The sequence below is a fragment of the Muntiacus reevesi genome, chromosome 20, assembly GCF_963930625.1.
Source record: "Muntiacus reevesi chromosome 20, mMunRee1.1, whole genome shotgun sequence".
NCBI lineage: Eukaryota > Metazoa > Chordata > Mammalia > Artiodactyla > Cervidae > Muntiacus > Muntiacus reevesi.
The window spans coordinates 12,877,251-12,948,119 of NC_089268.1; the positions used below are offsets into that span (position 1 = coordinate 12,877,251).

Genomic DNA, 70,869 nt, shown 5'->3' on the forward strand with positions numbered 1-70,869 from the left:
CGCCAGGCTCCTTCATCCATGGGATTCTCCAGGCAAGAACACTGGAGAGGGTTACCATTTCCCTCTCCAGGGATATGTGTGCATAACATGCATAAAATATATGTAAGTGCGTGTGCATGTATAGTGTAATATTCCCAGTGTATATATTGTGTATGAGTATATATATTTCCTTACTTTTTATCATAGAAGCACACCAAAATATTTGTGGGTGAAATCACCTGATTGACTTCAACCTGGTCTGGAAAGGGACAGGGTGAATGTGGCTGTAGATGGAATAAGGCTGACCATGAGTTGACGGTTGCTAGGTCCAAGTTATGAGTTCATGGGGGTGTGTTATATTATTCTGTCTCCTTTTGCATATGTTCCAAATTCTCCATAACAGAAAGTGAGGAGAGTTAGTGAGGTTTAGGCATGAGAGGAGAAGGCATCTGCTAGAAGAAATTGCTCAGGCAAAACTCTGAGGGAGGGAAGCTGTTGGGCATGGGGGGCCCCAGTGTTTCACAGGCGCTGGAGCATGAAACTGCCAGGCGCTTCGGGTACCAGAATGACTGAGGCTCAGTCCCCACCCTCCAGGACAAAAAACAGTCTCAGTGGAGGGCCCTGGCTCAGGGCAAGTGAGACCAGAACCCAGTGGGAGAGCCCTGAAGGGCCTGTGAGACTTGAATAAGGGGAAGAGAAGCAGAGATCATTGTTCTGGAAGGGCTGGGAGACCAAGTCATAAAGGAGGGAGGCAGAGACAACCCAGTGAGTTGGGAGCAGGGAAGCCCGAGGATGGAGCAGCAAAAATTGGTCATCCAGGCTCCCAACCGAATCTGCTGAAATTGTAGGACACTGACCTCTGCTTTAGAAATCTGACTTCTTTTTTTGTGTGTTTCTTACTGGGTGACTTTGGGCAAGTTACTTAACCTCTCTGAGCCTCAGTTTTTTCTTCTGTAAAATGGAGGTCATAATAGGGCCCACCTCATAAGATTGTTGTGGTGTTAAATGAGAAAATACTTGTATGGCACTAAGAAAGAATGTGTGTTCGTTATTATTAACATCAGAGTTTCAGGGAGGAAGTTGCCTTCCCCTGGGGCAAGAAAGTGGAGACAGCAGTTATTAAAATGAGAGAAGCCCAGGGAGGCAGGGGGAAGGAACAGCACATTACTTCTCTCTGCCAGCCCCTAATAGGCTTGTGATTTGTTTTTACTTAAAGAAGCTGTTTTCTTACAGCAGTAAACAAGGTCAGACGCAGGGAAGTTGTGGAGAAAGGACCAAATAAAACCCCCCGGGAACCTTGTGAGAGGCAAAGTGTGGCTGGCCAGAGTGGTGAGCGTCTCAGGCCAGGAGCCCTGTTCCGGAAGCCACCTCTAGCCCCTCGTTGCCCCCTTGGAGTGGCTTCTGGAACCAGGGGTCTACAGGAGTCAAAGGTCAGCATCCGTGGTGGGAAGGAAGGGGCCCAAGCAGGCTCCTCCCTCTGCGGGAGCCCTGGCCTTTCCCCTTCAGGGCTGTGGCTCTGGGACCACTTCCTCTTTCTTCTCTCTGAAGCAGGGAGCAGGTCTGCTGAGCCCTCGGGAGAGACGGGACTCCAAGGATGCTGGAGCCCCCCTGTGACCCCAGGTGGGGGTGACTGAGTGTGCTGGCTGGCGACCTCCCGCCCTGCTTCAGGGGGAGCTGAGGGCTGCCCTGGAGGTCTGCAGGATGGAGGGGGCGAGTGAGGAAACTCTGGCATCTGTATCCAGTCTGGTGACTGTGTTTGAGAAGAGCAGGTATGGGCTAGTAGAGGTGGGGAGGGTCATCAGGGCTGTCTGGCATCCCTTGGGCCCTGGGGAAACCCAGGTCCTCCCCGTCTCCTGGCTGAGGAGCAGGCTTGGGGCCGCCTTGAACCCTGACAGTGAGCAGTGTCCTTGTCCTGGACCCCACCTCCTGTCTGGACAGTGCCCACATCACAGGCTTCTCAGGGTCTGGAAGAGTGTCTGGGGCACCAGGTCTGGGCAGGGATGAGTGTGTGTGTTGGTGTGTTGGAGAGAGTCCAGATGTGTGTGATTAGATGTGTGAGTGTGGGTGGACCGGATGCCCTGTTTGGGCTGCAGAACTCCACCTATTATCCCTCCAGCAGAAATAGTAGCTAATACTTATCAAGAGCTTACTCCCTATGAGGAGGAGGATAACCATACCATTTGTCATTCAAACCAGGACACAACTGAAACTGAAAGAGGATGCCATTACATCTTTTTGGTAGGAGGGAGGCGACCATAGGAGAGGTTGAGACCATCGCAGGCAAAGCAGATTGTGTGGTCAGCCTATCTATGGCACAGTGTTCTGAGTGTGTTTGCTACTTATTTCATTTAATCATCTATCAGCCTATTGGGGGTAGGTTCCATCTCTGTTCCTTTATTATAGATGAGAAAGGGGAGGCACAGAGAGGTGGGGGGGGGGCGGTTTAAGTGTTTTAAGTTAATGGGCAAGGGGCAAAGCAGGGGTTTCCTTCTGAAAGGAACAGGCTGGAAGTCATTGCGTGTGCCTGATGCTGCTACTGCTAAGTCGCTTCAGTCGTGTCCGACTCTGTGCGACCCCATAGACAGCAGCCCACCAGGCTCCCCCGTCCCTGGGATTCTCCAGGCAAGAACACTGGAGTGGGTTGCCATTTCCTTCTCCAGTGCATAAAAGTGAAAAGTGAAAGTGAAGTCGCTCAATCGTGTCCGACTCTTAGCAACCCCATGGACTGCACCCCACCAGGCTCCTCCGTCCATGGAATTTTCCAGGCAAGAGGACTGGAGTAGGGTGCCACTGCCTTCTCCAGCGTGTGTCTGTGTGTGACATTAATCCACTCTGCAGGCATTTCTTAAGCCCGGGATTGTGTTAGAGGTTGTGACTGTTGTAGGTGGGGTTCTCTGGAAATAGACTCTGGGATAAGAGATTTGCTTCAGGAGGTTTACTGGGGAGGATTTGGGGTCAAGGGAGGCAGCCCTGGGCACAGGTAAAAGTTGAACTGCCATGCACTTGCCCGAGGACGTAGCCTGTTCCAGGGAGTTCTGGAGTTGGAGGCCCCTCTGGCTGTTGCAGTCAAGGCACAGGGCTAGGTCTTTGTACCCCCACATGGACTAGTCATTGGATGTGGACTTGACCTTATATGAGGCCGCTCTCTTGCAGAGAGGGCAGTTCCCAGGGAGGGACCCAGTCAGCAACCTCTCAGCCACCGTGCCCCTAACAGCTAGGGGAAGAGTGCCTCCGTCCTGAGGGGAGTGGGTGGCACAGCAGAGCATCGCACGGGACCTGTAGCAGACGCAGGAGCCTAGAGAATGATCTATCTGTCTTTGGTGCTAAGCTCATGGAATGACCATGATGCCAGGTCATGACCAACAGATATCCTGAGAGGGGCCTAGACACTCTGCCGAGGGCACTCAGAGTAGACAAAGCCTCCTGTGTGGGTTTCGTGGTGGAGGCAGCATCATGCGGACCTAGAATGGCCCTTCAGCTTCCGCAGCAGGTGACCTGACCCCGCCTCTCCCAGAGGCCTCAGCCAGCACGTTCTGCTCAGCACCAAGGACAGCTCTAGGTGCCACCTGCCAGGACCACCATCCCCTGGGGTGTGCAGAGATCGCACCAACCCCACTCACACACTAGGCATGCCCAGTGGAGACCCTCAGCACCTGTGCTCTGCCTCCGAAGCACCCCTTGCAGGAGGAGGCAGCCCTTGACCACAGTGGGATCAGAGGAGGTCTTGTCAGCAGGGTGAGAGTCACCCCTCACTCTCACGAGAGGGGCTGAGGCCAGCTGCCTTGGCCTGGGCTTTCTTGTGAGGTCTTTCAGTGCCCTAACTGATCTGAAACTGAGGGAGTGAAGAGGAAACAGAAAGTGGTCTGGGGCGCTGGGGGAGAAATGCAGAAGCTGAAACCAAACATAGAACAGAAAGCCTGAGATTCAGCTAACTCTTTAAGCTGCAGGCCCAGGGGCTGAGGAACTGGCTGTTGGGGTGCAAGAGCCAGTGAGGAACCCACAGTGACTGGGTCACAATCTTCTCTCTGCCACCAGCCAGTGTGTGATGTGGGGCAAGTCACATGACTCTCTGCACCTATTTCTCCCTGACTCACTTGGGGAAGGGCAGTTTAGGGCTCAGGCTCAGTAGCCAGCCAGCCTGGTCTGAATCCCACCTCTGCCCACTCCTGCTGCAAGATCCTCTCTTTCTCTAGTTGCAGAATGCGGGTAATGAAAAGCTTTGTCGCAGAGCTTGGAAGAGTTTGTACCTGTCTAGTCCTCCGTTTCCCTGTCTGCCTTTCTTATAAGGGTGCCCACCCACCCTGTACTGTCACCACAAGCCATTCCACACCAAAGGGAATGGGGCACAATGTATGTCATTGGATATATCCGTTGCTGCTGGCCTCTGTTATCTGGAGAATTTAACTGGTCTGCAGATCCAATAGGTAGGATCAGAAAGCTACACTATTAAAGCTTGTGCCTGGAGGGAGAAGGAAACTGACCCTTGACTGGCTTTTTATCACCGACTCGATAGACACGAGTTTGAGCAAGCTCTGGGAGTTGGTGATGGACAGGGAGGCCTGGGTGCTATAGTCCATGGGGTCACAAAGAGTCGGACATGACTGAGTGACTGAACTGAACTAAACTGACAGGTGTGGAGGGCATAGTTCCCATTGAAAGATAAGTTCAGTTGCTCAGTCGTGTCCAACTCTTTGCGACCCCATGGACTGCAGCACACCAGGCCTCCCTGTCCATCACCAGCTTCTGGAGTTTACTCAAACTCATGTCCATTAAGTCGGTGATGCCATCCAACCATCTGATCCTCTGTTGCCCCCTTCTCCTCTTGCCTTCAATCTTTCCCAGCATCAGAGTCCTCAGATGAGTCAGTTCTTCACATCAGGTGGTCAAAGTATTGGAGTTTCAGCTTCAACATCAGTCTTTCCAATGAACATTCAGGACTGATTTCCTTTAGGATGGACTGATTGTTGTCCTTGAAGTTCAAGGGACTCACAAGAGTCTTCTCCAACACCACAGTTCAAAAGCATCAATTCTTTGGCGATCAGCTTTCTTTATAGTCCAACTCATATCCCTACATGACTACTGGAAAAACCATAGCCCTGACTAGATGGACCTTTGTTGGCAAACTAATGTCTCTGCTTTTTTTTTTTTATGTCTCTGCTTTTTAATATGCTGTCTAGATTGGTCATAACTTTTCTTCTAAGGAGTAAGCGTATTTTTATTTCATGGCTGCAATCACCATCTGCAGTGATTTTGGAGCCCACAAAAATAAAGTCTGCCATTGTTTCCACTGTTTCTCAATCTATTTTCCGTGAAGTGATGGGACCGGATGCCATGAACTTTGTTTTCTGAATGTTAAGCTTTAAGACAACCTTTTTACTCTCCTCTTTCACTTTCATCAAGAGACTCTTTAGTTCTTCTTCACTTTCTGCTATAAGGATTGTGTCATCTGCATATCTGATGTTATTGATATTTCTCCCAGCAATCTTGATTCCAGTTTGTGCTTCATCCAGGCCAGCTTTTCTCATGATGTACTCTGCACATAAGTTAAATAAGCATGGTGACAATATACGGCCTTGACATAATCTTTTTCCTCTTTGGAAGCAGTCTGTTGTTTCATGTCCAGTTCTAACTGTTGCTTCCTGACCTGCATACAGATTTCTCAAGAGGCAGGTCAGGTGGTCTGGTATTCCCATCTCTTTCACAATTTTCCACAGTTTATTGTGATCCACACAGTCAAAGGCTTTGGCATAGTCAATAAAGCAGAAATAGATGTTTTTCTGGAACTCTCTTGCTTTTTCTATGATCCAGTGGATGTTGGCAATTTGATCTCTGGTTCTTCTGCCTTTTCTAAAACCAGCTTGAACATCTGGAAGTTCATGGTTCACATATTGTTAAAGCCTGACTTGGAGAATTTTGAGCATTACTTTGCTAGCGTGTGAGATGAGTGCAATTGTGCAGTAGTTTGAGCATTCTTTGGCATTGCCTTTCTTAGGGATTGGAATGAAAACTGACCTTTTCCAGTCCTGTGGCCACTGCTGAGTTTTCCAAATTTGCTGGCATATTGAGTGCAGCACCTTCATAGCATCGTCTTTTAGGATCCCACTGAAAAGTCCCAGCTTTATCAGCTCTACCCTCCCTTTAGAGTGTTCCATGGCTCCTACTCTTCCCTCAATAGATCAGTTACTAGGGTTTTAGGGGATTTCCTGCTATAGAGAGACTAAAACCTGGGGTGAGCCTCAGGGTGATCTGGGAGGGTACATAAAATCTTCTATGTGCAACTAAGTGAAGTAAGTCAGACAGAGAAGGAGATATGTTGTATGACACCCCTTATATGCAAAATCTGAAAAGAAATGATACAAATGAACTTATCTACAAAACAGAAACAGATTCACAGAGAATGAATTTATCGTTGCCGGGGGGAAGGGGGGCGGAGAGAGAGTTAGGAAGTTTGGGATGGAAATGTACACACCGCTATATTTAAAATAGATAACCAACAAAGACCTACTGCATAGCACAAGGAACTCTGCTCAATGTTATGTGGCAGCCTGGATGGGAGGGGAGTTTTGCGGTGAATGGATACATGTCTATGTATGGCTGAGTCCCTTTGCTGTCTACCTGAAATTATCACAACATTGTTCATCGGCTATACGCCAATACAAAATAAAAGGTTAAAAAAAATCCTCTATGTGCAGAAAGAAGGGTTCCTCACTGCATTTTAACAGGGAAGTGTGTAGTTCCCCGGAAAACAAGACACAGTCTTCACTGACTCATTTTGAAGACTGGAGTTCCCTCCAAGAAATGTGTTCAGGAGAGAAGTAGACATCTCTGTCAATTCCTTCTGTGTGCCAGACACTCAGAGGCCAGTGAACATCTCTGATTTGCATTGTTGTTTTTCAGCCACTAAGTCATTTCCGACTCTGCGACTCCATAGAGTGCAGCACGACAAGCTTTCCTGTCCTTCACTATCACCCAGAGTTTGGTCCAACTCCTGTCCATTGAGTTGGTGATGATATCCAACCATCTCACCGTCTGTCACCCCTTTCTCCTCCTGCCCTCAATCTTCCCCAGCATCAGGGTCTTTTCCAATGAGTTGGCTCTTCGCATTTGCTTTAATTGCCCCCAAATCCCCACCAGAGAGGTGCAGCTCTTCTCCCTACTCTTGACTGTTCTCTTCTCCTCAGGACGACAGGAGCAGTGCCCAGAGTCCACGGCCTGGAGGCCGGGCAGCAGCAGCCTGCGTGCAGGCCTCCTACACCCACAGGGCCCTGGGAGAGGCCCACCGTGGAGGAGGCCCTGGAGTCCGGGTCCAGGACGGTCAGCAGGAGGTATCTGAGCTCCCTAAAGAACAAGCTGTCCAGTGGGGCCTGGAGGAAGTCTTACCAGCCCGGGACCTGCCCCGGCTCAGGGACACAGGTGCTGGGGGGTTGGGGAAGAAGTGGGGTGCTGGGGGGCCATCCTCTGATCTCCTCCCCACGCATTCTCTCCCAACCGGAGCCAAGTCTTCCCCTGGGTGGGTGGGGTCTTCTGTGTCCAGAGATCAGCTGAAAGCTAGATTCACACCGCACCCCCACCCTTAATGGCCTTTGATTAAGTGCCTACTGGGCAACCTGCTGTTGACATTATTTCTCATACCCCTCACTGAGGGAGTTTTTTTAAATTTTTAATTATTTATATATTTATTTTTATGATGCATTTGTTTACTTTTGGCTGTGCTGGGCTCTTGTTGCCATGCACAGGCTTTCTCTAGTTGTGGAGAAATTAGCACTCTGTTGTGGAGCTCAGGCTCCAGGCACATGGGCTTCAGTAGTTGTGGTGCACAGGCTTAGTTGCTCCAGGCATGTGGAATCTTCCCGGATCAGGGATTGAACCTATGTGCCCTGCATTGGCAGGCGGATTCTTAACCGCCTGGGAAGTCCTGTAGGAGTCTTTAAGGCATGGAGATTGAAATTCAGACAGCTAAAGGAACTTGTCCAAGACCACTCAACTCGGGACCTGGTCCCCTCTCAGGTGTGGCCTCGGGTTACCCACTGAAGGAGGCAACACTGCCAACTAAAAATAGAGGTCAGCACTGATTCCCACCCTGAGGCTGGTTCTGGGTAGCTCACCTCCCTTTTCTGGGCTTCAGTTTTCTTGTCTATGGGGTTGAAGTGTTCAGCTGCAGCACGCTCTGCACCCTGGAGCCAGACCACCAGGGTTCACGTCCCAGCCCTTCGGCTCGCTGTGTGACCTTGGGCAAGTCTCTGCAACCCTGCTATACTTGTTTCCTCATTGAGAAAGTGGAGATGTGATCACAGGGGTACATACTATGTATACTGGTTATAATTTGCTATGTAACAAACTACCCCAAAATGTAGTGGCCAAACAGCTTGCTGTTTCTGACAGTTTTGTGGGTTGATTGGAATGTTACTGGATAGTTCTTCTATTGGTCTCACTTGGGATTGGTTTCACTTAGCTCGGGCTGCCGTAACAAAATAGAACAGCCTAGGTGACTTCAGGGCTTCCCTGGTAGCTCAGTTGGTAAAGAATCCACCTGTAATGCAAGAGACCCTGGTTTGATTCCTGGGTTGAGAAGATCCCCTGAAGAAGGGATAGGCTACCCACTCCAGTATTCTTGGTGGCTGAAACGGTAAAGAATGCACCTGCAATGAGGGAGACCTGGGTTCAATCCCTGGGTTGGGAAGATCCCCAGAGTAGGGCATGGCAACCCACTCTAGTATTCTTGCCTGGAGAATTCCCATGGACAGAGGAGCCTGGCAGGCTATAGTCCATGCGGTCACAGAGTCGTACACGACTTAGCAAGTAAGCATAGCACATAGGTGACTTAAAGAGCTTCCCAGGCGGTGCTGGTGGTAAAGAACCCACCTGCCAATGCAGGAGACGTAAGAGATGTGGGTTCGATCCCTAAGGTCAGGAAGATCCCCTGGAGAAGGAAATGGCAACCCTTCTCCAATATTCTTGCCTGGAGAATCCCATGGACAGAGGAGCCTGGTGGGCTACAGTCCATGGGGTCACAAAGAGTTGGACACGACTGAAGCAACTTAGCATGCACAGGTGACTTAAACAACAGAAATACATTTTCCCACAGCTCTGAAGACTGGACATCCAAGGTCAAGGTGCTGGCAGGGTTGATTTCTGGCAAGGCTCCCTTCCTGGCTTGTAGATGGCCATCTCACTGTGTCCTCACATGACCTTTTCTCCTACACATGCGTTCCTGGTGTCCCTCCCTCTTCTTATAGGGGCACCAGTCCTGATGGGTTAGGGCCCCACCCTCTGCATCAGTTAACTTAATTACTAAATATAGTCACATGGGAGGTTAGGGCTTCAACATATTAACTTGGGGACACAATTTAGTCCATAACAAGGGCTCCCACATGGCTGAAGTCAGATCTTGGCTGAAGCAGGAATGCCCATGATAGTTCATCTCCCAAGCCTAGTGCCTGGGCAGGGACAGCTGGAAAGCTTGCTCATCTGGGATGTTGACATGGCTGGGCCCCTGGCTTCCTGTCCATGAGGTTCCAGGGCCTCTCCTCTCCCTGTGGCCTCTCCCTCAGGGCAGCTAGGCCTCTAGATATGGTAGTTCATGGCTGCCAAGAGAGCACAGGTGGAAGCTTCCAGGCCTCTTAAAGCTTAGGCACAGCCTCACTCTGTCCCATTCTCTCAATCCCAGCACCAACCCAGATGCACCTGCAGCATGGGATGAGTCTTGGGAGCTATGCTCACTGGGGTATCTTTGGATACTGCTCCCATCAGAGGAGATCAAAACTCTCCTTCTCCTTCTCCCCCCAACTTCCCTGCAGGAGCCTGAGGAGAAGAAGATTGTCCGGGAGCTGCTGGAGACTGAGCAGGCCTACGTGGCACGCCTCCACCTGCTGGACCAGGCCAGTGGCCGGGACACCCCCCTCCCACTCCTTGGCACCTGGGTGTCCGCACCCTACCCCTGCTCTCCCTTCTGGCCCACCTCATAAGAGCTGAGAGTTAGGACCTCAGGTCTGATTCTAGGAAGCCTTAGTCCTTTAACTGATGACTGAAGTTTGGGCAGAAACCAGGATACAGCTCATTAGCACTGCTCCTGATTCCACCCTTGGTACCTAGGCTGGTCTCACAGGAGCGGAGATGCCAGCAGGTCCTTCCAGGCCCCACACAGCATCCTCATCTATCACCCCAGCTCCCAGCATCCTCACCATTCTTAGCCCTTCACACTGTCTTCAGGAGCTCTAAGGCAAGAAGGTTAAATCACTGAAGTGGGATCTTGAGCCTGGTGAAGTGCAAGGCCTTGACAGACACAAGATGGGCCCATTCCTGGCATTCATCAGCTACCAGCTTCTGGCCAAGTCATTTGGTTTGCCCATCTGTTAAGTGGCCAGAATAATCCTTGTCTCTCTTCCCAGGGTTTTTTGAGGATGATGGGAGGTTAAGGAGGCGGAAGTGTTCTGAAAGCTGGGTGGGGAGGGACCCCGAAGTCCCCAGGACTATGCTCGTCACCCCCGAGCTGGTGTCAGGGGTGGGGGGCTCCTTTTCTACCACAGGCTCAGTGACCCAGTGGCGGCTACAGGTCTTCTTCCAGGAGTTGCTGAAGGAGGCCCGCGGCAGCAAGGCCTTCCCTGAGGATGTGGTCAGGCTCATCTTCTCCAACATCTCCTCCATCTACCAGTTCCACTCGCAGTTCTTCCTCCCAGAGCTGCAGCGGCGGCTGGATGACTGGTAAGGTCCAGCAGGAGCCCCTGGGGCCCCCTGACTACAGCCCTGGCCAAGTCGGGGTGCAGCTTCCAGGACACTGGGTTTGGCCTGTTAGGTCTCTGCCCTTGCTATGTGGCCATGACTCTGCTCCTCTGGGCTTGCTCTGTCTGCACAGTGAAGGGCTTGAATGAGTCGTGTGCATGTGTGTGTGTGTGTGTGTGTGCGTGTGTGTTCTGGAGAAGGGGATGGATCAGGTCCTCACTAGGCTGAGTGACTTAGGAGGCAGTGGAAGCCACCAGCACTAACTGGAGATTTCCTACTTGCCTTGCATTGGGTTTCACACCTATTAACTTGCTTAGTCTTCACTTTAGCTCACTGTGTGCTAATGGCCTTGTGGTTAGGCATAAAAACCCTCTATGCTTTCAGATATACCCACGAAAGTATTTAGTGGTGAAATTAGTATCTTGCCAAAGAAATGCCATGATGTCTGGCATGTCCTTTAAAATTTCTTGGCAAAAAAGAATCAGTTCAGTTCAGCTCAGTCGTTCAGTCGTTCCAATGCTTTGCGACCCCATGGACTGCAGCACGCCAGGCCTCCCTGTCCATCACCTACTTCTGGAGTTTACTCAAACTCATGTCCATTGCGTCAGTGATGCCATGCAACCATCTCATCCTCTGTCGTCCCCTTCTCCTCCCACCTTCAATCTTTCCCAGCATCAGGGTCTTTTCAAATGAGTCAGTCCTTCGCATCAGGTGGCCAAAGTATTGGAGTTTCAGCTTCAGAATCTTAGTAATTGTTAAATCCTGTGATGTATCTATAGTTAGCATTAGATGCTCAGTCGTGTCTGACTCTTTGCAACCCCATGGACTGTCATCCACCAGACTCTTCTGTCCTTGGACTTCTCCAGGCAAGAATACTGGAGTGGGCAGCCATCCTCTTCTCTAGGGGATCTTCCTGACCCAGGGATCGAACCCAGATCTCTCAAACTGCAGGCAGATTCTTTACCATCTGAGTCACCAGGGAACCTGATGGATCTATAAGGGTTCATTATTATATTCTTTTTACTTTATGATTGATCAAGATTTTTTTCAATAATTTTATCCCAAAAAGATAACCCTGTAAGGTTGCCTACCATCATGCCCAGTTTTTTCAGATGGGAAAGCTGAGGTATAGTTGAGGCTAGGTGATTGGCCCAAGAACATATAGCTAGAGTAAGTGGTGCGGTTGGAAATCAGACTCAGGCAGGCCAGATCCAGATCACTGATGCTCTACTGTAACAATTCCAGGGTTGAATGATCTTTTCTTACCTCTCTTAGCCTGGATTTCCTCCTCTCTAAGATGGGCCACTGACTGTCTGTCCTTCCTGCCCCATGCAGGGTCGTAAGAATTAAATGAGATGAGGCATGCAGCATGTCACGGGCAGTGCTAGGCATGTGGCCCTTGTTATTGTTATGAGAACAAGCATCAGGTGGTTATTGAACACCTGTTGTGGGCCTGAGCCTGTGCTGGGCCTTTAGGGGAATTCCGTCCATAGGAGAGGTCAGCATCTGCCCTCTGGGGGCCCACAGTCTAAGGAAGAGTGAACCACACCTGTGCCCAGGTGTGCCCACCCCACCCATACCTGCGCCCAGGAGTGCCGCAGAAAGGCTGCGTTGCGGGGGGGTTGAAGGGAGCCTCACCTCTCCTGACCCTGTGTGGAGTCAAGAGAAGAGGTCCCCAGGCCAAGGGCAGTACCTGGTGCCCCTCCGGCAGGACCACCACCCCCCGCATCGGTGATGTGATCCAGAAGCTGGCACCCTTCCTGAAGATGTACAGTGAGTATGTCAAGAACTTCGAGCGAGCCATCGAGCTGCTGGCCACCTGGACAGACAAATCCCCAGCCTTCCAGGAGGTTATCACCCGCATCCAGGTGAGGCTGGGGTGGGCGTGGGGCAGAGCCCTGCACGGCCGCTCCCAGCCTGCAGTGGCTCCAGTTCCCCAAGCGATTTGGGGCACTTTGCCAGCTCAGCGGCTTCCACAGCCCTGCCCGCTCCCCTGATCCTCAGGGGCAGCCTGACCCGCCCCTTCCCCCTTTGACATCCCCTCTTCTCCCCCCTTCTCTTCCCAAGAGCAGCGAGGCCTCAGCTAGCCTGACCCTGCAGCACCACATGCTGGAACCTGTGCAGAGAATCCCACGCTACGAGCTGTTGCTCAAGGAGTATGTCCAGAAGCTGCCAGGCCAGGCCCCAGACCTGGCTGATGCCCAGAGTGAGGACACCCCCAGTGAATCGGGGTGGGGGGGGCAGGGGGGCTCTGGGAAGGCTGGAGCCACTCCCCTAATTTATGGAGCACCTGCTAAAGATGGTTTTGATGACTGTCAACCATCAGCGTTGACTGTTGTACTTCATAGACATTGTCTATAGCATTAGTCATTTTTTTTCCTACAGACACTAAGGCTCAGAGAGGTTAAGTGACTTGCTCAAAGTCACACAGCCAAAAAGAAGCAGAGCTAGGATTTGAAACCGTGCCCTCACTCCTGGATACGGCAGGCAGTGAAAATCACAGAGACCAGCCACCTCGGCCCTGCCTTTCAGAGGCCTCTATTCTCTTCATCCTGGGTGGGAATCGGCCCCCATCATCCAGACACTGGATGCGCCAGGCTACAGGGGAAGGGCTGCCCCTGGGGTGCTCAGGGCAGGCTGTGAGGCCACTGAGTTGAGCCTCAGGGGCCTCCTGCCTCAGCCACCAGCCCCATACTTTCAGGGGGTAACTCCAACCCTGCCCCCTTTTCAGAAGCCCTTGACATGATCTTCTCCGCTGCTCAGCACTCCAACACAGCCATCACTGAAATGGTGAGCGCCCCAGTCCTCTGAGAAGGAGCTGTGGGCATCCCCGGGGCCCTATCACCTCCTCCTGCAGCTCTCAGCCCCTGCCAGTCCACCCAGATCTCTGTGTCTGCCTCTCCTCTGACCCTGCCCATGACACCCAGCCCCCTGCCGCCCTCCTCCCCACTGCCCATCTCCGCCCACGCGAGGCCAGCCTTCCAGGAGCAGGCAGGGTCTTGCTTGACCTTGACTGAGGGTGGCCCTCCCGCCCCCAGGAGCGGCTGCAGGAGCTGTGGGAAGTGTACCAGCGCCTGGGCCTGGAGGACGACATAGTCGACCCCTCCAACACCCTGCTCCGTGAGGGCCCCGTCCTCAAGATCTCCTTCCGCCGCAGCGGCCCCATGGAGCGCTACCTTTTCTTGGTAGGGGGATGCTGGGGGGCTGGCTCACTCCACACTGGGGAGGGGCGTCCATAGGCATGGGCCGTCTGCCCCAGGCCCTGCCTGCCTGGCACTTTCCTGGCCAGCACTGCAGGGGAGCAGCGACAAGCCTGCTTCCCTGTCTTTATGGCTTTGGCGCCCTGGTGACTTGGGACAAATCACAGGCTGCCTCCAAGCCTCAGGGATTTCCAGCTGAGGGGGTTCCCAGGCATGTCCTAGGAAGCCACAGAGCCAGAAGCTGAACCCAGTCTGTTTGGCTCCAAAACCTCTGGTATCAACCTGTGCTCTAGAGCGGGCAGGCTGTCGTTGCTGTTGAGTTGTTAAGTCGTGTCCAGCTGTTTCGTGACCTCGTGGACTGTTTACCCACCAGGCTCCTCTGTCCATGGGATCTTCCAGGCAAGAATACTGGAGTGGGTTGCCATGTCCTTCTCCAGGGGATCTTCCTGACCCAGTGATTGAACTCGCGTCTCCTGTGTTGGCAGGCAGATTCTTTACCACTGTGCCACCAGGGAAGCCTGAGAGCGTGCACATCAGGAGGGCATTAGGTTAGCTGCTAGGAAGAACTGCCCCGGTTTGCAGTGAGGAAGCCAAGGGGTCTCCTGGAGATCTGGAAACTGGTCCCACCTGGAAGTTTGGGGGAGGGAGCTACAATCTCTCATAAGCCTCTGCCACCATTGACTCCCGTGAGAAAGGCCCCGTAGGTCTCCAAAGTCCGCCGTGGTCCGCTGAAGTCCACAGGTCGGGCAGCCCCTCGGTGAGCACCCCAGGTGGAGTGGGGCTAGAGCGCCCCTCCTTCATCACACTCGTGTTGTCCTGTGAGCCGGCCCAGCGCATGGCGAGAGGGGAGGGAGGTCCGGGGGCTCAGCCCACGTGCGGCGAAGCCCGCCCGGCTGTCCTTGCCACTGTGCACACACGCCCGCTCGTGTCTCCCGCAGTTCAACAACATGCTGCTGTACTGCGTGCCCAGGGTCATCCAGGTGGGCGCCCACTTCCAGGTCAGGACCCGCATCGATGTGGCCGGCATGAAGGTGAGAGGGCTTCACCCCCAGGGTCGGACCGAGGGTGGGGAGCAGCAGGAGCCGCCGACCGGCGACTCAGTCCAGGAACCCAGGTGCAGCAGGTCTGGGGCAATGTGAAGGCAGAAAAGATGGGGCTTAGATCTTTCCCACCTGGGCTCCCAGCCTTCCTGTCCAGAGTCCTTCCCAGCGCCCAACTTCACTTTGCTTTCCCTACCATCTACACCAGGGCTTTGAAACCTTTATGACTGCGTGAATCCCCTGGGAGTCTTGTTAAAATAATGAGTTCTGATTCAGTAGGTCTGGTGTGGGGTCAGAGATTCTGCATTTCTGAGCAGCTCCTGGCAGATGCCAGTACTGCAGCTTTGAATAGGAAGGGTCTCCACAGCTCAGTGGCCAACTTGGATGTGTCCACATTGAGAGATGTCCACAAATGAGCAGGGATAGCAGCCCGTAATCGTGCCTGCTGACTGAGTGGTCCCCGTGGGTTAGGCCCTGCATCATCCCATTTGACCCTCATAACAGCCCTGGGATGTAGGGGCTGTTATTATCCCCTGCATTTCTTTAGTTTTTAAAAAATCTTAAAAAAATAATTTTATTACCTAAAAAATGTAAATAATACACATTCCAAAATCAAACTATATAAAAAATATATTCAATGTGTATTGCACTCCATCCCCAAGTTCCCTTTCCTGGAGGCAGCCTTTGCTCCTTATGAGGCCTTCCAGAGGTAGTCTATTCATTATGGCATCCTTACTTGTGTTTCACGTAAACAGTGAGACTGTCTTTCACATACACTATTCTGTGCTGGACTTTTTAAACTAGCTACTTATTCTGGAGATGGTTAGAAGTCAGTTCGTTTGGAGCTTCCTCATCCTTTTACATAGACGCATAGTGTCCTAGTGTGTGTGGATGTACCATAATTTGTTCAACCAGTCCACTACTGATGGATGTTTAGATTGTTCTCAGCTGTCAGTGTCTGCGAATGAGACTGCAGTAAATAACTGTGTGCAGTCTGAGGGTATCTGTAGTTAATCCCATTTTCAAAAATAAGGAAAGTGATACATCCAGACAGTGAAATATTATTCAGTGATAAGAAGGAGTGAGCTATAAAGCCATGAAAAGACATGGAGGAAACTTAAATTCATGTTACTAAGTGAAAGAAGCCAATCTAAAAAGGCTACATGTATACATACGGTGTACATCTACTGTATGATTCCAACGGTATGACATCCTGGAAAAGGCATTCTGTCTCTGGGTGGAGACAGTGAGAGGATCAGTGGTTATTAGGGGTTAGGGGAAGGGAGGGATGAACACAGAGGATTTTAAAGGCAGTGAAACTACTTTGTAGGTGCTATAATGGTTGTTGTTGTTTAGTTGCTAAGTCGTGTCCGGCTCTTTGCGACCCCGTGGACTTCTCTGTCTATGTAATTAATGGTAGATATCAGTTATTATACATTTATCCAAACCCACAGAATGCACAACACCAAGAGTGAAGCCTGATATAAACTATGAACCTTGGGTAATAATGATAGGTTCATTGATTCTAACAAATGTGCCATTCTGGTGGGGAAGTGTTATTAATGGAGGAGGTTGTGTGTGTATGGGCACAGGGGGTATATGGGAAATCTCTGTACCTTCCTCTCAGTTTGGCTGTGAACCTAAAAACTTGATTTAAAGAAACAACAACACAAGGCGCAGAAAGGTTAGGGTTTCCCTGATAGCTCAGTTGGTAAACAATCTGCCTGCAATGCAGGAGACCCTGGTTCGATTCCTGGGTCAGGAAGTTCTGCTGGAGAAGGGATAGGCTACCCACTCTAGTATTCTTGGGCTTCTTTGTGGCTCAGCTGGTAAAGAGCTGGCTCAGTGGTAAAGGCTTACCCACTCCAGTATTCTGGCCTGAAGAATCCCATGGACTGTATAGTCCATAGGGTCGCAAGAGTTGGACACGACTGAGCGACTTTCACTTTCAGAAAGGTTAAGTAACTTGTTTGGGGGTCACACAGCAAATCCTCATTTGCATGATCAAGCCTGGGCTTGATATAACAGAGTCCGAACCTCTGTATCTAACCAGCATACTATACTGTCTCCTATTAAGGCTTCAACCCAGAGGGATAAAGCATAGGGTGGAATTGCAGGCATAGTAGAGAAAATGGGAAGAAAACCCTCTAGGCCACCCCTTCTCTGATGCCTCCTAAGTCCCGGTGGCCGGGGCTGGAAGAAACAGAAGTCAGATCTGGCCCATCTCAGTACCTTTCCATCTCCCCTTCCCCCTCCTTACCCCCACACGACATCTCCCAGGATTTTCCCCAGGAGGGAGCTGAAGGCAGGACACTTCTGCCCCTGGAGACCTCCTGAGCTCTGAGAGCCCCTGAAGGAGGGCCTTGCCCCTGCTCCTGACTCGGCTTGCCTGGCATTTGGGGTGGGGTGTAGCCTGAGGGTGATGGCAGGACATGGATAGCTTCTGGGGGTTCCCAGCCCATCCCTCATGCCTCAGCGGACTGAGGTCTTTTGGGAACGCAGCCCCCGACTCTGCCTTATCCAGCTTCTCTTACTGCAGTGGCCAGAATGTCCCAGAGGCCAGAGCGGGCATGAGCTTGAACATCTGGGAGCTGCGGTGGGTGAGCCTGAGAAAGGCAGGTTATGGAGAGTTACAGACAGAGAAATTGGAGACTGGCAGCCCTGTCTTAGGACTGGCAGAGACCCAGGTGTAGAAAAAGAGGCAAAGGTTGACAATAAAGCCAAGAAATACAGAGACCAAAACAGAGTCATAAAGAGGAAATCCATAAATATGTTCCCTGGAGTGTCTGAGCTCAGGATGTGTGCACGGGGTTCCTGGCGTCTGCTAGTCTGGGCGAACACAATCACTGCAGGGCGTGTCTGGGGCTCCGGCGGTCACACAGCGCCCCCTCCTGGGTGGCACGGGGCTGGCGGGTGCAGAGCTATCCACCCAGCCGCGTTTGTACAGGAATCATTTTCTGAGTCTGAGGTTTGGAGGCAGGTCTGGTCTTTGACCACCATGATGGCTGCCACTGGCCCATACCCCCCTGGCCCCCTCCTTCCTGAGTGTCAGGGAGCCCTAGATCTCAGTAGCTGATTCCCACCCCCCAGGGTCTCAGCTCAGTTCAGTTGCTCAGTCGTGTGTCCAACTCTTTGCGACCCCATGGACCCCAGCACACCAGGCCTCCCTGTCCATCACCAACTCCTGGAGTTTACTCAGACTCATGTCCATCGAGTCGGTGATGCCATCCAACCATCTCATCCTCTGTCGTCCCCTTCTCTTTCCAGTCTGCCTGGGTCCTATCTTTGTGCCATTCTGCACAGGGCCAGCCTGGGAAGAAGGAAGGGGTATGGGCCCTTGGGTACTCATAGACCCAAGATAACTGCGTCTCCATGGACAGCTGTGCAGGTTGTGCACTGCACAAGCACCCCCCAGCGGAGGTGAGCACTCTGCGGCCACAGCAGACAGCACAAGTTGTATATGGACGGTTCTCATTGTCCGGCAGATGGCAGTCAAGTCTCTGGTTCAACAAACCAGGCTCTTGACTATTTCACCAGTTTGCCAACAGATGTCAGTAAAGTGTTTTGAGCAAGGGGTGTCTTTTTCTAATTAGCACAAAGGCGCTGCATGGGCTGGCAGGGACCTGACAGCCAAGTCTGGTGGTTGAGCCTGGGCATAGCCCAGCTCAGGGAACTGTCCTCCAGAAACCTGCATCCTACAACCCTGCAGAGGTGGTCCCTCAGGTCAGAGATCTCCCTAGTTCCCCTTTTCTATGAAAAGCATCATGTTCCTTCCTAGCTCTAGCCTCCAAACCTTAGATTTCTCCCTTCTTGTCCCTCTCCCCTCTCTCTCCCCGAGTCAGGCATGGAGTCTTGCCAGATTCATGATATAGACCCTTTGAGCCTCCGCATTGTCAAGGGTATCAAGAGCAGATCACATCCAGCCCCTTTTGAGGGAACGGACCGGTTCTGTGGGCCCAACGAGTAGACCAGGCCTCACGTGAGCAAGTCATGCTCTTGCGGGTGTGGTGGGCCGCCTGAAAGGGTGCCAAGGCTTGCTCACCTCGCGGCGGGGAGCTGGCAGAGGGGCCAAGTGTCAGAGGGGTTCACGCTCCTCCATGCTAGGCCCTTGGGCTCCAGGTCTGCGTCTTCACTTCCTTTCATGACCCCATCTTCACACGGCCTGGGAGACATCTGTGCTTACTGGACTCTGGGGTAGGGTAGAAAGAGACGTGTTTCTACCTTAGCCGTGAGGACCAAACCCCTGAGTTTGAATCTCCAATCTGCTCTTTAGATGCTGTGTGACCTCAAGCGGGTCTCTTGATCTCCCAAATGAGGCTGATAATGTCTGCCTCTCAAGATTGCTGTGAAGATTTTCTTTCACTGTTTATGATGGACACTTTTAAGGGGAGAAAATGGTACCTCCTATACTCATCACCTGATTATGATGATTGTCAACTCAAGACTGGTTTCTTCAGCAACCCCCCTTCTGGTCCTCTTTTCCAATGGATTATTTAAGAGCAAATCTCAGACACATAATCATTTCACCTATAAATACTTCAGTATATCTCTGTAAAAGACAGCAACTCTTTTTTTAAAAAGTTATTTTATTTTATTTTTTGGCCATTCCATGCTGCATGTGGGATATTAGTTCCCCAGCCAAGGATCAAACCCTTGCCCCCTGCAGTGGAAACTCAGACTGTACCACCAGTGAAGGCCCAAGAACTCTTTTCTTTTTTTTTTTGTTTTGCCCTAAAAGATGCCAACAGTACCATGATTCCATCTAACAAATTAATGATACTTATTTAATAACAGTAAGATCCCTTGGTTTTCCTTGGCTCTCTCATAATTGCCTTCTCATAGCTGATCTGTGTGAATCATTTGTGATATGCTTCTTACATGCCCTTTTATCTATCATACTTCCCTCTCCTACTTTTCTCTGATTTACTAATTGGAAATCAGATCGTTTCTCTGGCAGAGTGGCTCTCAGTCTGGATTTTGCTGACTGCACCCCAGTGGTATCGTTCAGTGAGTCCCACAGTCCCCCGTGTTTCCTGGAAACTGGTAGATGACCACGGGTTCGGCTGTGCCCGAGGACTGCGGCCGGTGACAGACAGTGCCCTCAGGGACACGTGGTGGCCGTTAAGTGTTAGAACTGATCAGTGGGTTCAGCGGTTGTGCCCATTAAATGAGAACACATGTGGGTGCTCAGCAAAGTGCTCTGTGACCGCCAGCCTTCACAGTGGCCTCGGAACCTGCGGAGTTCTGGGATGAGCATGGTAGAAGACAGGAGGTGGGGATCTGTCGGATCTGTCGAGCTGGTTGATCAAGTCCTTCGTTCACGATATGGGGCAGAGGGTCTCATCCTAGGCCCTACATCTGCTCTTGGAAAAGCCATGTTCCCAAACCCAGCGTGTGAGCCAGTTTCCATCTTGGTGACCCCTTTGTCGGGAGCTGTCACCCCTGCCTCCCCCGGACAGGCTTATCTGCTGAAGTTCCAGGAGCATCAGGTCCCATCTCCTCTGTAGATCGAGGCCAGCTCCGGGCACCTTTGCTGGGCTGGACGGAATGGGGAGCCACTGAACAAGCTCCCTATCCTTGTCTCTCTGTTGAATTGTCCCTGGGGCGCGATTCTCCTCCCTCCCCACTACAGTGCCTGGGGGCACGGGCGGGAGTCTGAGCCTCTCCCTCGGATTCCGAGCAGGTGCGGGAGCTGACTGACGCAGAGTTCCCCCACTCCTTCCTGGTGTCCGGGAAGCAGCGAACCCTGGAGCTTCGAGCCCGGTAGGCAGGGGGCCCGGGGGCGGGGAGAGACGGGAAACCTGGGAGGGGCCGCTCCCCTCAACACCTGTGTTCTCTTTCTGAGCAGGTCTCAGGAGGAAATGATCTCCTGGTTGCAGGTATCAGAACAAAAGCTCCAGGGCCCCTAGGGTTGTGACTGGGGGGGAGGGAGGGTGCTGAGTGTGTGTGTGTGTGTGTGTGGGCGTGGGAGCACACACGCACCCACCTGCTCTTCCTCAGCTCTGTAGTAGTTGTAGGTGTCAAACAGGTTCAAATCTTGCCGCTGAATGGCCTGGGATAAGTCGTTTATCATCTCTGAGCCTCAGTTTTCACATCTGTTGTATGCTCAGCTGCTCAGTCGTGTCCGACTCTTTGCAACCCCATGGACTGCTGCACACCAGGCCTCCCTGTCCCTCACTATCTCCCGGAGTTTACTCAAACTCATGTCCAATGGGTCAGTGATGCCATCCAACCATCTAATCCTCTATCATCCCCTTCTCCTTCTGTCTTCAATCTTTCCCAGCATCAGAGTCTTTTCCAGAGTTGGCTCTTTGCATCAGGTGACCAAATAGTTTCTCCTCCCTTTAATCAGACACTGTATGCTTGGAATATTGTGCCCAGCACCCAACAGGCTTTTAGCAGTGCTTGTTGAATGTGTGGATGGATTCACTTGAGCAAGGCCCTTCTGCCTCCTCCTCCTTTTGCCCTGCACCCCCCACCCCGGCCCTGCACCAGGCCTGCCAAGCTGCCATTGACCAAATTGAGAAGCGGAATGAAACCTTCAAGGCTGCAGTCCAGAGCCCTGAGGGAGACCCCCAGGAGCAGGAGGTAAATGCAGACTCTGTATTTCTAACCACCCCCACCACCCCACTTGGAGCTGCCAGCCTCACATAGGACTAACTCCCTCTCTTGGCTCTACCTAGGCAGCTTGGAGGGCGGGGACATGTCACCCATCACAAATGATTCGGAGGGATCAGGGGAAGCCCCACACCCCAGCATCGCCCTACTCATAGAAACTCAGTGCCAAAGACTCCCTCATTAGCAAGAAAGTCCTATGGGAGCCTCTTTGTGCAGCTGCTCCCAGGAAGGATTTCAGGTCTATAAGTATAACTCTGGCTGTGGAGGGTGGGGTATGTGTGTGTGTGTGTGTGCGCACGCACGCATGCAGGTTGGGGTTTTGAAAGTGCCTGAAAAACGCTAGACCAAGAGAAAGTGGGAGGCAGGTGGGGTGGCAGTTATGGAGAGTGTCTCTGACTATTTCAGCTCTGAGCTCTGAAAGTGGCCTGATGGGTGTCTTTACTGGGTCCCTTGACCTCTCTGGCCTCAGTTTCCTCACTTGTAACGCAGGACGTGGAGAGACTGATTTCCCCCAAGTGTGGTCTTTATCTGTTTGTTCCCCTTCATGTGGGAGCCGCTGGGAGGCATAGCCTGCAGGCAGACGCTCTGCCGCAAGTCAGTGGGCAGAGGGCCCAGGGCCACGGGGAGTGGGCAGGGGGTCCTGAAGTGCCCACCCTGCTGCCCCACAGCTGCAGTCCGTGGAGCTGGGCCTCCGGGCGCCCCAGTGGGTGCGGGACAAGATGGTGACCATGTGCATGCGCTGCCAGGAGCCCTTTAATGCCCTGACACGCCGCCGCCACCACTGCCGGGCCTGTGGCTACGTGAGTATCCCCCGGGCCCCATCTGCCAGCCCGGGCCCTGCCCTGCCGTCCCTGCCCACTCTGCCCGCTTCAGCCGGTGCAGAAGCGCTGGGCGCTAACCTGGCCAGACGTGTGCATTACCTCGTTCGGACCTCACGGTGTCCATGTGTGAAGCAGGCCTCCTCTGACCCCTAATCCCCTTTCTGCAGTTGCGACCTGAGGCTCAGGCAGGTTAAAGCCACCAATTCAAGACATTCCCCAGAGCCGACCCTATTCATTCACCTGCTTCCTTACCACGGTTTCCCAAGACCCCAGGGCCCAAGACTAGGGAACAGTCTCCAGTGTCAGACTCTTCAGTCCCTTACAGGCCTTGAACCCACCTCCTCATCAGCCCCAGGCCTGTTACACCCCCCCCCCCCCAATCCACTCTTCTTGACCGACCTCAGCTAACTGTCCCCTCCTCTTCTTGGGTGGATCCTCAGCACTCGCTCCAGCACCTACTCATTCTGGAGCTAACTCTGCCTGCCATGTTCAGGCCTCAGTTTCCTCACCTGTAGAATAGGAATCAAGAACACCTGGGCGGTAGTGAGACCTCAGCAAAGGAAGGTTCACCCCTTCCCTCTCCTGGTCCTCCTTCTCTTCCCCTTCCTCAGTCGGGGCAGCACCATTCAGAGGAGCAGCTGCCAGCTGATGGAGGAAGAAACCAGGCCACTCCTCCGTCTTCTCATCAGCTCAGGCCGTTATCAGAGGCAGATCTTGCTTTGCTTTTTAAGCACCTGCTGCACTTGAGCTGTTCTCTGTTGACATTACAACCTTCTCCATTCACTCCGCAAACACGGGGAGCCCTTTAATGACCTTGGGGGGAGGGGGAAACAGGAGGAGAACAGCTGGGCAGGTTAGGGCCAGTCAGGGAGGTGTCCCCAGAATGTGTTAAGCTGCAATGAGGACAAAAGTAAATTTCCAGGACTGGGACACACCTGTGTTCAGATGTGAGTTCCATCCCAGAGCCAAACAGACAGGATCTGGGGGATGAACTTCCCTTCTGGGTGAGTCACATCAGTAAATGAGTCAAGTCCGCTCTCACTTGTAACTTTGTAAGTCGTTTCTTAAAAGCTATTTACAATAGTTAAGAAATACTGAGAGGCCCAAAGAACGACATAGCGACACCCGTGTACCTGCCTTCCGGGTATAAGGAAGAAATAAAGTATTCTGAGAACTGAATGAAATAGATGATCCTTGATCGAATCCTGGATGGGAAAAGACAGAATCCGATACAGGAATCATTGTTGGGGTCATTGAGGGATATTTGCTTATGAAGCACATGTTGTTAATAAGACTGTGTTGATATTAAATTTCCTGAGTATGATCATGATGTTGTGGGTAGGGAGAATGTCCTTGTTCTTAGGAGCTACAAGCTACATATTTAAGAGTGACAAGACACACGATGATTGTAACCTCAATGGTTCAGAAAAAAATATAGAGCAAGGGAGAGAGAGAGAGAGGGAGGGAGGGAGACATCAAACGTGGCATTACATGTTCACAGCCCCTGAATCTGGTGGTGGGGGTATTCGTTGTATTATTCTTTCAACTTGTCTTCAGGTTTGAAATTTTTGAAAATAAAAAGTTGGTAGAGGAGACAGAAGAAAATAAAAAGTTTCTAATAATGTTTTAAAAAATTAAATCTCAATTAAAAAAAAAAATCAAGTTAAATATTCCCAAGGCAGCTGAAGCCCTGTGTGTAGAGCTTTGTGAGACACCCTTGGCCCGGTTCTGGGGTTTCTCGTGCCCGTGCAAACTTTGTACTCTGTGAGTCATCCTTTCGGTGGTTGGGTGCCCAGTTTCTGCCTCCCTGCCTGCCAGACGGGAATCCTGGTGAGGGTGGGGCAAGCCCAGGCCCTCTCCTACGGGTCCCTCCCAGGCCACGTGCAGTGCTGGGCGCCCAGGCGGGCTCCCTGAGGAGTTACCCTTCCTCCTAGGCTCGCTCTCTTGCCCCCATTTCCAGTCCCACTTCCTGGACTCACTGTGACACCCCAGTCTTCCTGGAAGTTGCATCCTGCCATGCCTGTGTTTCTCCCCAGGTTTTCCCATGCCTCTTTCACATGGTCACCCCAGATCTGCTGCGGCCTTCTTGGGGGCGACTCAGTGGTGGGTGGGCTGGGGGACGGGCCCCCCTCCACAGACTTCACATGGCAGGTCTTCCTGGCAAAAACTGCCTGCCCACCATTTTTGTATCAGAACATGCTTGACTCTAAGATTGAGTGGATTGCAAAACCTGGATGACTTAACACTCAACCGTAGGACTGCAAAGGCATGTTCCGCATGAGGAGGGCTGGCTGCTACCCGTGAGCGGTGTGGGCCTGGCCAAGTCACTGCCCCCTCATTGCAAAGTGAGGGTAAAAGTCCCAAGGCTGGTCCCTTGCTGGGGGCACAGGAAGTCAGGTGGGATGGCAGAAGGGAAAGAGAGAGAGTATTCTGAGAAGTGATGAGACGCAAGGGGTGAGTGCTGGTCAAGCCCCCAGGATCAGGAGCTTCCCCCACAAATGGGACCATGCGGAGGGAGACTGAGCTCCTTCAGAGGGGCCCATGTCCCAAGCCCCCCAGCTGGGGGCCCTGGAGCCTGAGCACCACCCCACCTTCCCCCGCCAGGTGGTTGTGAGGACAGGGGAGGCCCCGCTCTGTCTCCATCTTTCTCCTGAAGCCTGTTCTTCCCTGATCCCTGGGGCTCTCACGTCCCCAGCTCCCGAGCCAAGACACAAACCGCGTCTAAGCCCCTCCTGCCTGTCCTCCCCAGGTGGTGTGTGCCAGGTGCTCGGACTACCGGGCGGAGCTCAAGTACGATGCCAACAGGCCCAACCGAGTCTGCTTGGACTGCTACACCTTCCTCACGGGAAACGTGCTCCCTGAGGAAAAGGAGGACAAGAGACGGGGCATCCTGGAGGTGAGGGTTGGCTGCCTCCACTCAGCAAACGTGCAGGGCCTCCCCAGAGCTGGCGCTGCCCTCGGCGCTGAAGAACTAGCCCCCTCCTTCTCTCTGCCCAGGGACACCCCCCGCCCGCTAACATCCCCTACCCCTGCCAAATAAAGCAGAGCCGGGCCTGTCACCAAATGAAAGCAACTTCTGCTCCAGGCTGTCACCCAGGCTCCCTGCCTCCCCATCCAGTGTGCCCACAGCCCCCCTGGAGCACTTCTGTTCTTGTCCCCATGCCCCAGCAGTCCCAGGAGGTGAAGAGAGCTGGTGCCGCTGATCCCATTTTACAGATGGGGAGATTGAGGCTCAGGGTCCCACTGCAGGGAAGAGGCAGACTGGAGACCCCATTCTAGTTGGAAGGGACTTCAGCGACCGGCTGGTTCTACCCCAGGGAGACCCAGGCCCAGAGAAGTGACTCACCCAAGGTCACATGGTGACTTAGGAACCAGGTCTCTGATCTGTGCCACGGGTAGTGTCTGCTGCCTTTGGGGCTCCCCAGGCTGCTCCCACCTCTGGGGCACTAGCTGTATCCAGCTTCATGCTACACATACAGTGGTACCCAGCTCAGCCACTGGTCACCACCACCGCCCTCTGCACCGCCCCACCTCATTAAAGCCAGGTTGACATCCCATTGTCCTTGAGAGGTGGGAGAAGACCCCAGCCTATTCCACCTGAATTCAGCTCCCAGGTTCAAGTGATCCTTTCCACTACATCTGCCTGCTTTCTGACCCTCCCCCATTCTTTTAGGCCCAGACCTTGCCCACACCTTCCCTGACTGCTGGTCCACATAGCTTGCTCCTGGAAAAGAAGAATGCTCTCTGCCCCTTGCCAGGCTCCTGTTCTGCTTCCTGGGGGTGACTTGCAGGGGATACGCCCTCCCAGCCCCTGCCCCAAGCTCAGGCTGGCTGGGGTTTGACTGCAGCTCTGCCACTGGTCAGCCGTGTGACTACAAGTCGCTGATGGGGCCTCTCGGAGCCTCAGGGACAAATAGCATCTCCTTTGGTGGGGTTACCGTTAAGGTTTAGAAGGAGTGCTTTCTGATGGCCGACATCGGGTAGTGGGAGCCGTGCTCCCTGACGGTCCCTCTCTCTGGTTTCAGAAAGGAGCCGTGGCGGGGTCTGAGCAGAGCCTCATATGCAGCTTTCTGCAGCTCCTGGGGGACAAGTGGGGCAAGAGTGGGTCCCGGGGCTGGTGTGCCATCCCCCGGGATGACCCCCTCGTGCTCTACATCTATGCTGCCCCTCAGGTAATGCCACTCCTTGCCCCTCCTCACAGCATGTGTGTCTGTTGGCAGGGGGGTGGGGGTGAGTCCTGCTGGCCCCATAAGTCAGATGAGGAAACTGAGGCTCCGTGAGGCCCTGGTTCCCTCGAAACATAGGGTCAGCAGCTTTCAGAGCTGGGCCCAGACTCCAAACCATGGTGGTTTTGGCTCAGGGGGATGACCAGTCTTCTTTGAGACCCCTCCTGCCAGCCCACCCCACTGCGTGGGTGTTTGAGGGGGCAAGAGGCGGGCGTGTGGCTGGAACCCTCCAAAGAGCTGTCTGAGGCAGCGGCCACAGCTCCCCTTTCTCCCTCGTCTCCACCCCCAGGACATGCGGGCCCACACCTCCATCCCCCTGCTGGGCTACCAGGTGACCGCTGGGCCCCAGGCGGACGCCCGGGTCTTCCAACTGCAGCAGTCAGGCCAACTCTACACCTTCAAAGCCGAAAGCGAGGAGCTGAAGGGCCGCTGGGTGAAGGCTATGGAGCGGGCGGCCAGCGGCTGGAGCCCCGGGGAGTCCGGTGACAAGGACCTGTCTGACTGAGCCACGTGCCAGCCCCTCTCCTCTACAGAGCCCCACTCCTGCCTGCAGGCTGAGGCTGCGGCTGACCCGCCACCCCCAGCTGAGCTTTCAAAGAATCAATCTGCAGTCTTCTGTCTTCAGCCCGTGTGTTCCAATTTGAGATTCCGAAAACATGGGTTCGTTCCTCTGGGGAGGGGGTGAAGAAGCATATCCCAGCTTAACCAGGGCCGAGGGGGTTCCTGGGATGTGGGACTTTCAGTTCTAAAACTAGGAAAGTCCCAGGTAACCCATGACTTGTTGGTCACCAAGGTGATTCTCAGCCCGGGCTACGCATGAACGGACAGAAAAATAAAGATAAAAATAAGTTAAAAATTCAAAAAATACCAGTGCCAGTATCCTTCGCCAAAGATTTCTAACTTGACTGGTCTGGGATGGGGAGGCATGTGGATGTTTTAGGAAGTCCCCCACGAGTCTGATGGATGTACAGCCTGGGGTTACCTGGATAAAGGAGAAAGCTAGCGAACTGCTGAGTGCCAGGCATGAGAGTAATAATGCTGATGAATATCAAACACCTACTGAGGCAGGTACCGTTCTCGTTGCTTTATGTGGATCATCTCACTTTACCCTCAGGACTTATAATCCCCATTTTCCAGATGCATCTTAGAGAAGGTTAGTCATTGCTCAAGGTCCCCCCAGCTGGTGGATGTAGGAGCCAGGTTTTAACACAGTGCACTAAGGTGAAAGCTCCATTCATCAGGTAGCAGAGCAGTTGGCTGAGCAGAGAAGGGGGGAAGAGAGTGAAGAAAATGGGGGGAGACAGTAATAGGAGCTGGAGGGGAAGTCAGGGGAGCATCTCCAGCCCTCTAGAGGGTGGATTAGGCTGCTTTTTCATAAGAGACCACCATGGGGTGGCAGTGACCAGCAGCCCGCATCCAGGGGCCCCAGCCTGGGCCCTGACATGCAAAGCAGACCAGTCATAGACCTTTGCCCAGCAGTTTGCTCCGGCATCCCTCCACATTCTCAGGCCCCTTCCCTTCTGTAGGATATTTTTAACTTTTCTTGGTTGAGTCACATGGCATGTGGGATCTTAGTTCCCCAACCAGGACTCAAACTCACGGCCCCTGTTGTGGAAGCATGGAATCTTAACTCCTGGACTACCAGGGAAGTCTCTTTAGGGTATTTTTTAAAGCCCAAGAAAACCTACTTGGCACCATCTCTCTGGGGACCAGCCTGGCCTGGCTGTAAGTTTATTCCTTCATTCAGCAAGTATTTGTTGAACATCTTTTTGAGCCAAATGCATTCCTATACCAGGGTACAGCAATGAAGGAGACAAAATTTCTGCCTTCATGGAGTTTATGTTCTTATTCAACAAAATAAGTACATATTAATAAAATGTAGAACATATTAGATGTAACAAGTGACAAACCATCCAGACTTGCCTAGTTTTAAAACTGAAAACCTTAAGTCTCAGGAAACCTCTCAGTTCCAGGCAAACCAGGACAGTTAGTCATTCTGGTGAGAGAATAAAAGGAGTGAGAAAAGGAGCAGGGGGGACCGGGATGCGTGTGTGTCCATTTTTAAAGGAAAATCAAGGAAGGCTTCACTGAGAAGTCAGTGTCTGAAAAACACTCAAGGAAAGAAGAAAGGGTGAGCAGCACACAGGTAGCGGGGGGAGAGCATTCCAGGCGGAGGGAACAGCAAGTGCAAAGGTCCTGTGGTGAGCGCCTGCCTGGTGCTTGCAGAGAACAGTGGGGAGGTCAGTGTGGCCGGAGCGGAGTGGGCAGGAAGGCGATCAGAGCAGAAGGCGTCAGATCATCACTAAACTGAGGGTCAGGTCGGGGAGCAGGGCTGAATAAGATGAGGAGTCTTGAGGGGAATCTGATTTGTTTTAACGGACTCTGTCCTGCTGCTCGCTGAAATGGATGAAGGCAGAAGCAGGTGAGAGGCAGTCACAGCTGTATCAGTGAGAGGGGACGTGGCTTATGTTAGGGTTGGAGCAGGAAAAGTGGGGAGAAGGGATCTAATTCTGGGTTCATTTTGAAGGTAGAGTGGAAAGTCCCCAACACAGTGACCATGGTGGGAGAGAGAGGGAGCCAGAGGTGACTCTACGGCCTCTGACCTCAGAACAAGCGGGTGGGGTGGAGTGACCACTAACTGAGATGAGGAGGCCTCGGGAGGGGCAGGTTGGGGCGTGCACAAGTTACCGCTGAGGTGACCGCTCACAGCCTCGGCCAGCAGTCAGGCATCTGAGCCCAGGCACTGGGTCTGAGCTGGGGGTGTAACATGAGAGCGGTCATCCACAGATGGGATTTAAAGTGTGTGTGAAACAGAAGGAAGGGGTCCACAGACTGAGCCCCGGGCACCCCAGATGTTAGCACCCTGACGTCCTGACTGCACACACATTCTAACCCTTTTACCTGCAGTGGCAATTCTGAGAATTTACCCCAAGGAGGCAGATCAGTGCCATAAGACTCAAGCATGTTGTGTATGGTGGTTCCCCAAACTGGAAACTATGTAAATATCCATCCAAAGGAGACTCAGCAAATAAACCTATGCCCATGGAGAGGGGACTTCTGGCAAAGTGCTGTGTCCACACAGTGGAGAACTGTGTGGCTCTTCAGTGAGAAGCTTCCATCTTAACAAGCTCATCTGGAAAGATGCCTGCGAGGTGTTAAGTGGACAATAGTTAGAGAAGGACCTAACATCTTAAAGCACTCACTGTATGTCGGGCACTGAGTTAAGGCCTTGGTGGAGATTATTGTGCTTAATTCTTTATTTAAAAAAATTATTTTTTTTAATCTGGATTTTTTAAAAATAAATTTATTTCTTGGTTTCACTGGGTTTCACTGCACACACTTTCTCTAGTTGCAAAGGGTGGGGTCTACTCTTGAGTTGTGATGTGCAGGCTTCTCGCTGCGGTGGCTTCTCCCGCAGAGCACAGGCTCTAGGTGTGGGCTCAGTACTTGTAGCACACAGGCTTACTTGCTCCACGGCTTACGGGATTTTCCTGGACCAGGGATCAAACCTGTGTCCCCTGCATTGTTAGGCGGATTCCTGTCCATTGTGCCACCAAGAAGTCCTGCAGCTTCTATTGTGAAGGTAGCTTTATGAGTATATAAAAGGCCTTTGAACATATTTGCTGTAAAAATATCAAAGGTAATAGTAGCTCATTAAGTGGAAGGAAAGTGAAAGTGTCCATCGCTCAGTCATGTCTGACTCTGCAACCCCATGGACCGTAGCCCACCAGGCTCCTCTATCCATGGGATTTCCCAGGCAAGAATACTGGAGTGGGTTGCCATTTCCTTCTCCAATTAAAAAATTATTATTATTATTATTATTTTGGCTGCTGGGTTTTCATTGCTGTGTGCAGTCTTTCTCCAGTTTTGGCAAGTGAGGACTGTTCTTCGTAGCAGCGCTTGGACTTCTCATGGCGCGAGGTGGCTTCCTCCTCTCGTTGCCGGGCACGGGCTCTGGGACACATGGGCTCGGGAGCTGAGGCTCGGGCTCTCAGGCACAGGCTCAATAGTTGTGCAGCGGTTTAGCTGTTCCTCAGATGTGGGATCTTCCTGGATCAGGGATCAAACTGATGTCCATGCAACAGCAGGCAGATTCTTATCCAGTGTACCACTAGGGAAGTCCCACTTAATTCTTAATAACCTTAGAAGTAGATACTATATCCAAATCCTCATTTTACAGGTGAGGAAACTGAAGCATCAGTGGTTGAGTAGAACTTGCTTGTGGTCACATAACAGTGGGTGGAAGCGGCAACTTTCCAAATCACTCACTGTGGAATGTTCCGGTCCTGCTTGGGTGAAGATATTTTACATCTGCACCGACTGAAGGGTACACAACGCACTTTACAAGTGATTGTTCTGCTGTCTTTTTCAGCTGCGTCTGTGGTGTTTGAATTTTTCTTTCAACTTGAGATATTATTCTATAATCACAAGAACAAAAGTGACTTTCCTGTGTTAAGGGGAAAATAAAGGAAGGACTAAAAGAAGACTCGCCCGCCCTGCCCTCCTTGCTGGGAGGGTACCTGATCTGCCACCGCTTGGGGTTACTTGGCATCAGTGCCAGAACCCAGAGGCTGTGTGCCCCCATTGCGTGCTCCAGTGGCCCCAGTAGCCATTAGGAAGTGCAAGCTGGAAGCACCCGGTTGGAATGGAGTCACTCATTATTCCATGAATGAGTGTGAAGATGTGGAAATGTGCAGTGATCAGGAAGTAGGAGAGAGCTGGGAGCTGGGAGAACTGAATCCCTTCAGAAAGCCAGGGACACCAAGGCTCATCTCCTGAGAGCTCAGAGAAGCCCTTATGACGTAGGGGGAGCCCCTGACCTTCCCGGGATGACCTCACTCTGGTTTCTGTCACCCGTTGACCCTCTTTGTCCCAGACTCACGAGCTTCGTCAGGCAGGGATGACTCTAAGGAATTCAGATTTTCACCTTGAAGCTTCCTGCTTCTAAAAGGCTGGAGGCTTGCCTAGCAGTCTGGTGGCTCAAAGTACTCATGCGCCCTGACATGGGGAGGGGATCTAGGGTGGAAGGGGTGGGAAGGCTGGCAGAGGCCAGGGCAGGGGCATCTCTGGGGGGCCTAGGGGGCCCCGAGTCAATGAAGACATTGTCTCTCCCTGCCTTCCCTCCTGGGGAATCCTCCTTCCTCTAGCACCTGGGGCTGACTCCAGGGCTCTGGGAATGGCATCCACTCATTCATTCACCCATTGCTTCTCACATTCATTATTGCTCAACTTACTATTTACTATACAGTGAGCCCTATGCACACATCATTTCATTCATTCAGGAACAGCCTTTTGGCATCAGTTCAGCTGTCCACATTTTACAGATGAGGACGGCGGCCAAGGCTCAATAACTTGTCCGTGGTCACCCGCCGGCCTGTAAGTAATGAACTCAGACTCAAAGTCTCCTCCTAGCCAACACTGGGGGGCAGTATGCCCCGTGGTTAGTGGGCCCAGGCCTCCACACAACTCTGCCACTTATTGGCTGGCTGTCTTGTCTTGGGTGAGACTTCATTACTCTGGGCTGGGTAAGCGGGGGTGACCATGATCCTACCTCCCTGGGGAGCTCGGGGGAGTCAGCTGAATGACTATGTTTCCAACACTCAGAGCAGTGGTGGCCACACGTGGTTATTACAGGCTCTCACGGTGTCACACTCTGCTGTCTGCTTCTATGTGCTGCAGTGCACATATTTATGGAGAATCTGGGAATACAAAGTTGAATAACTCATATCCCTACTCTTAGGGAGCTCAGTGTCTAGGTCATTTAAATCACATGGGAAGCTTTTTGAAAAACTCCCAGTGCCCAGACTGCACCCCAAGGCTGTTAAATGAGAATCCCCTGGTTTAGACTGGGCTGTGACATCAGCATTTTAAAGTTCATCAGTGGTTCTGATGAAGAGTCCCTTCAGAAAGGGCAGGACCGGTTCTCGAGCTTGGGAGCCCTGACTCTGGTCCCCAAGGGTTCACAGCAATGGTGAATCTGAGTGGGGTGTGTGGGAAGTGGTCCTACTGTGGCACTACGTGAGTTAGGACATATTGAACTGTAATTTACATGCAGTAAATCCACCCTGTACAAAACAGTTCTATGAGTTTTGGCAAAAGGTACAGTCATGAAACCACTACCACAATCAAGACTTATTAATAGGATAGGGACTTCCCTGACAGTTCAGTGGTTACGATGCCACACTCCCAGTGCAGGGAGTGTGGGTTTGATCCCTGGCTGGGGAACTAAGATCCCTCAAGCCACACGACATGGCCTTTAAAAAAATGACATTAAAAAAAAAAAAACATTAAAAAAAATGACATAGAGCAACTCTATCTCCCTGAGAAGTTTCCCTGTGCTCCGCCTTTGTAGTCACCCCCTCCCCTCACCCTCTGGCCCCTGGCAACCACTGTTCTGTTCCCTGACCTATAGTTTTGCCTTTTCCAGAAAGTCATATAGATGGAATCACACAGTATGGAGACTTTTGAGTCTGGCTTCTTTTACTCAGCCTCATGCATCTGAGACTCACCCATGTTGTTCATGGACCAGGACTTTGTTCCTTTCCATTGCTGAGTAGAATCTCCCGTATGGATATATACAGTTTGTTTACCTTTACCAGCTGAAGGAAATTTGGGTTATTTTCAGTTTGGGGCAATTATGAATAGTGTTGCTGTGAACTATAAACATTCATGTTCTTTTTTTGTGACCATGCATTTTCATTTCTCTAGGGTAAATACCTAGAATTGGATCACGGGGTCATATGGTAAGTGTATGATTAACTCTCAGAAACTGCTAAGCTGGGACTTCCCTGGTGGTCCAGCGATTAAGAATCCACCTGCCAGTGCAGGGGACCCAGGTTCAAGCCCTGCTCTGGGAAGATTCCACATACTGCAGAGCAGCTAAGCAGCAACTACTGAAGCCTGGGGGCCTGGGGGCCTGTGCTCTGGGACAAGAGATGCCACCACAATAAGAAGCCCGCGCACTGCAATGAATAGCCTCCAATCGCTACAGCTAGAGAAAGCCCACACACAGCAAGAAAGACCCAGTGTGGCCAAAAAATTAATTAATTTTAAAAATATATTTTTAAAAAAGAGTATTAAAAGGAAGAAAGAAATTTCCAAGCTGTCTTCCAGGGTGGCTGTACCATTTTGCACTCCCATGATGAATAACGAGACTTCCATTGCTCACATTTTCACCAGTTCTTGGCACAGTCAGGGCTTTTGTTTTTGTTTGTTTATAATTTTTTTTGTTGTTGTTTATAATTTTAATCATTCTGGTGGGTGTGTAGTGTTTACAACTCTTTTTTAAGTTTATGAATGTATCAAAAACATTATGTTGTACATCTTTGATCTATACAATTTTTTATTTGTCAATTATACCTCAATAAAGCTGGCGGAAGTTTATAAATGTAATGAAACAAGGGCCTGTAATAGTAAATATTTTGCAAACATAATCATTTAAGTGTCTATTATGTGCCAGACAGTATTCTAATCCTTCCAAAGTCCTAGGGGCAGCTGGTATGTTGGGAAGGGCACCATGACAGTCTAAAAGGCTCAGATACCAGCTCTGTGGTGGGTTTGCTGTGGGACTTTGGGCACATCACTCTCTGAGCTTCCATTATTTACATAAATAGGTTGAGAAATGCCCCCTTGCCGGCTTGGTGTGAAAACCAAAGATGATGCAGGAAACCCCTGGTCCACAGGAGGAGTTCAATAGATGGGAGTTGCTATTAAACTTCCCTGGTGGCTCAGATGGTAAAGCGTCTGCCTACAATGCGGGAGACCTGGGTTCAGTCCCTCGCTTGGGAAGATCTCCTGGGGAAGGAAATGGCAACCCACTCCAGTACTCTTGCCTGGAAAATCCCATGGATGGAGGAGCCTGGTAGGCTACAGTCCATGGGGTCCCAAAGAGTCGGACACGACTGAGTGACTTCACTTTCACTTTTCACTTTCATGCTCTTTGTGTGGGCTTCCCAGGTGGCAGAGCAATGAAGAATCCATCTGCTAATGCACGTGACGTGGGTTTGACCCCTGGGCCGGGAAGATCCCCTGGAGGAGGAAACGGCAACCCATTCCAGTAGTCTTGCTGGGTAAATCCCATGGGCAGAGGAGCCTAGCGGGCTACAGTTCATGGGGTCGAAAAGAGTCAGACACGACTGAGTAAACATGCCCGCTCAGTATCTACATTCCTGGGAGAATCTGTTCTGTTCACAAGTCTAGTTACTTCTGCCTTCAGTGTTAGTCGCTCAGTCATGTCCAACTCTTTTCGACCCCATGGACTGTAGCCTACCAGGCTCCTCTGTCCATGGGATTTTCCTAGCAAGAACACTGGAGTGGGTTGCTATTTCCTCCCCCAGGGGATCTTCCCAACCCAGGCATCGAACCTGCATCCGTTACGTCTCCAGCATTGGCAGGAGGGTTCGTTACCACTAGTGCCGCCTGGGAAGCGCCTTGGTGGTCGTGCTCCTACCACCAGACATAGGAGTTCTTTCCCACCTGAAACTCCAGTCCAGGGTCCTGGTCCCAAGCCTCCAGAGATGGCGTCATGATTAGAAGTCCATGTGATGCCTCCCTCCTACAGTCCCCCCGGCCTTCTGTGATCTGGGCCCTGGCTACCTCTCAGAGCTCGTTCATTCATCTCTGTATCCCAGAACTTAGCACATAGTAAATGCCCAAGAAATACCTTCTGGCCACGATTCACTAGTGCTGTCAAGTCACTAACATGGTTTATTTAGCCGTTTAGAGGTGTGATTCCTCTTCCACTGAGGTGAGTGGAGGTCAGAGAGGTGCAATGGGTGTGTGCAAGATCATGTGGCACTTCTGCGGACGCTCCCAGGGACCAGGACGAGGTCTCCTAACCCTGACCGTGGCCTCCCACCTTTGTCTGTTCTTCCTGGCTGCCTGTCCCTTCCCCGTGACTGGACCCCAAGGCCCCACTCCTTCTTACAATCGACCATGGTGGGAGTGTTCACACCATGGAAATTGGCAAATCAGTCCCTCTCTTACTCCTCATCTCTCAGCAAAGATCTGGTTGCTACTTTTTGCCAGCACACCACTGTCCACAGGGTCTGGCATCCTGAAGTGACTGAACGAAGCCACCTTGCTCACCTGCCCAAGCCTCAAGGTGGCCCAGATGCCATCTCTTCTCTCCTCTGGCCTCACGCTCTGTCCTGGGCCAGTTGCTAGCTGGCCTTAGACCTATACAAACAATGAGCTTCTGCACGTCGAAGGCCAAGGTAGAGGTGAGGGCACCTAGCTACTGATGCTCCCGGCCTGACCCTGACCTCCACCTGGTCTCGCCCTTCCTGTTCTTACTGCCTGAGTCACTGACACGCTGGAGCCATTTGTCACTGTCATACTGGAGCCATTTCTGCCTCTGACTTTTTTCTCCTCACCCTCTTCTCTCCGTGATTCTCTTATTTCTCATTTTTGGCACTTTAATTGTGTCTCTCTTTATCTCCAGGAACAAAAACAAGGGCTAAATTTTAATGAACGCTTGTTATATGATTTCAGGGTGCCAGTGCATTTAATCTGCAAACCTGCTCCATTGTACAGATGGGAATAGGGAGGTGCAGATTCAGCAGTTCACCCCAAATCACACTGCCGGTAAGTGGGGGAAGCCGGAACTGACTCCGGATGCTCTGTGACCTTTCTGGGAAGCGGCAGTATGTCACATCGGACTTAGAATTGTAAAAACACGGGTTTGAGTTCTGACTCTGTTGCCTCCATGTGACTTCACTTTCTGTGCCTTGGCTTCCTTCCTCCTTCATAAAACGGGATGACCAACATGTGCCCTGTCCATTCATAGAGCTGTTTCGGGGTCAAATGAAATAATGGGTGTCAAAGGACTTTGCAAATGTTAACATGCTGAGCGCATGGGTGGATTATTCATATGTGGTTTTGTTTTCCAGTTTTTATTTTCTCTCTTGCCTCTCAGAAGAGGTCTTTGTCTGCCTTGGTTGTGCTAGGGCGTGTAGGGCCCAGAATGCAGAGGCACTCGGTTAATAACCTTTTCCTCTGCCCTCTGCTGGGCTCCTGTTTCTCAGGCCTTTCAGAGAGACTCATTACCTGTCCCTCTCTCACAATCATCAAGCCCAGACTCAGAGGGTGGGGAATTTACCGCAGCAGGATTCCAATGCTCAGATCAAGCCAGCACCACAGTACGTCCACAAACACATCTCAGACATTATCATGGAAGCTGACTGGAATTTATGCTTCACTTTATAGAAACGGGCTTAAGTAAATTTTCAGAAACATACCTACTTTTGAGGAGAAAGGCAAGGTCTGACTTTATTTTTTGGCAGCCTGCCTGGTCTGGCTTTATTTTTCTTCTTAAAAAATTATTTTGGGGCCTTCCCTGGTGGTCCACTGGTTAAGACTCGGTGCCTCCATTGCCGGGGGTGTGGGTTTGACCCTTGGTTGGAGAACTAAGATCCCACATGCCATGTCATGTGCCTTGCCAAAAAACACAAAGTAAGAAATTATTTGTAATATATTTAATTTTTTTCGTTGATAGACATCGCTTTCTTGGAAGTATAACATAATAAGTGTACAGATTGACAACTTTTTGTGTGTGTTCATCCATATAGCCACCACTCACATCAAGAACCAGAATATTTCCAGGACCCCGGAGAACTCCCTTGTGTCCCCTCCCAGGTGATATCTGCTCCCACTGTTTTGGTTTAATTTGGTACAAAATTCAAAAGGAACAAAGATAAATCGAAAAATCTTCCTTCTACCCTGCTGTCACACACCCAGTTTTTTTCTCTGAAGAGTCAATATTGCTGGTTTCTTATAGACATTTCCAAAGAAAGGAGATACACACATACTATATTGTTTTATGTTTTGTTGTATAGTTTCTCCCCCTTTTTACAATAAATGTACCTTTTTTCACTAAAGTTGCAATTGTTGTACACCTTGTTTCTTTGAAACACTAAAATCATTTTAACAACCAGCAAATTAATATCTTTACCAAAAGGCTTCCCCTTACAAAAATTCTAAACTTTGATTACTAAATAATTCTATGCTCTGTCTTACAGCCCTCTGAGGGTCCTTAGGCAACAAGTCCAGCTACTACATCAAAAAGTATGACTCAATTAGGAAAATGTGATTCATGTTAACTTCTTGGTCCAACCAATAAACCATTTTGTGAGAGTCTATCTTATTGGTATTATCTTTTCCTTTTATAGCTCTTATCAAATAACATCATGGGTTTATATTCTCAGTAACTCATGAGTTCTAAAGGACAAAAAAAAAGATTAAAATGTGGAGCATAAAGCATGGAATTTCTCAATGGTCTGAATTACTGGAGCTTATTTGGCTGGGGCGAATGAAAGGGTGAATGAAAGACACATACTGTACTTGCAGATGTATTAAGCAGTTTTCTCGGGAAATTGGTCAAGAAGAATCCACTGGAGGTATATGAACTTTCCCGGCGGGGAGGCAGACCAGACCCTGCCAGAGGACAGCTGATGGGGTGGGGTTGTGAGTTCCAGGAAGCAGAGTGGAGGCCAGGCTGAGCGGGAAGGCTGGCAGGTAACCTGAATCAAAGTCCGCACATGCATGAGCAAGGCCAAAGGGCATAAACAGGGCCCCAAGCCAGAGACACAGTCTATATTCATGCAGATCGTCTGAGCTGGACTGGCTGAGAAGGGAGTGAGAAGTAAGCTGGGAGGCAGCAGGTTGTTGCCAAGAGTGAGGCCAAAGTTCGCAGATCTCTGGGTGCATGCGTGGGGTGTGCTGACCCAGTGTATGAACTTTGTGCACCATCCCTAGGGAGTATTGTTACAATAATGGCCCCCCAGAGAATTACCCCCACCTCTGTGTTCATGCCTCTTTGCAACTGGACTTTGCTGCTTCTGCTACCACAAGATGGAATCTATTTCACCTCTTCTTTCTTTTCTTTTTTTTGGCTTGCAGGATCTTAGGTCCCCAGCCGGTGATTGAACCTGTGCCCCTTACAAACAGTGAGCATGTAGAGTCTTAATCACTGGACGGAATTTCCAATTTCACCTCCTCTTGAATCCAGGTTGACCTGGTGACTTGCTTCAACCAACAAGACACGGCAGCAGTGATGTTCTGATATCTTTGTGGAGACGTCCATGTGGAGAGGCACTGAGGCACCCAGCCTACAGATGACACTAACTTGCCAGCTATACAACTGAGTAAACTTAGGAAGGATCTTCCAGTCCCAGGTGAGTCAGCTGACGACTTCGGCCTCAGTCAACACCTGACTATAGCCTCCTGGGAGACCCCAAGTGTGAAGTGTCCACCTGAGTCCTTCACAAATTTCTGCCAGAAAGAAACCATAAGAGAAAATAAATTTTTATTGTAGTTTTATGTCAATATATTTTGGGGGTAATTTGTTATAATATATATATAATTCATATATAATTAGTAAATAATATATATAATTAGTAAATAATCTATATGTCCATCAATAGGGAATTATTTAAATATATTACAGTACATACATATAATGACATACTATACAGCTGCTCAAAACAATGAGGAAGTTCTTTATGTTCTGATATGGGACAGCTCTCCAAGATGATTCAAGTGAGAAATGCAAAGTGCAAAATAGTATACAGAGGATATTACCATTTGTGAAAAAAATTACACATATACATACATGTACATGTAGAGAGGGCTTCCTTGGTGGCTCAGACAGTAAAGAATCTGCCTGCAATGCAGGAGACCTGGGTTTGATACATATGCATATTATTTTATGTGTGTGTATACACATAAACACATACTGCATACATGTGTATGTATATATATATGTAAAATATCTCTGGAAAGAACATAAGACATTGGTAACAGCAATTGCTTCTTAGCAGGGGAACTGGTTGACTTCGGAATAGAGATGGGGATATACCTTTTAAATTTGGATATAATACTATATCCTTGTGAATATACTATCTATTAAAAAATAAAGTTGAAATTTTTAAACAGTGCTCTCTCTTTGACTCAAAAATTTTACCTCTAGGAATTTATTCATAGTTGATAATCATGGCAAAGATTTTAACTATGAAGATGTTGTTGCAGCTTCATTCAATATCATAAAAATGGTAAAATAACCCAATTATTCAACAATAGGAAATTTTTTCAGTAGCTTATGGCGTGTATCTGCCAGCATAGAAAATATTTAGAAAACAATTCAATGCCTAGTGAGGTGATCATGATACAGTAATGGATAAGAAGTTATGAAATGGCACAGCTCACTCTTATCTTTAAAGTAAATTCAGCTATATAAATGTAGATGAAGATAGAGATTAATAAGACACATCAATAGATACAGATAGATATAGAAACCCAAATGTTAACGGTGATTATCTCTGGGAGGCCCGATTACTGATTATCGTTGATTTTTCCTTTTTTTTTTTTGTCCGTTTTTAATGATAAACATGTACTACTTATATAAAAGGGCTTCCCAGGTGGCTCAGTGGTAAAGAATCCACCAAAGCAGGAGACTTGGGTTCATTCCTTCCCTGGGTGGGGGAGATACCCTGGAGAAAGAAATGGCAACTTACTCCTGTATTCTTGCCTGGGAAATCCCATGGACAGAGGAGCCTGGTTGGCCACAGTCCATGGGGTCACAAAGGCTCAGATATGACTTAGCCATTAAAAAACAACTTTTGTGAAAACACAAGCACTAAGAGTTCCTCTCTTTTTTTGAGAGACTCTTGAATGATCCTATAAATAGCAGCTTGGGGTAGAGAGTTTGAAACTTTGTTTTTAAAGACCACATCTGTTCAAGCAGGATGATTACCAGACCTTTATCACAGAGTCAGAGCTGCTCACCCTATTCTAAGTCCCAGCATTGTGGTTGCAACACTGACCCCTCCCAGTCCACTGGCCAGTGGGGGCCACATCCAGAAGCTGCATCTCCAAATACCAGGATCAAAACTGTGTAGGCTTGCAAACAACATCAACAACAACAACAAAACAGCTGGGCAGGCAGGGGAGGCTCCAGAATGTCTAAGGAAAGCTGGTCATCTCTGAGGACTGGTCTTGGTGCCAATATCCAACCTGCATTTCCAAAGCCAGCACACTGTCTTCACTTCCAATTTTAGTTAGAAATCACCAAGTGTTGTTGGCTGAATTGTGTCCTCCCCCAAACTTGCATGTTGAAGTTCTTCTGATCTCCAGTTCCTCAGACTGACTGTATTTGGATATTGGGTCTGTAAAGAGATAATTAGTGTAAAATGGGGACTTCCCAGGTGGTGCTAGTGGTAAAGAACCCACCTGCCAATGCAGGAGACACAGAGATGTACAGGAGTTTGATTCTTGGTTTGGGAAGATCCCCTGGAGGAGGAAATGGCAATCCACTCCAGCATTCTTCCCTGGAAAATTCCACGGGGAGAGGAGCCTGGTGGGCTACAGTCCAGGGGGCCTTGAAGAATCGGACATGATGGAGCAACTGAACAAAACACAGGGTAAAATGAAGTCAACAGGTGAGCCCTACTCTTACATGACTGGTGTCCTTATCAGAAGAAGAGATTAGAAAGACAGAGAAAGCCCTTTGTCTAGGGAATTCCCTGGCGGTCCTGTGGTTAGGACTCCACGCTTTTGACTGCTGAGGGCGCAGGTTCAGTTCCTGGTTGGGGAACTAAGATCCCGAAAGCTATGGAGTGATCAAAAACACAAAAAGCCAAAAGAAAGAAAGAAGAGGAGACTAGGACCTAGGCAGGGGGAAGGCCACATGAAGACAAAGAGGAAAGGGGGGACTTTAAAAGAAATCAACCCTGCTGACACTTTGATTCCAGATGTCTAACCTCCAGGATTGTGAGAAAATTAATTTCTGTTGTTGAAGCCTCTCCAGCAGGAGTCCTGTGCTTCGGTGGCCTGAACAAACTAATTCACCAAGTTTCCCAAAGATACACTTTTAGGCAAGACTGAGAAAACATGCATTGTCCACAGCAAAGACTATTACCTTCTGGTGGTGGCTCTGAGAGATGGAGCTGATGGTGACGAGGGGGCCTGGGGTAACCCCAGCCTTTAGGTGCCACCACGGCAGGCTACATGTGAGCATCCCTGGCCTTTCTGGCAGGCAAAGGTCAGGAAGTAATTCCAGCGCTCACCCCCCTGGGAAGCACCCAGGGCTTGCCCCAAGATGTGACCTCCAGTTCCCCAGCAAGACTGTAGCCCTACTGGGAGCTGTAGCCTGGCCCCGAGGCCCCTGCTGGGTCTCAGCAATCCCCTATCAGGGACCGGTGTGACCCTCTCTGAAGGGGTTTCCCCAACTCCCAGACCTGCCCTTCCCTCATCTCTATCTACAAAGAGTCACCTTTACACTGCCATCAGACCCTGGAATATAGTTGGTGGTCTGGAGGAATTTGCTGTCTCCACATCTCTGGAACGGCTCTATGTGGAGCTTCAAAGCCCTGGGCATCTTACTCTCAGAGGTTACATCGCTGGCAGACTCTTGAGAGTCCCTTGGCCAGCAAGGAGATCAAACCAGTCAATCCTAAAGGAAATCAGCCCTGAATATTCATTGGAAGGACTGATGCGGAAGCTGAAACTCCAATACTTTGGCCACCTGATAAGAAGAACTGACTCACTGGAAAAGACCCCGATGCTGGGAAGGATTAAAGGCAGGGGGAGAAGGGGGCGACAGAGGATGAGATGGTTAGATAGCACTACTGGCTAAATGGATATGAATTTGAGCAAACTCTGGGAGATAGTGAAGGACAGGGAAGCCTGGAGTGCTGTAGTCCACAGAGTCGCAAGGAGTCGGACACGGCTGAGCAACTGAACAAGAACAACATCCCTCAACTGTATTCAAATGGACCCACGTGCCACAGCACGTATACTTTACATAAAGTACAGGAGCTGAGTTACAATCGAGCCGTTAACATTTTGTAGACCATTTAGCCATCCTTACAATATACTTTTCTAATTTGGGAGCTAGCAATGATCCCAGACACCTGTGGCTCAGGTGTTGCCATGAGTGTTTGAAAAGCTGGGTGGCCTGACCCCAGAGAATCCCTCCAGGCACCCAGGCTCCAGTCCCAGCGCCCCAGTCTCCTTGGAGGAACAGTACTTTTCCAAGCAGAGCTGTCTCTTCCTTGTCTCTAAACCTGCTCTTTGGCTACTTCCCACCTCTTCTTGCTTCTAGCAGATTTTAAATGAGGCCAGAGAAGCCAAGGCCTAGGAGGTCCTTGGGGTTTCCAAGGTGGTGCCAGTGTTAAAAAAACAAACAAACAAACGAAAAAACCCTGCCTGCCACTGCAGGAGATGTAAGAGACACTTGTTCAGTCCCTGGTTTGGGTTACAATCCATGGGGTCGCAAAGAGTCAGACTCGACTGAGCAACTAACACACACTTTCATTTCAGATAAACAACAGTTTTTGGTTTTTTTTTTTAGTATCAGGGCATCCCAAATGTTGTAGTTGATCTGAAACTCATATGTAACTGGGTGTCCTGTATCTTTATTTACCGAGCTGCTCACCCTCTGAGAGCCCCCTTCCGTTTGGGTCCGGCCCCTCCGCCCTGCAGCTGTGAGTTTTCTTGACATCTCACCAGCGTGAGTCACACAGTTGTGGACTTCTAGGCAAATGTTTTTGAGCAGAACAGCATCACGGTTTGGGGGAATCCCCACACTGTCCCCATAACGCATGTGTTGGCAAAGCAGAAACCCTAACACGATGCCTGTAAGAGGAAAATAGAAGAGGAAACAGGAGTTTGTGACGTCCCGGGAAGACCCCCACCCGTGGCCGTGCTGCGAAGCCGGCGGTAACTAGATCGCTGGCTCGTCACCACTCAGAGCTTGCTTTGAGGATCGGTGATATTGGAGATCACACCTTCCCAGCCAGCTCCTTTGAGGGCCTGATAGTCTTTCTTCTCCGCCTTTCTGAGAAGAGGTCTACTGGGAAGAACGGGCTTCTGGGCCGGGTGAATGGGCAGGTTGCTTGACTTCAGGAGTAACGATGGTTTCTTCGTCATGGGATTGCCCCCGGCAGAGGGGATGGTTACTGGAAGATATTCATGTAAAATGCTGGCACACGGTAGGTGCTTAGCCTTAACGGTGGCTCTTGTTTATAATCACATCAGGACTTCTGCTTTGCCACCAAGCCAGGCCTTCTTAAAAAAAAAGGCAGGCTCTCAGTTCTTGGGGCTCCCACAGTGTGTCCTCAAAGAAGTTTGGAGGTCTTCCGTGGCCCAGCATCGGCAAGAAGCAGGTGTCACCTGTTGGGCCTTGGTCTGGGTCAGATGTTGAGTCGCCCAGCACAGCCGCGAGGAAGCAGGGCTCCCAGGACGTTGGCTGGGAGGGCTGAGGAAATAAATTTCCACCTGGTGGGTCCTTGACAGAAGGCAGGCCACATTCTGTGCACATGTTCCACGTGTTGGTGGGGGCAGGGAGGGGTGCAGGGGGGTGTGCCCGGAGGGGAAGAAAGGAGGGGGGCTCAGGAAAGGACCTGCAAAACCCGGGCCCGCTTTCCTCTTCTGGAAGGTCCACCCGTGGACCCGAGGTGGGAAAGCCCCTGACGTGGGACCTCCCTGCCCTTAACACCTGGCTCTGCACTGCGGGGTTGGGACCCTCCAGCTTCTTAGAAAGAAACTGAAAGCCCTTAGGAGAAACTCCCCCACTTCCCCTTCCTGAAGAGGAACTTGGAGTTGCCCTGACAGGAAAGTCTTGGTGGGGTTTCTCGGAAGCTGCCGCCGCTGCTCTACTGAGGAAAACCGCAGGCCCGGGGCCAGGCCAGGGGCCCGGCCGGTGGAGAGCCGGCCATTGACAAAGCCGTGGCCCAGCTGAACTGGGACGCCGCCAAGGTTTTCTCTTCGGCTCCACCTGCCTCCTCCTCTCTGGGGAGTCCTCACGCTGCTCCCCTCTCCTCAGCCGCCCCGGGGTCCCCTTCCGGCTGCCCTCCGGCTCTCTACCCCAGACCCCTGCTTGTGTCAGAGCACCAGCGTCCCCCACTGTAAATGTGTCCTCCACCCGTCACGATGCAGCCATCCAGCTAGCATCCGTGCAGAGAGGCGCTGACCCTCTAGTAGGGGGAGCTGGGGGCGCCCAAGGGGGCGCAGGGAGATATGTTGTAGAATAGCGCTCACCCTCTGAGCTGTCTCGAGTGGCCTGGTGAGTGGAAAATGGGCATCTTCTGGGCACATAGGGCTGCCTGCCTTAACGTTGGCTGCTGTTTGGTTCATTTCTAGAGTGGACACAGGCTTCTCTCTGGAGACTGCGGTGGGACGGGGGGGTCTCCCCTTCCCAGACACATCCAAGGGCTAGTGCTGCAGAGAGAAGAGGCGGTACCCAGGGACAAAGCTCATGCAAGGCCTCCAGCCCTAGGAGGGGCTGAGAGACCCTCAGGGCCTATGCTTTGGTACAGACGTGTCAGTAGCTATGGCGCCGGAATCTGGCCGGGCCATTCCCCGGCTGGAAGCTTTCCATGGCTCCCCACTGCCTGCGGAGACAAAGTCCAGACTCTGTGGCCTGTGTGTAAGGCCCTGTGGCCAGGGTCTCAGCTCTCCCCTCCAGCTCCTCCTCTGGGCTTTGCTCTATTTGACCTCCGCCTCCTTCACCCAGCCATCTCCCGCTCACACACTGTGACCCAGCAGGGCCTGGATCTCTTGGGCAACTTGTCCCTGCCCCCAGTTCCAGTCTAGATGGGTTAGGGGCTGCCTCTGTGACCTCACTGGGCGCATCTCTCCTGGGACCCTTACCTACATCTTCTAGTTACCGCCTGGTCTCTTGATCATCACCCAGCCAGGGACAGCAACTGTGGGCTTGGCACATCTGAAAGAATGTTTGGTAAAGGAAGAAATGAGTACATGAGTGAATTCAGTGCTATCTGCCAGGCTGTGTGTCAGAGAGCCCCACATGCCCACAGGCCCAGACATCCACGTGTGGCTGTGTCCGCCCCCACGCAGTGGGAAGAGACACGTGCTTGCTTGTCATGGTGTCCCTGTTGTGCGTGTGTGTGGGTCCCTGCGTTAAATCAGCCAGCATCGCTGCTGATGTCCCTCTGGCCAGCAGGTGGCAATGCGCCCCTCCACGGCAGCGTGTGTCCACCCTGAATGCCGCTGGCTGTCATCACCGGAGGGAGCCTGCCTCCCTCATCCTACAGGGAGCCAGGCCCACTGGGTCTCCTGGGGAATCAGTCTTGGTCTTCCGATTGAGCAGCCGGGGCTCTGATGCCACCGTGTGCAAACTCTGGTTCAACCCACGTCTGTGGCATGCTGAACGCCCAGTGCCAACCTGGACCCCACAGGAGAGCCTGAAGTCCAGGCAGCTGTGGAGCACAAAGGTTGAAATAAAAGTATGAGCTCAAAAAAGTAAATAAATAAAGTCTAGTCTCAGAGTCCCAGCTCTTAAGTGGAAATCATGGCAATGTGTAAAGATGACATAATTGAGGTAAACCAAGGACCACGGCGGGGCTGTGTCATACTCTCAAACCGTAGCCCTGGAGGGCTTGTTAAAACACGGATTCCTGGGCTTCACCTGCCAGAGTCTCAGATTCAGAGGGTCTGGGGCGGGGCCTGTGAATCTGTATTTCTAACAAGATCCTGGGCGGGTACTGATGCCGCTGGAATGGGGACCACATTTTGAGGACCCCTGGGTACATACTTAGGGGAGACACAAGGTTATAAATGCAGCAGGCTTCTGGTGAGATGTGATGGAAGCAGAGGTGACAGAGGGGCAAACTCCAGGTGCTGCAGGATCAAGGAAAGGGGATGGACCCCCCCTGGCCTGGGCAGTAGGAAGGGGTGTGGACCCGGCTGTGCTCACTCCCACCACCGTTTTCAGCTCTATCCTGGGCAGTCGTGCTGGAGGAAGTGAGCCCAGCGGACGGCTGTCCGGCTGGCGGGGCACCAGGCTTGCTTCACTCCACGTGGCTGCTGCCTTTCCCCGAAAGGGATGGGCCAGTTGGTTCTCTGCTCCGGGCCTGGCCTCTGCTGTGCTTCCTCAGCTTCTGGGAACTCACGTTTCCTTTCTGTTTCTTTTTTTAATACTGCTTTCAAATCCAGTTATCATGAAGGCAATTATCATGTCCACCTTACAACATCCATACAAAGCAGAAAAGTGTAAAGAAGAAAGCAAAGTTTCTTCTTCAATGGAAGTTCCAGTCACTCAGAGGCAATCAACGTCTACTTCCTTCCTTGCACAGGTGTCTCCTGCACAGTGTTCTGTCCGCTTGATATGGTAGCGTGAGTGTTGTCCTTTGACGTGGACATCCTTGCTACTGCTAAGTCACTTCAGTCATGTCCAACTCTGTGCGACCCCATCCCTGGGATTCTCCAGGCAGGAACACTAGAGTGGGTTGCCATTTCCTTCTCCAATGCATAAAAGTGAAAAGTGAAAGTGAAGTCGCTCAGTTGTGTCCGACTCTTCGCGACCCCATGCACTGCAGCCTACCAGGTTCCTCCGTCCATGGGATTTTCCAGGCAAGAGTACTGGAGTGGGGTGCCATTGCCTTCTGCGGTGAACCTCCTTAGGAAACATGAATTTAAGGGCAGCACAAGTGCACAGGTGAAGCTCTTGATGTAGTAACCGCGGCCAGCATTTCAGATGACTTCTCCACGGGAACCTCCCAGAAAGGGACTCGTTGGGTCAAAGGGCATGAAAATTTTAAGACTCTTGATACATATGAACCACGTGCTTCCCAAAAACATTGTGCAGGTTGGTGGCCCGGCCCCGGGAGGAAGGGGAATGATAGCTGCTGGGCCCAGTTCACAATGTTTGAAATGAAATGAGGAGACCCATGTGGCCACATGGTGGGACGGAAGAAGGGCCTGGCACTGTTCAGCCTCCACAGCTGCCTGGGTGGTTCCATGCCCCATGCCATGCTTCCGGTGGACGGTGTGGCACCTCTGATGGGACCTGGCCTGGGCAGAGCTGCCCTCCTGTCCTGGAGCCAGTGTGGGACTAGTTTCAGAATATCAGAAATGACCACTTCTGGGACTTGCTTGTTGGTCCAGGAGTTAAGACTCTGCTCCCAGTGCATGGGGCCCAGGTTCAATCACTGGTCAGGGAGCTAGATCCCACATGCTGCACGGCTTGACCTAAAAACAGAAACAAACGACCACTTCTTCCCACTTCACCACCACCAACCTGGCCCATCTCCGCCCAGATGGTCTCCGTAGCCCGTCATTGTCTCCCTGTCCCTATCCGTCCCTTGCCGCGTTAGTCTGTCTCCATAGCAGCCAGAGAGATCCTTGTAAAACCTAAGTCAAGTTGGGTCACTCTTCAGCTCAAAGCCCTCCAATGGCTCCCATCTCACACAGGGTTAAAAGCAAAGACCTCACTATGACCTCCAAGGCCTTTAGGATCGGTGCCTCCCCTACTCCCATTAGCTCTCTGACCTTGCTTCCCACCGCTCCCTCCCTAACCTGCTCAGCTGCCCGATGCTCCTCAGAACCCAGCACACTCCTGCCTCAGGGCCTTTGCACTGCCGTTCCCCCTGCCTCAGCTAGCCACACTTCCTCAGCTATCCACAGGCCTCCTCCGCTCAAATGTCATTTCAGAAACAGCCACAGGCAAGTATGACCTATTCTGGAAAGCCCCTCCCTACCCAGTTCCCTCACCCTGTGTGACGCTCCTTCAGGGCACTGCTCACTTACCTGACTCTGCCTTCCTACCGAAGGGAGACATCTATGAGGACTGTCCTCTTTGCCCATTTTGTTCTGTCTGGTTTTCTGTGAACCTGTTGAACGGACTTTTTTTTTTTAAGTGGGAAGGCGTGGGAAACTCGCCCAACCAGGGATGAACCCGTGCTCCCTGCAGTGGAAGCATGGAACCTTAACCACTGGATCACCAGAGCAATCCTAAATGGACAACTGACTGAAAGGTTTCAGCAGCTGGGTACGTGTGTGGTTTCTCCCCTAGATGGTACCCTGCCACTTCTAAGTCACCAGCTTGTGGACAGCACCCGGCCCATACCAAGCACCCGTGTAGTGTTTATGTACAGATGAACTCATGATGGAGGAGAGCTCGAGGCAAGACACAGGAGACCACTGCACCGAGACTGGAAAACTGGGACTCCAGATGAGCCCCTGCCACTCATAATCACACAGGCCTTGGGCAAGTCCCCTCACCTCTTTGAACCTTGGTTTTGTCATCCATAAAATGGGTATGATGATACCTGTGCTGCCAGCATCACAGGGCTGTGCTGAGGATTAAATGGCAAATGTAGGTCAGCAAAGCCCAAGGACAGCCCTACTCAAGCTGCAGCTCCTCTCCGAGGCTCTGCCCAACACTCCCTCACCCCACCAGCCACTCCCTGCTCCGAGTGCCTGCGGAGCCCTGTGTGGGTATGTGGGTGTCCGAGTGCCCTGCTGGTGTGTTTACTAAGACTGTGCAGCCTTGAGACGGGGCCAGGCCTCACCATCTCTGCATCCATCGGCAAGGCACTGGCAGCTGGGCGCTGACCCTTGGACATCTGATGGCTGGCCAATAAATATATTCATTGAAAGCAATAGACAAGTTACTGTGATATGAATAAATAAGGGTGGGGATTTCAGACCCAGACAGAGGGCTGGGGTGAGGCCACCCGGCTAGGGGCTCTCTGGGTTCTGGGCAGAGGGCCCACAGGGACACCAAGTGCCCCGACTGCAGAGGAAATGTGGGAGGGACCAGACTCGGTGACACTGGGAGACGGCCTGGCCAGCATCCTCCCCAGACATCTGCCTCATCGAGCGCATCTTCTGGGCTTCAGGGCAGAGGCCTGGCTACCCACCTGCATTCCTTGCTCTGTGTACCCATGATCTCATGCTGGCCTTGCGGGCTGCCCACGGGCTAGAAGGCTTTGCCCAACTCTGCAGATGAAGAAACCGAGGCTCATGGAACTCAATGCCCCGACTCGGGGCAGGGAGTCATCTCACCTGGGTTCAGGCAGGCACCCTGAATTCGGTCAGGGAGACCACACTACACTATTCAGTCAGGTTTTAAAAGCCACATTGATCCTATGCCCCGACTCAATGAACTCTGGTCAACTGACTCTCCCTAGGGCTGCCCAGGGGGGGTCCTGGGGTTTTCCAGGCCCAGCTGCCTTCCTTCGGCAGACTGGATGACCCAGACAGACTTAGCTGACAAACAGGCCCTACCCGGGAGGGGCGTGGGATGCAGCGAGCGAAACTCCTTTTAGGAAGGAAATCTCAAAGCCAAGGTTGAGAAACCAGTGTCTCGCCAAGGCCTGGGGGTGGGGGGGGAGCCCAGGTGAGCCGACTCAGTCCTCTGGAATGGGTGGGGTCTCGAGGGGTGGCAGGCACTTCCTCCCGCCCCAGCCCAGGGTCTTGTTCAATCCTTATTGAGGAGTTTCCTGGCGACAGGTAGTGACCTGTCGGCCGCCCGTGTGGGAAGCAGCTTGGCGTGGCCCTCACCATCTCATTAGCCGTGATTCACCCAGGACTCACCTGCTGTCAGGGACCTGTCCCACTGCCCGCCAGAACCAGCCTGGCCGGCACCCTTGGAGAAGCCCAGATCCCGTTCCTGCAGCAGTCCAGCCTCCATGGCAGCTGGGGCCAAGCCTACCTGGCACACAGTCACAACTCAGAATTCATTTATTCAACCAACAAATATTTACTTATTTGCACACCTACTGTATGCCAGGCACTGTTGCTAGTGCTGAGGATACTGAGTGAACCAGGCAGACACAAATCCTTGCCCTCCTGGAGCTCACTTCTCATGGGAAAAGACAGACAGTAAACAAATAAGTGAATCATACAAGCTCTTGAAGATGGTGAGTGCTGCGGAGAAAAAGGAGGGAAGAGCGTGATACGAGTTGCAGTTTTAAATAGTGAATTAGGATGTACCACTCAGAGGCGATATCTGAGCAAAATCTGGTGAAGATGAAGATGTTCAAATAAGGAAGGGGAAAGCTGTACTAGAAACAGCAAGTGCAAAGGACGTGGGGCAGGGATGCAGGATGGGGGTCGTGTTTGAGGACCGGCAAGGAGACAGGGGTAGCTGAAACAGAGCTGGCAAAGAGAAAACAGTGGAAGACGGGGTCCAAGGCTTGGGGTGGGGGTGGGGGGCGGGTCGTCCAATCTGTGCAGGGTCTCACAGGCCTTTGTAAGAGCTTTGGCTTTTACTCAGCTGAATTCTGTTAAAAATTCTCCAAAATCCACCCACCGCCCCCCTCCCTTTGAGCCCAAGACAAGTTTTCCAGGCTTCTGCCTGGCTCAAGAGGCCAGAGAGCTAAGTCAAGGGTCAGGGTTATTTTCACCAGGGAGGGTCTGGAAGGACGAGTTTGCTGATCAGAATGTCACTGCCTATGGAGGATGGAGGAAGAGGAAGATGCCTGTCTGGGAATCGAGTACCTACTGCAGAGAGATACGTGGGGAGAGGAGGAGAAGGGCACAGAGGCTGCAAAGGAAAGGTGTTGGCAGTTAGAGACAGCCTTGCCCAGCCACTCCAAGACTAACCCTCTAGACTCACCTGGGACACACCCCACTGATACTCTGCTCCAGCCTCTGTCGGCTCTGGCCCACTGTACCTGCTGTTCCCTCTGCCAGGGAATCCTCGCTGCTCTTTGCCTGGTGAACTCCCACTCAACCTCCACGTGGGGGTCGCTGAGCCCCCAGAGCAGGTGCTCCTCCCACCAGCCCAGCACGTCACTCCCACCCCTGGACGCATTTTCACACGGAGTCATACCAGCCCACTGAGGAGTCTCGCTTCTCCGTGAGACTGTGGCTGCCGACCACGCTGTGGGTTGCTCACCTTTCCATCCTCTGAGCCAGGCACAGAGTAGGTGCTGAAACAGCTAAATGAGTGAGGAATCGTTTCTAGGATGTGGATCTCGCCGAGGTTTTGGAACAGCAACAAGACCAGATTCACATTTTAAGAAGATGACTGTCTCAGTGTGTGTGTCTGTGTGTGTGGAGGTGTGGGGGAAAGATCGGAGGAGGGTGACAGCTAAGAGGCTGCTGCAGAAGTCCAAGCAGGGGCAAGAGAGAGGCAAGGAAGGACAGAACCAGGGAGCCAGCTGCTGGGAGTGAGAGGAGGAGCAGTTTTTAGAAGGGGCATCAACACTGGCCCTGGGGGCGATGAGGAAGAGGGAGCAGAGGGTGGGGTCCAACTTTCCCTCTTGTGTTTTTTGCCCTTCCTTCTGTCCTGCCGGGGGATAGACAGAAACCACTTCTCAGACACAATGCAACACGGGGTGGTTAGGGGCCCAGGTTTTGAAGCCTGAATCTGGGTTCGTATCCCATTTGCACCACACAGTCGCTCTGTGGCATCAGGCAGGTTTACTTAGCTTCTCTGTTCCTCGCTAAGGCTGTAAGGCAAGGATGACAACTGAGAATCGGTTACTGCATTTCATTGATTTCAACGCTCCTGTTTTAACATTTCTGAAAGCCAAGGGAGTCTTTTTTTTTTTTTTTTTCCAAGGGAGTCTTAAAATCAATGGCATGCCATGGGTTAATTGGCAGTATTCTTTAGTGGTACATCATACATGGCATATCTGAAGACTGATGGAGCCTCAGATTTGATGAACCACAAAAATTACACAGAGAGATGGGTACCTGGCATGCCATAAGGGCTGAATAAATGTTAGCTATTATTACTGTCATTACTTGCTTTCGGGAGTACTGTTCGTCATACAAGGTAACAGATGCCACATCAGAATAAAGAGACAAATATAATCTGGAGCTAAAAGAGAAGAGGAGCTAATTCACAAATAGCTACAAAGGTGAAAGAAATCTTAGTAATTTCCCCTCCAGAAAAACACCCAAAGCGTAATGCTTCCTCTGAAAGATCCCACAGGATTCTGCCAAAGTTCCAGAGAAAACTTCAGAAATTCCTCCTTTACAATGGGAGACCAGAAGTCCTGGCTCCCTGACCGGCAGGGGGAACCAGGGCCTATCCCCAGATGACTTCGGGGGTGTTCCCTGTGTCCTTTCGAATTTCCCTGAGTCACCATTACTCACTGCCCACAATCAGGGCTCTGCCACCTTCCGACCAGGGGGCTGATGCCCTGGGATCAAGGGGCACCCTCAGACAGAAGTGTGATTGTGGAATGCTCAGCACGGGCCGTCACTCGTGCCCGGCTCAGAAGAGCAGGGTGACCCTCGCCGCCGTCTTATTTTTGGCCTCTCGAGTTGTGTTCCTGCCTACTGACTTGGCAAATCCTGGGCGACTCGCCTTGTTTTCTCTCCTCACTTAAATACATGTCTGGAAAAAGCCTCCGCCCCCACAGACCCTGCTGTGTGTGGAAATGGTGACAGGCCCAGAGGAGGAGGAGGAGACGCTGGGCGGCTGGTTCACGGAGCCTCCCCCTGGATGAGGCGGGGAAGCGGGGGGAAAAGAGTTGGCCCAGGCGGGCGCCCTGAGGCCCAGCTGCTCAGGTCAGCGACGCTCCCAGGGACGGTCCCATGTCCCTTTAGGCTCAGCCAGGGCCCCCACCCACCCCAGCTCTAATCCTCTCTCCTGCTCTGTCTGTAATGACAAGAGACCATCTCAGCCCCCTTCCCCAGTGTGAGGCTCACTCAAAAGTCCCCGGTGACAGGGACTGGTTTGCACCTGGGGTTGGGAAGCAGTGGGCATGAAGACTCAGGAATCTGGCCACAGGCAGGCGGTGTGCACGTGCTAGATGGCGAGGGGGTGCTGGGTGGAGGTAGCTCTGTAGCCCGCAGCCGGGGCCAGCTCTCAGCCAGCAGGCAGGCAAGGACAAAGGTGGCCAGGACACTCTATCAGGGGGAATGAGGGACTGAGCACTCAGCAGTGGGTTCATTGGGAGACCCGCCCCTTTAAACAGGACAGCTGTCCTTGCTCCTGGCCCCCGGACATCAGGTCAGCATTCTTGCAGTGTCACAGTCTGATGGCATCTTCATTCCAGAACATGCAATCTCCTGCAGATCTTTCCAATCACGAGTTCCACCGAGTCTCTTCTCTGGGCTGGAGTAAACACTGGGACGGTTTCAAAGCCTCAGGACACCCCATCCCAACCCCTCCCATTTGCACCGGGAGGATGGAACTGACAAAGGCATGTTGTTGAATAAAGGCACTGTGTGATACCTGGGGAGACAAGCGTTGTCATTCCCATTTATCATCCCCATTTTAAAGATGAACAGGGCGAGGCCCTGGGAGGTTAACAGTCTTGCCTGGGTTCCCACAGTTAGCAAGTAGCAGGTTTGGGCTTTTAACCAAGCTCTATCAGTTCCCAAGAGCCTTCACCCTTGACCTCTATATCACACTGCGTGCTTAAAAGTTGCTTGACAAAGCCCCTGGCACAAAGTGGTAGTGGGATCAGGGGCTTAATAAACAGTAGCTACTGGGACAAATAATATGGATCTCATAATAACTCACTGAGATCCTTTCTTGTTTCCATTTTACAGATGAAACTGAGGCTCAGAGAGGCTTCATAACTTGCTCAAGACCACACAGTATGTGGTGGAGCCAAGTTGAGTTCAAACAAGAGGCTCCTCTGACTTCACAAGCCATGGTCTAGCCAGTGCACTCACTGTCTCTTGGGGAAGCACCAGCATCCTTGCTTAACTGCACCCCTCATAGACTGAGGTTCTCTCTCTTCAGGGAACCGTGGCTGGAATCTCCTCTTGGTCATCTCCCTCTCCTGCGCCTCACCTGGGCTTCTGATGTAGCTTCCCAAGTGCGGGCACCTCTTTCATCTGCGCAGCTCCCCATGTAAGCTACCTCTCTACTTGTCTCTGTAAGTAACTCAAGGCACTGCCCCCGAAGCTCATCAGATAGAGCCAGAAAGCCCTGGCTTTGAACTTCTCAACAAGAATGTCTCCATTAAAGGGAATCTCGGAAGACATGTCAGGAGCAAGATAACAGTGGTGAGAGGTCACTGAGAAGGATGACAAGGGCCACACAAAGGGATCTGGCCCCTGGGAGGGTCACTTGTTTCCTTGATGGCATCTTTGGAACCAAAACAAACACAGTAGTAGAGTTAGCCAGCCTTCGCAGCATGTGTGTGCACACATTACCCGCCCCCCCTGGCCACCGACCCCACCCAAGTCACAGGCTACGGTGGACAGCTCTCAGCAGGTTGAAAGTAATGGCATTCCTGCCCCGCTTGGCTTGCTTCTACGAGAGAAACCACACTCCTTTGACCAAGCGCTGGGTCAACCCTGCAATCAGACTCATTTGCAGAACTGCTGGATCGATGAGAAGAAATGATAATTTTGCAAAGAGCGACCCTGTTTACTTCATACCCATTAGGATGGCTACTTAAAATATATATATATATATACACACACACATATATATATAAAAGACAACAGGTATTGGCAAGGATGTGAAGAAATTGGAAGCATTGTATACCATTGTTGGGATTTTGAAATGATACATCTGCTATGGAAAGTAGTATGTAACTTCCTCAAAAAATAAAATCACCTTATGATCCAGCAATCCCACTTTGGGTGTATACACATCCAAAAGAATTGAATGCAGGGTCTCAAAGAGATATTTGCACAGCCTCGTTCATTGTAGTGTTGTCCACAATTCCACCAAGGGGTGGAAGCAACCCAATGTCCCTTGAGGATAAATGGATCAAACAAAACGTGGTATATACTTACCATGGAATATTACTCAGCTTTCAAAAGGTAGGAACTCCTGTCACATGCCACAACATGGATGACACACAAAGACATTATGAGAAATAAAATAAGCCAGACACAAAAGGACAAAAAGTCCGTTATTCCACTCCTGGGAGGTATTTAAAGTGGTTAAGTTCATAGAAACAGAAAGTAGAATGGTGATTACAAGGCAAAGGGGGAAATGGGGAATTGTTGTTTAATGGGTATGGAGTTTCAGTTTTGGGAGGTTAAAAAGTTCTAGAACTTGCACACACAGCAACGTGGGTATAGTTCTCCCCACTGAACTGTAGGATTAAAAATGGTTAAGATGATATGTGCCTTTTTACAAGAATTAAAAACAAATTTTAGAAGGAAGGGATGGACTTCCTCAGCCGTCCAGTGGTTAGGACCCCACGCTTTCACGCTTCAGGCCCTGGTCGGGGAACTGAGAATCCACAAAGTTGGCAGCGCAGCCAAATAAACAAACAAATAAAAGGAGGGGGGACCTTGCTGATTTCCTCACTTTGGAGGGATTTGTAACATTGACCAAGATAAGCGCTTTATGCCTATCGCTTTCTTTGGCTCTCACCACAACTTAACAGGGGTAGACATCACTACTCCTTGTTTACAGCCTGGGAAATTGATGCCCAGTGAAGGAAACTGAGTCACCCACAGTCTCAGGGAACTCAGGGAGGGCAGGAGCCCCCGTCTGCACTCAGACTCGTCTCCCTCCAAACTGGGGGTCTTGCCCTTGCCCTCCTCTCCCTGCGGGCTGGCTGTTCTCCTAATTCGAGCTCCCAGTCATTGACAGAAAGAAAGCAAACCTAACATTCAGCGTTCCATTGCCCCAAACCAAGCACAAGGTTCCTCAGTGAGGAGCCTGACGCATCTTCTATTTCTTGACTTGCCAGGTGGATTAAGCCGAGTGCTAAGCACACCTAGTTAATGGGGGAATAAAACACTTGAGAACGAGTGGATTTTGTTAAACTTCTCCAAGGGCTAGATAAATGGACAAGGAACACGCTGAGCCGTTAGTGAGAGACCGTTAGCACAAAACGTAGCGGACGACCGTTAGTACTCGCGGCGACCGTTAGCACAAGTGACGGTTAGTTCGTGACCATTAGCATGGCGGTTAGGGGCCCTGATCGGTCGGTGGTAAGCCTCAATGTGGTCCTCTGGGCAGAGAGTGCAGTAAAAGGTGGACGGTGACCTTCTCCCCAGGGCCCTCGAGGCCCGCCGTCCTCGGGCTGGCTGGTGAGCCAGGGGGCTGCAGGCTGTGTCCTGCTGAGCTCCGGGGCCCTCGCCACGGCCGCCCACTGGCCCGGCCTGGGCCTTGAAGCAGCAGTGAACCCTTTTTCTCACCCGCAGCACGAGGCTGTGTGGAGCAGAGAAACATCCAGAGCTGTGGTCACATCCAGTGTCACTCGGGGTGAGTCACTCTAGCTTGCTTGGGCTGGGAATTCTCTCCACTCCCATTGGGTTGCTTCCCTTGTGAGCAGTAGACCACTTTGGGCCCATTCTCTTCTGAAAGCCAGGCCACTTGGTGTGGAGGTCTCTGTTTGGGAGTGAAAGTGAAATTGTAGACTACACTTCCTCTGACTGTCTGTCAGTGTGGCCTGTAGTATCTGTTGTGTTTTGAGTGCATGATTTGGGGGTAAGCTTTTAAAAAAAATTTTTTTTTAATGTTTATTTATTTGACTGTATTGGGTCTTAGTTGCAGTATGCAGGATCTTCCTTGGATCATGAAGGATCTCTCCACGGGCTCTCTCGTTGTGGCTCTTGGGCTCAGTAGTTGCAGGCTTAGTTGCCCCCCACCATGTGGGATCTTGGTTCCCTAACCAAGGATCAAATACCCATCCCCTGCTTTGCAAGGTGGATTCTTAACCACAGGAGCATCAGGGAAGTCCCTGGGGTGAGCTTGTGACCCCACAGGTTTATGCTTCTGTCTGTGGGACTAGGCTAGTTATCTGTATGTTGTATGTGTGTAGATCAGTACTTGCATTGGCTAGCTGAGACATCTTTGGTGGAAAATGGGGTTTGAGCTCACCAGGTATTCTTCCCTATTTGTGTCAGGTTTCACCTGTGCTAGAGCGCTGGTTAGGATTTTTCCTCTGCAATGGTTCCCTTTGCAAAGCTCCCTTTTTGGTGCTAGGGAAATGTGATCCTTCGAGACACTTTTTGTGCATTTGTTTGGTTGGTATTTGATGACACCTGCCATGATAATCAGACCTCTTTCCATCTGATAGTTCTTCTAGTATGTATTTTGCAAAACTAGATCTTTAGTGTGATCCTAGAGAGAGAGAGGTTTTTTTTTTTTTAATGGAGAAAGGAAGAAGATTTTTTTTTTTAATGTGGATCATTTTTTTGTTTGTTTAAGGTCTTTATTGAATTTGTTACAATATTGCTTCAGTTTTATGTTTTGGTTTTTCAACAGTGAGGCGTGTGGGATCTCAACTCCCCGACCAGGGCTTGAACCCATACTCTCTGCATTGGAAGGTGATATCCCAACCACTGGACCACCAGGGGAGTCGCCAGGAAGATTTGTTGAGATATTGCTTGGTTGCTATATTCTTTAGACTCTGGAGGAAAATTAGTTAAGATGAAACTCCTTCAAAATTCCCAAACTGGTTCTTTTCGCATATGCAGTTAGAGAAAGCTGACTTGATGGAATACTTTTTTCAGAATTCTGACCCTGAGAAAATAGAAATATTTCTAGGAGAAATCTTGAAATTAGCTAAGTAAATTTAACTTATTTCAACTGTTATTTTTGGTTTTGCATTTGCCAGGTGAATGGCCATGACACATGCAGTCATGATTCCCTATCTTTCCATTTGCGTGTTGTTTGTTGTTTAAAAAGAAGGATACTTGTTTGAAAAAGCTGACAAAATTGTTAGACTTCACCTTTCCCTTTTTTGTCCTGCAGGAATTAGATTCTGTTCTTTGTGTGTATGTCTGCATTTGTCTTATCTGCAAGTGTGTTGGGCTATGGGAAGCTCAAATTTGTTTTCCGAGTGCAGCCCCTTGAGGTCCTTTCTTCAAACTGGACTACTTACAGTTGCAATATTGCTGAGTTAACTTGTAAATGAGCTCTATTTGATTGACTTAAAAGTACGCACTTACAAATCAAAGACTTCCTGATATTTACAAAATGGGCCAAAATGAATTTCAGGTCCTCATGATTCTGGAAATATTCAGTACTGAATTGATACCTGCTTTTGGAGTTAGCTTAAGCTTGTTGGTTTGTTAGTGTAATACTTCTGCTGTACGTAGGTATTAGTTCAGTCACTCAGTCCTGTCTGACTCTTTGCGACCCCATGGACTGCAACACACCAGGCCTCCCTGTCCATCACCAACTCCCAGAGCTTACTCAGATTCGTGTCTATCGAGTAGGTGATGCTATCCAACCATTGCATCTTCTGTTGCTGCCTTCTTCTCCTGCTCTCAATCTTTTCAAATGAATCAGCTCTTCCCATCAGGTGGCCAAAGTATTGGAGTTTCAGCTTCAGCATCAGTCCTTCCGATGAATATTCAGGACTGATTTCCTTTAGGATTGACTGGTTGGATCTCCTTGTTGTCCAAGGGATTTTCAAGAGTATTCTCCAACACCATAGTTCAAAAGCATCAATTCTTTGGCACTTAACTTTCTTTATAGTTCAACTCTCACATCCATACGTGACTACTGGAAAAATCATAGCTTTGACTAGATGGACTTCTGTCAGTAAAGTAATGTCTCTGCTTTTTAATATGCTATCTAGGGTGGTCATAGCTTTTCTTCCAAGGAGCAAGCGTCTTTTAATTTCATAGCTGCAGTCACCACCTGCAATGATTTTAGAGCTCAAGAAAATAAAGTCTGTTACTGTTTCCATTGTTTTCTCATCTATTTGCCATGAAGTGATAGGACCGGATGCCATGATCTTAGTTTTTTGAATGATGAGTTTTAAGCCAGTTTTTTCACTCTCCTCTTTCACCTTCATCAAGAGGCTCTTTAGTTCCTCTTTACTTTCTGCCATAAGGGTGGTGGCATCTGCATATCTGAGGGTATTGATATTTCTCCCGGCAGTCTTGTATATTAGAGATCAACTCAGACTTCATATGTGTTGCAAATTAGTCAGCAAGGAAAAATAACTTGATATGATAAAACTTTATATTTACCTAAAATAGCCTGTCCAGATTTTGGTAACTTGAAACTGAACTAAGTTAAATGGCAGGAATTCAGTGACTATCTGGATCATTTCAAATAGAATAAGGGAATTCCCCGACAGTCCAGGGGTTAGGACTCTGCTCTTCCAGGGCAGGGAGCACAAGTTTGATCTCTGCTCAAAAAATTAAGATCCTTCATGTTTTGCATGGCACAGCAAAAAAAAAAAAAATCAAATAGGACAAAATATTGGAACATTGGTTGCTAGGCAAATCTAAGTTTACCTACCTTTGCATTTTGAGGAGAGAAAAACTAAAGTATAAGTTTCCAAGCAGAAAATGCTGGTATGACAAACAGTTATTTATATGTTTTGAGTTTAAAAAAGAGTTTTATGTATGCTCAGGCTGAGATTAGATTAAATTTTGGTAAATGGATTTTGTTATTAAAACTAGGTAGTAAAGGCTAGATTTGGTTCCTCTCTGCTAAGAGAACAAGTTTACTTAGAATGCTACATTTGATAACAGATTATATGAACTTCCTTACCTTTAAGTATTCTGTATTTGTTTTTGAAATCTCTTCTCACTTTGAATAAGAAATAAATAGTCTTACAGTGACCTATGATCTTATTTGACCAAGTGTTTTGAAACTTTTTGACAACTGTTCCAAATATCAAATTTTAATTATATTTCTTTTAACTTCCAGCTGACTTTGGGATGCTTTAAAGGACCCCTGAGGCATCTCAGAGAGGAATATTTAACTTGTATTATATGGTATGGTGAATTACATGGGAAGCATTGTCAAATGAGTGATAAATCTCAAATAATATGCCATGGATAAATTCTACTACTATAGATATTCTAGAAATTACATAAAGTTTCTGAAATACAGATATGTCATGGTATAATCTATCAGCCATAATTCTGGTTAAATCACAGGTACTTGATTAAGCTTCTTTGTCAACACATTGTAATCTTTAATTTGCCTTTTTAGGTCTTTGTGCATGTGTGCATGCTGTTGCTTTAGTCGTATCCGACTCTGTGGGAACCTATGGACTGTAGCCTGCCAGGCTCCTCTGTCCATGGGATTCTCCAGGCAAAAATTACTGCAGAGGGTTGCCATTCCCTTCCCTAGGGAATCTTCCCAACCCAGGGATGGAACCCACGTCTGTTAGTCTCCTGCACCGGCAGGTGGTTTCTTTACCACCTGGAAAGCCTTTTTAAGTCTTTAATAGACAGTCAGTCTGATGCTTTGCAAAAATACTTCATCTTTAAGAAGTTTCATAGGAAGGACTTTTTGTCAAGTACAGGTCTCTAATAAATTTCAGACTATACCATTGAACTGGGTAAGAAATTTTAATTCCTAATGGAAAACCTAATGACTTTGTAAAACGTTGACAAAAGGATTGGTTACTGAGTAAACTGTTGAATATGGTTATAATGTTGATGAACTTTGTCTGGAGTGTCACTGATTTTGATCTATGTTTTCCAGAGATAGGGAAGCCCTTCCCCTCAAGTTACTCATGACTTACAGCAATTTGGTAAATTATACCTCTGTGAGTAAAATGAAAATATTTTTTCTTTTCTCTCCGGCTGCTCCCTCCAGAAACTGGAGACTCCTGGGCTCTGAGCAGCTTTATCAGGTGAATTGGAGAGACTGTCTCCTAGCATGTGCAGGAATCTTGATTTTTGGGGAGCAAGAATTCCACTAAGACAGAATCTGATGGCAGGCCTTTGGCATGGATTTCCTGGCCTTAAGAAGCCTTTGGGGAATTGTCTGAGACTCCTGAGGTGTTTCACTGAAACCATTTTGGAGGGGTCTAGTGATCAATTGACCAGGCTTACTTTACAAGCAAATTAGTCTTTATTTGGCGTATATGTGAAGAACACATCCTGCTTTAACTATCTTGCTAAAAGCACATGATTGTGTTACAGTTGGGAATAAGTGACAAAATGTATGACATACGAAATGTTTCCCCATTAGCATAGCTCTGAGCCTGTTCACAATATCTGATCAGTTTTTCCCGATGTGAATATCTGGGCAAATATCAATATAAAGGAGGCCTAGCACCAAGGGACATGATCTAGACCCTTAGCTGGGCAAGCAACTAAGTCACCCCAACATCTAGGGACATGTTTTGGTCTATTGAAGAATTTGCAATTAAAAATGAAGATGGCAGGGAATTCCCTGGTAGTCCAGTGGTTAGGACTTGACCCTTTCATTGCCAGGGTCCAGATTTACTCCCTAGTGGGAGAACTAAGGTCCCCCAAGCCATGTGGCACAGCCAAAAAAAAAAAAAAAAGATATAGGGAAATGATGGAAAAATCTGCATATATTTTGAGGTATAGAAAGTCGTTCTGGCTGATACATGATCTAACTTGAACTTTACTGACCAGAGCAACCTGTTTATGGCCTTTTGGACATGCATTGTACATCTGCCTTAGCCATTGAGGAGGGGAGTACATTTGAAAGTCAAAAATGGAATAGCTGTGGTTCAGACATCCAAGGTAAAACTGGGGAGCCATAGTGGATGTGATTTTAGACTCATGCCCATATTGCTGAGAACCTGAATTTCCCAAGTTATATCATGCTTGGGATGCTACCAACCATTCGCAAAGCAGTATCTGCTGGCAAATGGGAGGTGCAACCTTATGACCACAAGGTCTCCTCTGGTAACATTAGCAGGAAAAAGGAGACATGTGTAGTGGCCAATAGCTCCCTTTATGTACACCTTAATACCACATGAGAGGCTAAAATCACTCCAAAATCACTGTGGATGGTTATTGCAGCCATGAAATTAAAAGATGCTTGTTCCTTGAAAGAAAAGCTATAACAAACCTAGACAGTATATTAACAAGCAGAGACATTACTTTGCCAACAAAGGTCTGTGTAGTCAAACCTATGGTTTTTCCAGTAGTCATGTAGGGATGTGCCAAGGTTGAGTGTTGAAGAATTGATGCTTTCAAATTGGAATGCTGTAGAAGACTCTCGAGAGTCCCTTGGACTGCAAGGACATCAAACCAGTCCATCCTGGAGGAAATCAAGCCTGAATATTCATTGGAAGGACTGATGTTGAAGCTGAAGCTCCAATACTTTGGCCAACTGATGTAAAGAGTCAACTCACTGGAAAATACCCTGATGCTGGGAAAGAGCAAGGGCAGGAGAAGGTGGCAACAGAGGATGAGATGGTTAGATAGCATCACCAACTCAATGGACACGAGCTTGAGCAAGCTCTGGGAAATAGAGGACAGGGAAGCCTGGCGTGTTGCAGTCCACGGGGTTGCAAAGAGTAGAATATGACTTAGTGGCTGAACAATAACAAGAGGTTTAAAACCTCCTTAGATAAAAGTGTTATACAAGGCTCGGATCAGGACTTGGAACTCAGGAATATTTCCAACTAGGTATCCATTCCCCTAATCAAGGTAAGAGAGCACCCCATTTCAGTAGGAAGCAGCCAGAGCGGTCATCACACCATTTCTTGAGAGACTTGTGGAAGGATGAAACAGGATTGGAGGTTGAAACTGAGTCTCCCTAAACCCAAGTTCCTCTTCTAAGTTTATGATTAACCTCTCTATCCAAAACATTATACTCATGTGTTCTCCTCAAGATTGAGGAATATCAAAGAAAAGGGGGGAATTGTAATAGGGGTGGGGCAGGTGCATGACTGCTGGCATGGGGCCGTTAGTGCAAGACCTTTAGCGTGAGGCTGTCAGCGAGGAGGTTAGAGATCCCACTGCAGCCACAGGCAGCCTCACAGCGGTGCTCACAGCAGAGAATGAGGCGAAGTAACATCTTCATAGAAAGTACCATTGGAGGACTTCCCTGGTGGTCCAGTGGTTAAGAATCTGCTTGACAATGCAGGCCACACACGTTCAATCCCTGGTCCGGGAAGATTCCACATGCTTCTCGGGGTCACTGAGCCCATAAACCATAACTACTGAGCCCACGGGCCCTAGAGCCTGCGCTCCGCAACAAGAGAGTAGCCCCTACTCGCCGCAGCTAGAGAAAGCCTGCACACAGCAGTGAAGACCCAGCACAGCCAAAAATAAATAAATAAACAGTAAAAATATAAAGTTGTAAAAAAAAATAAAGTTGTTGTTGCTTTTTTTAAATACCATTTAAGCACTTTCGGCTCACAAAGCATTTTCATATACATTAAGGTATTTGCTCCTGATGGAATCCCTGGATAAAAGAGATCATTATCATTTGCATTTCAGACAGGGAGGCACAACTCAAAGATATGTTCAAAGTCCCCCAGCTGGGATTACAATCACTGGAGGCACGACTGGTCGACTGGTCGTGTGTCTCAGGCCCCCACATCCTGCAATGCTTTTGCAGGTGGCCTCATGAATTACAGCCAGTCTCCCCGTCTCACTCAGCCCTCTCTGTCCGTCTTGTGCTATGCTCACCTGCTGACCGAGAGGGTGAGCCTTGATCTCCAAGGCCAAATAAATTGCAGTCTTCGTGAAGGCCGGAGATGCCTTTCTTGAGACTGTAGTTTTAGCATCGAATACCCAGCCAAGCACTGTAACCCTGTGCCAGTGAGTGAAACGCTGGGGCATTCCCAGGCCCGGGAAAGGGCTGGTCAGAAGGGGCTGGGCTGGAGTCCAGCTAAGCAGGGAGGCCTGGCAGCTGGCACAGGGCAGGGAGGCACAGACAGGGTCAGGCTTGGGGCCGTAGCTAAGGCTGTGACGTTGATATGAGCCGACCTGGTCTGCTGCCCAGGGGTCAGAGGCTTGCTCAGACAGGTCAGAGGGGGCAGAGGGGAGGAAAACAAGGCTGCTTGCTCTCTGACCCATCTCCCACCCCCCAACCCTGCCCCACCCCTGCCAAGGGTGGGCAGCTGCAAGCCTGAGGATGCTGGCCCTAGAGTGAGTGAGGGTGGTCGCGGCCTGCAGGTGGGATCAGCAGGATGCCCACCCAGCGGCCAACCACATCTGTTCGGTCCTTTCATTATAACATTTTTTCCTCTGATTACTAAAGTACCTTGTGTTCACAATAAAAAAAAAATTGAAGCCTACCAAAAAAAAAACCCCACATAAGCACAAAATAAAAAGCACCCATAATGCTCTTTTTTTTAACTGTATAAAGGACAAAAGGTAAAAAGTAAATGCCCTCATCTCCCTGCTCCTAACTGTCCCCTCCCCCACACACCCAGGGGTCATCACTGATGGCAGGTTGATAATGTTTGGCAAGGCTCCTTCTCTTCTCTTTCTTTTGGAAAGAAGCGGGTAGCGATTTTCCCAAGAAGTGAAACAAAAACTTAGTTACTGTTTTGACCGACAACATAAACATTTGATTTTAATTCCTTTGAAATATGTTGGTGATAAGGGCCTCTTTCTGGGAAGTGTCCTGGCTCCGTCCACTCTGGACACCTGCACCCCCTGCTCACCTCTGGCCGCCTCTACCACCTGCCTGCGAGGAAAACCAGGAAAGAAGGCCTCTGGGGGCGGATTTCAAGGCAACTAGGAGTCTTCCTGCCTCCAAACAGTTCTCTATTAAGTCACTGATACTCGAAATTCCACCATTAGGACGTTATACCTTTAACAGAAAGCTTCATTTTCCCTGAAAATACAACTCCCTCATGAGAACTGCGAATCCTTTAAGAGTAAGGAATACAAAATGAGTTTTAAATTTCTTTCCTGAGGACAGAGTTTTGCTTTTGTTTTTAGTTTTAAAGATATTAACATTTCTTCCCCCACTCCTTGATAATAAAAGTAACACATTTGTTGTGGAAAATGTGCAAAAAGAGAAAAGCGTAAATGAGAAAACAAAACAAAATTTGCTCTAGAATATCACACAGAGATAACAAAGCTAACATTTTTATATAAAAATCTTCTGTTCTTTTAAAATTTTATTTTTGGCCGCATCACAAGGCTTGTGGGGTTTAGTTCCCCAACCAGGGATCGAACCAGCTCCCCTTGCAGTGGAAGCATGGAGTCCTAACCACTGGACTGCCAGGGTCTTTTTTCTATGTGACTTATACATGTGTAGATAAACGTACACAAACACATTCCCACACACACATACAAATAATACCAGATGGGCACTTTCTTTTAATATTACACCACGTCATTAAATTTTCTTTGATACCGTAATCTAACATATACAGGCACACTGATACTGTCATATCAATATACCCAAATAGGGAACTAGTTCCCCCACTGCTAGACAATAAACTGGGGCTAATTTTTTCTCTGTGCTATCCAACACCGCAGTGACCATTCTTGTGCAGAAATGCTGCAGGCAGTTTTTAATCATGGGATTAGGGCGTACACAGACATGCCCGTGTCTGGGGGAAGAGGCCGCTGAGAAGAGAGTGTCGTCCACTGAAAACCTGTGGAAGGTGGAGACCGAGGACACCACAGCCTCCCACAGGCTGCGTGGTGTGTCCTGAGGCTGGCCCTCCCCGAGGGGCCCACGAGATGTGGGCAGGAAGGTGCTGCTTGCTGGCCGGATTAACAGCCTCAGCGCTGTGCTCTCGCCATAAAAATAGCTCGCATCCTGCGATGGACAGTCCTCGCTACCCTCTCTGAGGGCAAGCCGCGCCCACAGCCCCCACAGGCTCTACCTGGCACCGCTGGGGTATAGCAGCCCACACCCCGGCCACAGCGGCCCAGGCCAAGGTTCGGCCTGACACAAAGGCAGCCCTTCACAGGCTGGGTGTGCAGGAGGGCCGGATCAGAGGGCCCTCCCAGCACTAAAACTCTGCCCAGTGGGGACCGTCTCTGTTGGATAGTGGCTCACCAAGCCAGCTTGCTCACCAGGATGCTTGGAAACCAGACCAGCTAAGTGGTCAGAAGGTGAGGGATCTGTGGGGAGAAGGGAGGGGGCAGGGACCAGGAGACAGAGACGAGGAGGCAGCAGAGGACATGAGGCAGAGAGAGTTCATAATCGGGTTTGGCACATAGGCACCCGAGGACTCCAGAATGAGGACTCCATTGTCCCCGAGGGCTGCTGTTTGTCTGGTGAGACCCCTCCTGGGCTACCACACAGCCTGACCGTCAAGGCTGGAAGTAACCAGAGTTGGTCTGTGTCCCCTGCAGGCTGCAGGAGTCTTACCCCACCCATATGGGTGGTATTCTACAGCTTACAGGACGCTTCCCTAGGCTTTCTCTTGTCACAACAACTGTGGGAGGGAGAGTAGCGTATTCCCATTTTATAGATGAGGAAACTGATATTCAGAGAGGATCTGAGTCTCATGGCAGGTTAGGGAGCTCAGAGAGAGCTCTGCTGACTCCATATCCACGCTGTTCTCTCCACTCCAAGTGGCCTCCAGTTCCCTCCCCAGGGATGGCCTCACTGCGCTGCAGTGCTGCTGTCTCGAGTCCTCTCTCTGAAGGTGAACGAGCCTGAGTTAGTGCCTGTGTTTCAACTTGTCTATTCAACTCATTGTAATGCATGACGACTGGGTTTGCAGGTTTTCTTGTCCATAGTGCTCAGCACTTGCGAGGATACAGTAGGTGCTCAATAAGTGCTGATGGTTCCAAATGCAGTTTTTCAAAATGCAGAGGCCCACATCCCTCCTCAGGGTACAAAACAGGACTCTGGGCAGCTCTTAAAGTTCCCCTGGAAGTCTGATCACATTCCAGGTTGAAAATCAGGTATAGAGGATGTTTAATCAGTCCCCTTAACCCTCAGAAAAACAACCATGACCCAGGTAATATGCAAAAATATGTAAGTGAGCAACCAAACTGAAACTCATAAATGTTATGCACAAAAGATGAAACATATTTATCTTAAAAAAAACCTGTTCTAGCCTCACTCTGCACCTCCAGACCCTTACTTTACACATTCTTCTAACAAGATTGGTCACTTGGTTTCTCAGCCCACGGTTTATTGGAAGCACACACAGAAATAGCTGTGAGAAATAAAGCTGTGGCAAACATCAGTAATTCTAACAGTGGTCTTGAGTTATCAAGAAAAGGTCAACTTACAGCAGGAAGATGTACAATCCATTTTAGAAAGATCTGAAGAAAATCAGTTTCAATGTTTAAAGGGGAGGGTTTCAGTTACCCGGAAAACTGACCATGTGCCAAAAAGGAGCCTGACCCTCCCCTCTCATATTGCCAATCCTGCCTGCAATGATTGTCTCATCACACCGCACTGACAGGGTCCAGCTCTCCTGGTTGTACGTTGTGTAGGAGATAACAGCGTGAACTCTGGAGACAGGATCACTGGGTTCAAATTCTGACTCTGCAACTTAGGAGCTGTGTGACCTTAGGCAAGTTGCCTAATCTCTCCATGTTTGTTTCTTCACCTGTCAAACAAGGATAATTATAGCACCCACCTCCGGATCAGGTACTTAGAGAACTCTTCTACAATGGGAGCAATAACAGCAGCAATTGAATCTCTTTTTTTAAATCAATTCACTTATTATTTACTTATTTATTTGGCCGCATCGGGTCTCAGGTGCAGCACTCGAGATCTTCGTTGCGTCATGCGGATTTTCTGTTATGGCATGCGGGTTCTCTAGTCGCAGTTCGTGGGCTTAGGTGCTCTGTGGCATGTGGAATCTTAGTTCCCCGACCAGGGATCGAACTTGAGCCCCCTGCTTTGCAAGACAGATCCTTAAGCACTGGACCACCAGGGAAGTCCTGCTGGGATTGCATATTATTCAACTCTGTGTCCCCACCTCTCCCTAAGCCCCCTACTCTTCAAAGTGGGCTCTGACAGCAACTGGGAGCTGGATAGGAATGTAGACTATCGCATGCGGACCTATTCAGAGTCAGCATCTTAAGATTTCGTGTGCACATCAAAATATGAGAAGCCCTGGATGAATACTGGCAGATGAGTGAAACTAGGCATTAGTATATACAGAAATTCCAGGAGCGTCAGAAAGACAGAAACAGGGAGCGGAGGCAGGGGTCGGGGGACTAGCTCCTGAGGAAACCACTCTCCCAGCTGGATGACCTTGGGTCTCAGTACCCTCATGCGGGAGACAGAGGACCGCCCGCCTTACAGGGCTCTGACCAGGATGAGAGATGGACACATAGGTAAAGAGCTTGCGTGCAGCGGGTTGTCATTACTGCAGGCTCACGGCTCCTCACCCGAAGCCCTGGGACCAGACGCCTGTGGGTTTTCAGAGCTTACCGGATTTCAGAAAGGTCACATGACATGGGCGCTGACGCTACAGAACACCCAGCAGGGTCTGGACAGCACCCTCAATTAAACACGGCAAAGCTTTTGCGGCAAGATGTATGAGCAGTAAGAGACATAATAAAGACTTTAAATAGCCTCACATCAGGGCAGACCAGCTTCGTAGCCAAATCAGTTTATATCAAACGTATTTTTTTTTTAAGGTCTGATTTTCAGAGCTTTTGGATTCCAGAATTGTAGACAAGGGAGTGTGAGCCGGAATGACAGATAAGGGGAGCAGTCCTGGGCCAGGCTCAGAGGGGCATGCAGGAGAAGGGCTGAGTGGCTGTTTAATGCAGCAGTGAGCCCACAGGCAGAAGGAGAGGGCAGAAAGCAAGACTTCAAAGGTCTTGGAGACAAGAGGGACCCTGACACATGGATGGTAGAAAGTCGCCAAGGTTAGGGCCTGAGCAGGAGTGTGACTTAAATCAAAGACAGAGCAACAAGTTGGTCAGGCTTGCAAGCAGATGGGAACAGGGCATCTTGGCTCCAGGGAACTTCCCAGCACAGAAGCAAGAGTGGGCTCACCCCTACTCCCCATCCACCACGCTCTCCCAACCACCCAAAAACACAGAGGAAAGGTTTTCATAATTCTATCACACTGTCAGGGCAGCCCGTAGGGTCTTATCAATTACATAGGCACAATTAAAATGATCACCATATGAACAAAAGTAAACATAATAAGAGCCCCAATGTGTCGCTTGCCACGAACCTATTGTCTCCAGTTCTTACAGTAGCTTTCTAAGGTATTAGTTATTGTTCCATTTTACAGAGGAGAACACTGAGGCTCAGGTAGCTCTAGAAAGTCCAGGGTCACATGGTTGGTTCATCTAATACCAGTACCTGAGTGGCTTCTACTACACCACATGCTCACAGGATGACTGAGGCCACCGCAAGAAAGGGACCAGCTGGGAGGCTGAAATCTGGGAGAGAGGGCAGTTGCTACAGCCTCAGAGGTCTTTGATGTAGACTTAGGCTCTGCCCTCTACCTTTCTGAACCCTTATTTATGCCTTGGATGTATCTCTTGTAAACCCCAGAGAGTCAGGCTCTGTCCTCTATCCACTCTGACAACCTTTATCTTTTAACAGGAACATTTCATCCATTTGTATTTAATGTAATTGTAAATAGGTGTTCATATGTGTGTGCTCAGTCATTCAGTTGTGTCCGACTCTTTTCAACCCTATGGACTGTAGCCTGCCAGGCTCCTCTGTCCATGGGATTCTCCAAGCAAGAAAACTAGAGAGGGTTGCCATTTCCTCCTCCGGGGGATCTTCCCAACCCAGGGATCAAACGCACATATCCTGTGTCTCCTGCATTGGTAGGTAGATTCTTTACCACTGCACTACCTGGCAAGACCCAGTTGTGAATATATTTAGGATTAAATCTATTTTTCTATTGGTTCCATCTGTCCTGTATTCTTTTTTCCCTCTTTATATATATTGCCATTGAATGCTTCCCTTCTATTATTTTGGAAGTTATTCTACTTTCTCAGTTTGGCCCTCCTTTCAATATTTCAAGGGTTACATGATATATGCATATTGTGTACCATTAGTCCAATAGCTTGAGATGATCTTCTAAAAACAAGACAGGACTTAGGCCTGGGTTAGAATCCTGGCTTTAGAACTTTTTAACTGTGTGCTCATTTCCAGCTGCTTTTCCGTAAATCTCAGTTTGTGAAATACGGGTTGATGGAACTCATCATTCAGCTTATTGCATCACTTCAGTGAGCTGAGGGGTGCCAAGGGCCCTCCCCAGGGCTTGACACAGAGAAAGGGCCCAGTGTTCCGCTCTCCACTCTGGACTTTGCCTCTCTGCATCCCAGAAGAACTGGCCCCAGATGGAGGCTGCTCAAGAGCCTGGTTGCACAGCTGGGCTTGACCGTAGAAAGCCTTCCCGGAAGGAATCCCTCTGGAATAAGATGTTCCCAGGGTGCAGCCAGTCTGCAGCATCATCAGTGGACAGCACCACCTCAGTCTGGGAAGTGAGAGGCTGTTGGGAAATTCTGCCAAAAGATTGCCCTGATCAGCGTCCCAGGGGAGCCCAGCGAAGGGAGGGGGGCTCCCCAACAGTGTGTGTGTCTCTAATCTGGCCAGGGAAGCGGGGGGCCGACCGGCAAGCAGCAGCTTCCCCTCCTGGGAGGCAGGTGTGTCCTCTCAGAGAGCAGAGCCATGACTCACCAGACTGCCACGGCTTGTTATAAATATCCCCCGAGACACCTAACTCCCTCGGCCCTATTCTATATTAGCACAAGTGTCGCTCCATAATTCCATAATTAATTAGGTTTCCTAGGCACCTCGAGACTGGGAGAGGGTGTCCCAATCTGTGGACACAAATATTAAGAACCACAATGGCAGGTCCCCTGCCCAAAATGTGAATTGAAAAATAAGTCTTTTTCTATTGTATCTATTTCTTTGTTGAACAATTAGCAGTGGGTGAATTTTGAGAAGTGAGGGCGGCCACATGTCGCCTGCACAAATAATTTTTTGTTGTTGTTTTTTGGCAGTACCGCATGGCTCGTGGAATCTTAGTTC

General features: G+C 50.0%; 1 protein-coding gene across 2 annotated transcripts; it reads left to right on the forward strand.

Annotated features, from left to right (window-relative positions):
- Positions 1-1,390: 1,390 nt before the first annotated feature.
- Positions 1,391-27,443, forward strand: FGD2 (FYVE, RhoGEF and PH domain containing 2). Of its 2 annotated transcripts, XM_065912471.1 has the most exons (17): positions 1,391-1,409; positions 1,531-1,748; positions 7,161-7,392; positions 9,777-9,857; positions 10,532-10,680; positions 12,410-12,566; positions 12,766-12,904; positions 13,430-13,488; positions 13,737-13,883; positions 14,837-14,929; positions 20,622-20,701; positions 20,787-20,817; positions 21,434-21,526; positions 22,225-22,356; positions 25,127-25,273; positions 26,403-26,549; positions 26,893-27,443. In XM_065912471.1, the coding sequence occupies exons 2-17, from the start codon at positions 1,681-1,683 to the stop codon at positions 27,106-27,108; spliced, it is 1,971 nt and encodes a 656-aa protein (XP_065768543.1). In that variant the 5' UTR covers positions 1,391-1,409; positions 1,531-1,680; the 3' UTR covers positions 27,109-27,443. The 2 variants fall into 2 exon arrangements, with proteins under 2 accessions (XP_065768543.1, XP_065768544.1); XM_065912472.1 differs by lacking the exons at positions 1,391-1,409; positions 22,225-22,356 and having other exon boundaries at positions 1,504-1,748.
- The last annotated feature ends 43,426 nt before the right edge of the window (positions 27,444-70,869 follow it).

Excerpts from the sequence above, each read along its gene's own strand:
- FGD2 (XM_065912471.1), top strand. The coding sequence starts at position 1,681 with ATGGAGGGGGCGAGTGAGGAAACTCTGGCATCTGTATCCAGTCTGGTG. Across the intron at positions 12,567-12,765 it reads AGGTTATCACCCGCATCCAG|AGCAGCGAGGCCTCAGCTAG; the intron begins GTGAGGCTGGGG and ends TCTCTTCCCAAG. Across the intron at positions 21,527-22,224 it reads GAGACCCCCAGGAGCAGGAG|CTGCAGTCCGTGGAGCTGGG; the intron begins GTAAATGCAGAC and ends GCTGCCCCACAG.